This window comes from Nicotiana tabacum, chromosome 9 (assembly GCF_000715075.1).
Source record: "Nicotiana tabacum cultivar K326 chromosome 9, ASM71507v2, whole genome shotgun sequence".
In the NCBI taxonomy this organism is placed as follows: domain Eukaryota; kingdom Viridiplantae; phylum Streptophyta; class Magnoliopsida; order Solanales; family Solanaceae; genus Nicotiana; species Nicotiana tabacum.
The window spans coordinates 23,406,787-23,478,875 of NC_134088.1; the positions used below are offsets into that span (position 1 = coordinate 23,406,787).

Below are 72,089 nucleotides of genomic sequence, written 5' to 3' on the forward strand. Positions count from 1 at the left end.
TAGCCTATAGTGCACCACTAACTCCTATTAGTGCACCTCCGCTCCAGAGTTATCAGGGTGGTTACCCAGGTCGACAGGGCCAGTTCCAGAGTCAGCAGTCATAGCAACCGAGGGCCTGTTATACTTGTGGTAATCAGAGGCACATTGCTAGATTTTTCCCATGGGCACCGGGCAACACGCAACAACAGGGTTCTCGTGCCGTGGTTTCGGCACCGGTTGCTCCACCGTCCACTCCGCCAGCTAAAGGCAAGGGTAAGGCAGCCAGAGGTAGAGGTCATGCCTCTAGAGGTGGGGGGGTCATGCCGTTAGAGATGGAGGTCAGCAGTTAGAGGTCGTCCTAGAGACGTGGCATAGAGTGGTGGAGCCTAGCCTCGATGTTATGCTTTCCTGGCTAGACCTGAGATCGAGTCATTGATGTCGCCCAAATTCACACCACTGATTAGGATTATGAAGCGGTCGATGCAATTATAATTACCCAACTTTGAGTCGGGGTCGATTCCTCAAAGAGCTTATATTAGATTAGGTATATACTTAGACTAGGTGTATGACGTGCCTAAAATGCACTTCCACATACTTGGTTGTTTTTTTTCTACTTCTAAAATTTATGCTATTGTTTGTAAATGTAAAGTTATAGAGCGATATTTTTGGTGTTGTTATTTTTCAAGTTTATAAAAGATCTAGGGATGTGACTTCCACTTAGGTGTTTACCTAACGGGTTATAGGCTTTAAGGCATGTTTCGTTGATCGGGGTGTAATATAGCAATTAACACGTGATTACCCACTCGATACCTCTCGGTAGTTAGAGTGGTTTTGTCCAATTTGGCTTTCTCAAGTCCAAATGGGTAATTCACAAAACCGTTGATATATGCTCAAGTCGGTTCTTACTATCTCTAGATTCAACCCTTTAATTGGAGCTATCAATTTCTTGAGTTTACCCTAATTTCTTGTTAGCCAAGTTTTCCTAGACTTAGTCTCTCTTTCTCAAGTAGAAACTAAGTCAATTAGGCATGAATCAATCTTTGCAACCATTAATTCTTGAATTCAAGCAAGAACTAGGCTAAATATCACTAACCCAATCACAAACAAGCCCTAAATCAAACACCCAATAGGTACCCACATTAGAGTTGGTCACAACCATAGCTAGAGATTTAGCTACTCATAGGCAAAAATGAAGAAACTATGGAAGAAAATAAGATTAAACTCATAATAGATGATAAAGGGATGAAAATCCAATGTTAAAATGATAAATTAATACAAACTTTCCCAAAGCAGTAAAGGAAAAACGGCTATCTACTTTCTGGAGTTCAAAACTTAACCTAAATTTGACAAAAGAACTATTTATACACAGTTAAAATTATCGAACAAAATTACCCATGCGGAGGTTCTGCGGGTGCACAATTATGTGTGTGGTCCGCACTTTGAAGATGTGCTTGACAGGATAGACTTATGCAGCCGCACAATTCTTGGTTGCAGCCGCACATCTTCAAATTCTACGGACCGTACATTTCTGAGTGCGGCCGCACTCTTGAATTTGAGCTTGACATGAGGGACTTATGCGGACCGCACATTTATGAGTGCAGCCGCACTCTTGAATTCTGCGGCCGCACAATAATACTGCGGTCCGCACTTCTTCATGGACTCAGAACTCCATCTCTTTGAACTTCATCTTCTGCGGCTGCACATTTCTGAGTGCAGCCGCACTCTTGAATTCTGCAGCCTCACAATAATAGTGCGGTCCGCACTTCTTCATGGACTTAGAACTCCATCTCTCTGGACCTCATCTTCTGCGGCCGCACAATAATTGTGCGGTCCGCACTTTGCAAAGGCATTCTGTTAGAGGTCCTTCATAGTCTGCGGCCGCACTCAATATTGTGCGGTCCGCACTTTGCTCTTTTTGCTTGGTTTTAGTCCTTGTTCAAAAATACTTCTTCTTGAGTTGAATTTCATCGTTTTGGCTCTTTTTCCAATGCTCCTGCAAGTAAGCACATTTTATCAATTTTCGGGAATACCTTTAAGCACTTTTGAGCTAAAATTAAAGTAAAATAGTGCAAATAAGTAGTCAAAATCCCTACTTATCAGTAATCTGACGCCGTTATCACAGGTATTATACATGTTTGCCATAGAGATATTTTAGTTCTATTTTATCTAGGCTCTAGTTATTCATACGTGTCATCCTATTTTGCTTCATATCTGATTGTGCCTCGTGATTCTTTGAGTGCTCCTCTGTATGTATCCACACCTGTGGGAGATTCTATTATTATAGATCATATCTATCCCTCGTGTGTTATTACTATTGGGAGTCTTGAGACTAGCGTAGATCTCCTACTTCTTGATATGGTAGAGTTTGATGTCATATTGGGTATGAATTGTCTATCACCTTATCATTTTATATTAGATTGTCACAGCAAGACGGTGACCTTAGCCATGTCGGGGTTGCCTCGATTAAAGTGGAGGGGGACTCCTAGCCATTCTACCAGCAGGGTTATCTCTTATGTGAAGGCTCGACGCATGGTCGAGAAATGATGTCTAGCTTATTTGGCTTATATTCGTGATTCGAGTGCTGAGGTTCCTTCCATGGATTTCGTTCCAGTTGTTCGAGTGTTTCCAAAGGTGTTTCCTGCAAATCTGTTGGGGCTGCCACCCGACAGAGGTATTGACTTCTGTATTGATTTGGCTCCGGGCACTAAGCCCATTTCTATTCTGACATACCATATGGCCCCACCAGAGTTGAAAGAATTGAAGGAGCAGCTGCAAGACTTCCTTGATAAGGGGTTCATTAGACCTAGTGTCTCACCCTAGGGTGCGCTCGTGTTGTTCGTGAAGAAGAAAGATGGATCGATGAGGATGTGTATAGAGTATCGGCAGTTGAACAAGGTCACTATGAAGAACAAGTATTATTTGGCGAGAATCGATGACTTATTTGATCAGATTCAGGGTGCCAAAGCATTTTTGAACATTGATTTGAGGTCTGGCTACCGTCAGTTGAAGATTAGGGCATCCGATGTCCCTAAGACGGCTTTTCGGACTCGGTGTGGGTATTATGAGTTACTAGTGATGTCATTTGGGCTGACAAATGCCCTAGCAACATTTATGGATTTGATGAACCTGGTGTTCAAACCCTATTTGGATTCCTTTGTTATTGTATTTATTGATGATATCTTGATCTACTCCCGCAGTCGAGAGGAGAATGAGCAGAATCTTCAAGTTGTGCTTCAAACTGTGAGAGATAGCCGGTTATATGCCAAGTTTTCAAAGTGTGAGTTTTGGTTAGACTCAATTACCTTTTTGGGACACGTTGTATCGGTAGAGGGCATAAAGATGTATCCTAAAAAGATTGAGGTAGTTCAGAACTAGCCTAGACCTACTTCAGCTATAGAGATCCGGAGTTTCCTAGGTTTGACGGGTTATTACCGCCGATTCGTGGAGGGGTTTTCATCTATAGCAGCCCTATTGACCAGATTGACCTAGAAGGGTGCCCCATTCAGATGGTTATATGAGTGTGAGTTGAGCCTTTAGAAGCTCAAGACAGCTCTGACTACGGCACTAGTGTTGGTTTTTACCACAGGTTCAGGGCCTTATACAGTTTAATGTGATGCGTCTCGTATTGGGCTTGGTGTAGTATTGATGCAGGATGGCAAGGTCATTGCCTATGCTTCGCGGCAGTTGAAGATTCATGAGAAGAACTATCCGATTCATGATTTGGAGTCTGCAGCCATTGTTCATGCGTTGAAGATTTGGAGTTGCAGCAGTATTATTGGTGAAGAAATTTGAAGAAGGATATAGTTACACATGTGGATCGGTGTCTAAATTGTCAACAAGTTAAGTACGAGCATCATAAACCTGGTGGTTTGCTTCAGAAGTTAGAGATTCCTGAATGGAAGTGGGAACGCATCACTATGAATTTTGTTATTGGACTTCCACGGACTCAGAAGAAGTTTTACGCGATATGGGTCATTATAGACAGGTTGACCAAGTTAGCACATTTCATTCTAGTGATGGTTACCAATTCTTTAGAGCGGATAGCTGAGATCTCCATCCGTGAGATCGTCCGTCTTCACGGTATGCCCGTGTCTATCATTTTTGATCGTGGTACGCAGTTCACGTCATACTTCTGGAGGGAAGTACAACGTGTGTTGGGAACGCAGGTTGAGTTGAGCACAACATTTCATCCCTAAACGGACAGACAGTCCGAGCGTACTATTCAGATATTGGAGGATATGCTTCGCGATTGTGTTATGGATTTCGGGGGTTCTTGGGACCAGTTCTTGCCATTTGTGGAGTTTGCCTACGATAACAACTACCAGTCGAGCATTCAAATGGTTCCCTATGAGGCATTATACGGGAGGCGGTGCCGTTCACCACTTGGATGGTTCGAGGCGGGGAAGGCTCGGTTGTTGGGCACAGATTTGGCACAAGATGCCTTGGATAAGGTCAAGATTATTCAGAATCGACTTCGCACAGCTGAGTCTGGGCAGAAGAGTTATACCGACTGTAGAGTTTGTGATGTTACATTCATTCTTGGAGAAAAGGGTATTGCTCCGAGTTTCACCCATGAAGGGTGTGATGAGTTTCGGAAAGAAGGGCAAGTTGAGCCCTAGGTATATCGGGCCTTTTGAGATTTTTGAGGGAGTGGATGAGGTGGAATACAGGCTTGCATTGCCACCTAGTTTATCAGTTGTCCATCCGGTGTCCCATGTATCCATGCTCTGGAGGTATCACGGTGATCCGTCCCATGTGTTAGATTCAACTCAAACCAATTGGACAAGGATTTGACTTTTGAGGAGGAGTCGGTGGCCATTCTAGCCCGACAGGTCCGACAATTGAGGTCTAAGATTTATCCTTCATTTCGAGTGCAGTGGAGAGGTCAGCTGATCGAGGCAGCTATTTGGGAGTCCAAGTCGGACATGCGGAGTAGATATCTACACCTTTTCCCCAGTCCAAGTACTTTTCTATGTCCGTTCGAGGACGAACGTTTGTTTTAGAGGTAGAGAATGTGATGACCCGATAGGTAATTTATCGTTTTAACCCTCAATTATGTGTTTCAAAACCTCGAATAGCTCCATTTAGCCTTCCTCAATTTATGTGTGCAGTCCGTGTCATTTTTCGGAAGGTTTTTATCTGAAAAATTTGATTAAAAATGTGAAATCATGCTTTAAAACTCATTTGAGTTGACTTTGGTAAACATTTTAAAAAAACGAACCCGGATGTGTGTTATGACGATCTCGGTGGATCCGTATCGTGATTTGAGACTTGGGCAAATGCCCGGAATCGAATTCGAAAGTCACTAGCTTGATTTATCGCAATTTGTTGAAAATTAGAAGTTTAAAAGTTTAAAAAACTTTCAAGTTTGACCTAAGTTTGACTTTGTTGCTCCCAGGTCTGGATTTTAGTTCCGAAGCTTGGTATAAGTTCATTACTGTAGTTATGACTTGTCTGCAAAATTTGGTGCAAAACGGAGTTGATTTTATGTGATTCGGACGTCCGGTTGGGAAATTGGATGTTCTTAAGTTTCATTGAAAATTTCATTAGTTTTGGTGTCCGATTTGTAGTTCTAGGTGTTATTTTGGTATTTTGATCACGCGAACGAGTTCGTATGGTGTTTTTGGACTTATGTGCATGTTTGGTTTGGAACCCAAAGGGCTCGGGTGAGTTTTTGATAGGTTTCTAGGTGATTTTGGACTTAGATAAAATAGCTGGTGCATCTGGTTCCGGCGCTAGTCTCTGATCTCGCAATTGCAAGGTCATTGTTCGCAATTGCGAAAATTCAAATTCCTGTCAGGTTCGCATTTGCGAACCATTACTTCGCATTTACAAAGAGTGGCTCGGTCAGCAAAAGATCGCATTTGCAATCAAAAGGTCGCATTTGGGAACAAATCATCGCAAATGCGATGATAGCTGAGATAGGGCTTCTTCGTATTTTGTCTCGCATTTGCGGGGTTTGCAACCCCAGGTGGCAATTGCGACATCTGCGCCTGGTCAAAAGCTAAGATATACGGGATTTTAGCTCATCCTTTTAAATTCTCAACTCTAAACACCTTAGAGGCGATCTTTCCAAGAGCTTTTCTTCCTCAATTCATTGGTAAGTGACCTTAATCTACTTTTATTCATTTACCCATCACATTTCATAAGTTTTCATCATTAAACATAGAGTCTTCATGGTAAAAATTGGAGATTTGGGTAGAATTAGAGATTTTTATAAAATTAGAATTTAGACCTTGAATAGAGGTCAGATATCGAAACAAATTACATAACCAGGCTCAGTTGTGAATGGGTAATCGGGTTTTGGTCCAAATTTCAGGTTTTGACCAAGCGGGTCCTAAGTTGACTTTTGTTGACTTTTTCAATAATGATCTAAATTAAAACTCTTTCATCCGTGGGTAGTTCCTAAGGTTTATTTTGAATCGTTTGGTTAAAATTTGCTAGATTTGGTCAGTTCGGAGGCTTGTTTGAAAGGCAAGTCCGTGGTTGAACTTTGAGTCGATTGCGGAGCGAGGTAAGTATCGTGGTTAACCTTGACTTGAGGGATTAGGACTTGTTTGCCTAATTGTTACGTGTTTAATGTATGGGTACAATGTATATGTGAGGTGACGAGTACGTATGCATTGTTATTAGGTTAAAGCATACGGGTAGAACTTGTTTTCTTGTGATTTATTGCCTCTTTAATTATGACACCCATACTTTGATTAGATTTTACTTACTTAATCGTTCCTTCCGTATTTATGGATTAACTGTGATGGTTGAGTATTTTGGAAGTTGAGGTTTGGCATCTTGGGATCATTATTGACGTAATGTATATTCTTGTATTATCTATCTCCCGAATTTTTATATTCATTACTACATGGTAAGAGAAAGCGTTAAAGTACGAAGGGTGATGTCGTGCCATTTTATTGTTTTATTTACTAATTAATACATAGTGAGGAAGAGAGATAAAACACGAAGAATGATGTTGTGCCATATATATCGATTATTCATTGTTAAATGGGAAAATCGAGAGTAAAAGCACGAAGGGTGATGTCGTGCCATTTCATTCTACTTATGTCATCATTTCATGGTAAGGTTGAGAGTAAAAGCCCGATGGGTGATGCCGTACCATCATTATTCAGTATGTTTATCCGCCTTTGTTGGTTGATGATTTATTTGGTTGTCTGGTGTTGTCATTCCTGTTGTAGTTATCATATCTTGTTCCCCTTTCACATGTCCCCTCCCAACTGTACATATTAAATCTGTATTTTATTGATGTTTGGTACATATATCTATGTTTGTACATGTTTAATTACGTTAATGTCCTATCATAGCCTCGTTACTACCTTATCGAGGTTAGGCTCGACACTTATGGAGTACATTGGGTCAGTTGTACTCATACTATACTCTGCACTTCTTGTGCAGATTTTGGTACTAGTCCTAGGTGTACGTGAGGTGCACTAGCTCGGATTATCACCTTCGGAGACTTGAGGTAGATCTTCTGACGTCCGCAGACCTTGAAGTCCCCTTCCCCTTTCCTCTTTTATCGTTCATTTCATTCGAAATAGTTGTATTTATTTCAGACTCTATTTATAGAACCTCTAGTAGCTCGTGCAGTGGTGACACCAAATCCGGGATTGTACTTAGATATTTTGGTTGTTATGCCTTTTCGCACTTTATTCTAGTTTTATTTCAGTTTAATTGGTTTTAATTACTGAAATTGTTTAAAAATAGCTTAGATTTACTCTAACGCTGGCTTGCCTAGCGAGTGGAATATTAGGCGCCATCACAGTCCTTAAGGTGGGAATTCCGGGTCGTGACAGTTGAATGATTTTTACATAACAAAAAAAAGAAAAGAAAAATGACTTTTGCGTATTGAACACAAAGTTTAATGGTCACTCATGAAATTTACTCCGTTTTTCCGTGTCTCATAAAGTATAGTAGGATTTGGCATGCGTACCTAATGTAATTAAATTTCAGTATGAACTGAAATATTGAATTTATTTAAAAGTAAATTTTCAATTTATAAGCATTATAATACGAATTATTTAAATCATAATTTATAAGTAAAAGATTTCTTTAAAACTTTTGAAAAGTAATAATTTTAAAAAATTATTTGACCATCAGATTGTAATAGCATAGAGTAATGACATAGGAGAAGTAAAATAATAAATAATGAAATATTTTCCCTCTCTAAAGTAGATCAATGTTTATTTAGCATATCAAAGATTGGCAGGACTAGTGGTAGTGGTAAAAACTTGTCCATATCGGGTTTTTGCACCAAACCAATAGATTTGTCATGTGTTTACAAATAAATTCATATTACATAATCATGGTTAATTAATATATATTTTTACCTAATAAAATTATTTAACCATGATAAATTATTATAGTTTGGTGTAAACACCCAATGCAGGTAAGTATATACCGTAATGTTACATTCATTTTTTTTCTCTTAAGCATTTGACATGGCTTTTGATAAAATGTGCATGCTCAAGTTCACTAAAAGGGTAGAATGCTCCCTACAAAGATTTTTTTACTTTTAAGACTTGAACTCGTGACATTAAGAATAGAGGAATGTCAATCACCCCATCATTCCCCGTAACATAGTGTAGTATATTTGTATCTCATCAAAAACAGAAATATGAGAAAAAGATCGTAGCAAAGTCATCCATTCTCAATTTGTTTAGAGAAATATATATTTTAGTCGTTCTAAAGTATTGTTATATAAATATATATATATATATATATATATATATATATATATATATATATATATATATATATATATATATATATGTGTGTGTGTGTGTGTGTGTGTGTGTGTGTGTGTGTGTGTGTACTTTATATACTGTTTGATTAGAGAATGTAATTAATTTCGACGACTAGTCAATTTTATATTTTATCCAAATTTTTTTATCCAAAACAATCAACCCTTAACTTAAACTTGTAAAAGAGAAGAAAAAGTTTCCCAGGTGTAAGCCCAACTAGGGCTACAATTTACAATTTTTTTATTTACTAGTATTAGGGTACGCGCTTTGCACGTGTACCTATATCAATAATTTTTTTTTAAAATTATGTAAATATTTTTAAAATTATTGACAGAGCTAGCTTAATGAGATTAACATTCGTTATTTTTAGGAATTTATAATTTTTAATATTTATTCAATAACTCAAACACATTATTTAATAATATTTACGTAATTTTTAAAATATATATATTTAGTGATATAGGTACGTGCAGATGATAGAAGATACAAATTATTTTCAATCTTTTTTCCTATTTGAACAATATATTATTCTCTTTGTCAATTTTTGTAATATTTAAAAATTATATTTAACAATTAAAATATATATTTAGTTAGGCACCAAATCTTTTACTTTTAGTAGTATATCTTATTAGAATTATAAGTTCCCCAATATAAGAAGAATGAATGTGAAATATATTTCCATTGAAATTGTTGTCAGATATACAAGGAAAAGAAACGTAATATTACTTCTATTTTCCCAAATAATTTTTACTTTAAAGTCCTTAATATTAGGACCTTTTACGTAATTCAAATAAGGAAAAATTTAATAATAAAAAATTTAAATTCCTATATAGTAGGATAATAATTAAATTACAATTTTTTTAATGTAAAGTTTATTTTTAAAGGGTAAAAAGGACAAATAATATTTCGTTAGGGGTATTCGTACTTTTAATATAGTATAAAATAAATATTTTAAATATCAAATATTTCTGTTCATTTCTAGTGATTCCCCCTAGTCACCATTTACCATCTGACTGTAAAATTATGTTGCAAAATCCAAAGTAAATAAAGATATTATTACCTTTGACTGTAATAAAATAAAACTTTTACGGAGTGAAGTTCCCATGTTCTTCACCGACCATATCCTACACAAATTTCCTAATAACCTAACTGGATATTCCCATTCCCCTCTGTACCTATTTAATTTTTTATTAATTTTACATAGATCAATACTCTAGACTCTATTAACCAATCGACACATACATATAGCCTTATACCAAAATCCAATTTCTACCTTATTAAATTCACCCCTTTTGTCTGTTTCAATGTTGGGTAATAATTGTTTCTTGCTAACTCTACACTGAATCATGATAGAATAGAATTAATATATTATCCTTATTGTTCAAAAAAGAAAATCCTAAAAAAATAACAAAGAAAAGGTCGGAAGTGCCCCCACTTTACCTTTTTTCGTTCATTTAGTACTTGATATCTTTATTGGTGCCCACTAATTTAAATTTGTGCCGCATATATAAGACTTATTAAAGGAGGAAGACTCTCTATCAGAACTTTCACTACAAAAAAATTTGAATTAGCTATGAACTCCGTCGCTAATCTATCGCTATATTGCTCGTAACTAACAGAATTTCTCGATAATTTATCGCCAATCCGTCGCTAAATAGGATTAATGACATATTTTTCTATTTAGCTACAAAATTTAACTGTTGCTGATTCATATTTTTTAACAGTGTTTTTTTCATTTTTATGATTCGAATCCGAAACTCTAGTTAAGGACGAAGGATTATTTAAGTTCCAAATTGATTGTGTCAGAAAATTTAAATATAATAAGGCTTAGAAGCATTTTTTTTTTTGGAAACCTTTCTAAGGTTTAGAAAATGAATATGCAGGTGGTGTAAGAGATGCAAATGTCTATTTGTCAAGAAGTGTTGTTCCTCAATTAAAAATTAATACATTAACATGTCTATTTGTCAAGAAGTGTTATTCCTTAATTAAATATAGATTCCGATATAATTTTTCATTTTTTTTTTCTTGATAAAACTGAAATAATTCCTGCTTCATGGGATCTATGGATAAGCAATTTGAAGCCTTTCATTTCTCAAAAAGTAACAATCAAATTAAAACTTGCTCAATGCTTGGGATCGAATCTTTATATTAATTTGATTATACAAGAAGCAAATATAATCTTATCACATTTATTATACTATCGAATTGAAAAACATAATCTAACACAAGAAGGCAAGTGACAAGAGGGCCTTTGTTTGTATTTTCACGACTAGAGAGGTTAGACTACTGAAAAAAATTGCCTCTATTTATAACCGATCGGTTAGAGTTGGAGTCACATTTGCAAAAACATTTTATTTTCTAGAAGCTGAGAGGTAAAAAAGAATTGAATTAAATACATTTTGTAAAAAAAAAATTATACTTCCAATATTATTTAATTTGTGATAACATGTCAATGAGGTAGCCATCAACCATGAAAGATCAAAGTTTTGAATTTTGGAAGAGATAAAATATAATAAGTAATATATTTCCATCTATCTAAGTTGTTATAGATGAGCCGAGGGTCTACCGAAAAACAGTCTTTATATCTTCTTAAGATAGAAGTAACGTCTGTGTACACACTACTCTCTCCAGATCCTACTTATTGGATTTCACTGAATTTGTTGTTGTTATTGTTATAGTAAGTTATTGTAGGCAAACTTGTTCTATATATATCTACACGGGCGGAAGACAATTGATACCAGTCTGAATAGTTGAAGTTGGCTTATGGCGAGCTACGGACTAGGTTTCGCCCGGCTTATGGTGAGCTACACACCATTGATACTAGTCGAAACAGTTGATACCAGGCCTCGCCTCGCCTCGCCTCGCCTCACCTTAAGCGAGGAGAGGCCTAGTATGGGACTAGGTGCCTTTGACTTGCTCCGATTTTCTTCTTTTCGTGTTCTTTTTTTGTGTCTTCAACTTATGCAACTTTCATTTCTTTATGCATTGAAATGGTTACACATAAAAACAACTTAATTAAGCTTAAACACCAGACAATTAATTATTACATGACCAAAATATAAGGTAAGTAATGTACTAAAAATATAAAATTATAGCCAAATATCAAAAGTGCACGCAATCTAACCCTAATCGATACCCATTGAAATAGACAAGATGCCTCATTCATCATAGATCTTAGGTTCGACCCCTGAGTATGAAGTCACCTTTGTTAGAGAGCATTTTACCTTCAATATGTGACTTTTCGACGCGAATCTAAATGTAGTCCGATCCTAGTTCGACGGATTGAAAACCAAATAGACGAGACGGCGGTAAACCGACTCGGATGCATGAATTATTATTTAAAAAGAACATGTTGTGCGAGACAACCAAGTTGTTTGACTGTTGAAAAGAATTGAATAAGATGTTCAAAGGGAAATGTGCCCCAAGTTAGATACAGTCCAACTTCCATATGCCTCTGAGAAATCAGAATTCACAGAAAATATTTACTTACATAATTTTTAATGAAGAAAAATAGGTTCATTGGTTTGAATTGAATTTGGGAAATGCCCAATCAATCATGAGAATAAAATTGGGATAATTGATTCCTCTTTCTAGGTTTTAGTAGTTGGACCACATTGAAGACTATGCTACCCTCCCTCCCTGTGACTCTCTGTCTCTTATAATTATCTTATCCCCTTGATTAAATACACATATTCTTTGTATTACCTATATGTTTTCTAATTTATCTTCAAAAAGAATTATTTTATATTTTAAAACAGGCTCCACACTTTATGAAATGGAAAAAAAATTGTTAAGAATTTAATTTAGCATTCTCAATTTAGAAAAAAAAATTAATACACCTCTGGCGCATTTTTTGCAATATTTTAAATTTTGTAATACAAATTATTTCTGTTGCAATCCAATTTTAACAAATGAAGCATAAAAATTAGAAATTATATTGAGAATGCTATATATAGAAATGGCTAGATTGATGAAATATTCCATATTACCTATTTGAGAATTATAATCAAACGTGAAGTTTGATCATGAAAAACAACATTGTGTGACATAAGTGGACAATTTTGTCAAAAGTTTTAGTTTGAAGCGTTTCAAAAAAATATTATAAATTGAGGTTTTCATTTCACTTCGATTTCTGAACATCTATTTGGTTCTTCTACTGAATTGATTAGAAATTCTTAAAAATATAGTGATGTAATTTGAAATCTAGAAAAATCATAAAGAATTTGAAAAATCTATGCAAAAAATAAAATAAAATAAAATAAAGGTATAATAATTTTAATATCATTAAGCTATCTCAAACTTTGTGTTTATGTGGTATCATCATCAAAATCTATTTGCAATTATCTTTCCTGTAATGTGTCATTTATCATAACTTTTTGACTACGTCATCCATGCATATTTTGCCTATATATAGACCAACCCAATTTAAATAATCTAAAACTTTAAGAAACTATAGAAAATTTTAATTGAGAATATGTTGAATTCTCGAAAAACTATTAATATATACGAAGTAAAGAAAAGGACAATAGAAAATAAAAGAAAGAGTAAATACAACTAACAAAAAGCAAAATAAAACCATGTGAAAAGTTCTCATGTTTGTCAATGGGTTGATACAATGAACTAAAACAACTCTAAAAAATCATTATCACTTTCAATTACCCTTATAAAGCCAGTTAATGAATGTTATAATTAAGTTTCCAAAAGCACAAGATAAGATATATGCACATGACTATATTTATATTTTAAAAATAAAAATGTATGTAACAATGAAAAGAGTCAATGGATTTGCACATGACATTGCATGAACATCCCATTAGTATGTTTTTCTGCTAGATCTTGCTCTAACTTTTCACGTGATTTTTCTTTTTGCCCTCTTCTCTTTTCTTTTTTAGTCCCCACTTTTTACCCATTAGACCCTATTATTCTTTTTCTTTTTAGTGCTCTTATATGATGAATTAATTTTGTATTTTTTTTACAAAAGATCTTATTTTTTACACACAAGAGATATTTTTAAAATTATTTTTTTTCTCCTTAAATTGTAAATAATTATATTTAACCAATTTCTCCTTCCGTTTCATCTTCAATTTAAATTTATAAGGTAGCAGAGAGGGCAAGATGAGAGATTGCAAGTACATAATTTGTGTATGAAAATAACGAAGGTACGTGCACGTTCTCTTGCACAATATTTTATAAATATTGTGTGAAATGAATTTGTAAATTAAACTTGTTTTAGATTCAACCATCAAAAATTACTTTTAAAATTTAAATCATCAGATTGAGTGAACGTATTAATTCTCAATCATCAAACTTATATAATGCTAATAAGAGTTGGCGGTGGAGTGGTAAATAATTCTTCATATTTAACTAGAAGTGTCGGGTACGACCTATAAATATGGAGTCATTTTTATTATGGGCGCTTTAATCTCAATGTAAAACTTTTATGTATGAATCTGAATTAATTAATCGAACTCTAATATAAATACCAAACACTGGGTGAAAAATCAAATACAACTTATTAATGGATTTAGAGGTTCGTTCTATGGGAGAGTTTAATTTAATTTAATTTAATTTATTACTATGTTATATGATAGTCAGAATCATCCTATAATTAAGTGATAACTTTATTCTCTGGATCTAGAGCTACAGACTAGGTAAGTAGTGTGGCTACTACAAATTTTTATTTTGCAATCATTTGTTTTGATAGTTAGTGAATATTGACATGTTCCAACAATATGTACATTTTTTAAAATCTGTCAATCATTTTTCAAGTATCAATTGGAATTTTTAGAGTCGTTTTCTGAATTCGACTTGCATTTAGATTATAATATATTTTGGTGCATAACAAAATAACCCAAATTGCTAAAGTCATACAGTAGCGTTTCAGACATAATACACGTTTTAATTCCATAAAAATTCTGACCAACACTTGTTAACTAAAGCCATACAGGTTTATTAATTTTTTTCCTATTAAGCCTGATTAGATTAAGGTACATAGAGTTAATTAGCAATATTAGCTAAACATGTTAAAGAAAACATGAATAACATCTATTTACCTTCTTGAGGGGAAAAAGGACAGACTTTGAAAGCAGAAATAGGAGAAAAAAAAACTTCTTTAAATTTATAATCTTGTTTACCCTTAAAACGGATAACAATTAAATTTATATGCGATTTTAAGGGTATGTGGATGTATTCAACACAAATAATTAAGAACGCTAGATGAACGAATTAAATATAAAATGAATAACCAAACCAATTGTGATGTTTACAGCCGGGCTCGAATTTGGGTTGAACAGTAATTCCGCCCTCGATTGGATTCCTTGGTTCGAAGCCAAATGTATATGAAGAGCGACAATAAAATAAGAACTTTTCAATAGCTAGAAAGCATAAAGATGAATTTATATTGCTTTGATTTGCGTGTTACAATATTCTTTATCAAAGAAAAATTTTCCTTTTATATAAGAGGTGACTTTCACCCTTAGTACAAGTTTAAAAAAGTTAAAAATCCTTCTCTCGTTAATTACTAATCTATAATCGCCATCGAATGAGATTCACACCGTGATATCCGGTTGGTTCCAGATATCACGCCCCTCTATTTGTCGCCTACAACCGTTCATGCGCTTCCCGAAATTTCAGAACTCATCCCGGGTCCGGGATGCGTCATTTTATCAAGTCCGATGGCGAGCATTCCATTCGGGCCTTGATATAAGAAGTTCCCAACTTCGATTTCGATCCCGTGTATTCATACCCTTGCTTCATTTATCTCACCGGAAAAATTGGGGTGTGCGTGTGTTGAGGTTTTATTTTTTAAGATGAAATAGTCTTAAAATGAGGGTGAATGGGAAATGGAGGGAAAATAAAATTTTTGAGTAAAATTTTAAGTTTCTCCCTCTTGACAATGAGACATTGTCCCATATTGGAAGAAGAAAAGATTTTTGGTGGGTATATATATAATTGCTCTTCTTGTAGCTCTTAAAGAGTTAAGAAGAAAGCAAGCCTCGCACCGTCGTCGTCGTCGCTCGGTCGGCTTCGGCTTCGGATTTGGTCAAATGATCGATTGTCCGCATTTGTAACGGATATCAGCCGCCTAATGCTCTTCCCACCATGAATGTGCTTGCTCCACAAACATGAATATGCTTGCTCCACCATGGCGGGAATAACAGCGTGAGCCCCGATTTTACCAGTATACAAATCTCCCATTTAACTCGGATTCAATTAAATATATGGCGATCAGTAGTGAAGACAGAAAATTTAATAAGGGCGTTCAAATATTGAATACTCTTTGCCAGCGGACTATGCAAGGGTGTTCAAACTCTATTTTATAATTAATAACAAGTAATATTTTTTGATACATATAATATAATATTTTAGTAAAAATATTTAATTGACCACCCGTGACCATACATTACTTTGGCGATAATATGTCAACTGCAACAACAACAATCTGCTTATTTTTAAATTTTCATTGCTGCATATTCATTATGGGGGTAATATTATCTCGCTTTTTCCCCTACAATTTTGATCTTTTCATTTTTTTCTTCTTCTTTTTGTTTCCCTTTCTTTTCTCTTGTTCGAGTGGGGATGTATTCTGATTGGGCAAATTATCATTTATTAGGGAGAATAAATGAAATATTGAGAGGGACAAAAGTGAAAGTGATGGTAAAAAGAGATGATGCTTCATAGTGTTTGACAGATGGTCATTATTACTATATAGTATAAAATATTAATTGCAGAGAGTGCTTTGCTTCCCTTTCTTTTCTTTTCATTTCCACTATGCTTGGGAATCGAAACCAATCTGCAAAAAGCCACCCCCTTCTCATCTTTGATATCTTCCCTCACATGCACCTTCTCTCCCCCACTACACAAACAACCTAATGTAACTTAAAATTTCGATTTTCTTCTAAATTGTACAAATTGGCTTTATCATATTTTTTTTTTATTACCGTTGTGCTTATATTTTTTTTGAGTTGGGTTCTATTAAAAATAATTTTTTTACCTTCAGAAGGTAGGGATAAAGTTTATGTATAACTATCCTCCTCATACCCTATTATGTGAGATTACACTGAATATGTTATTGTTGTTCTTAATTGTGCAAATCTTCCATTTACACATGCATGCATTGTTTGAATGTTTTAAGCTCAAGAAATAGTGACGAATTCAGAATTTAGACGATGTAAGTTCTTAATTGAGAGAATGGATTAGTAATATGCATTTATATAACTCTATTTATTCTTGTTTTTTTGAATGCTCGATCGTGAATCTATTCTAACTTCGTCACTGTCTTACATGAGTATGGGTGAATGTCAGAGGCGGATCCAGGATTTGAAACTTATGAGTTCCTACCGTAATTTCAAATTAATATGCAATAATATCTGGGTTCACAGTTAGGTATTTACAAATATTTAGTGAATTTCTTAATATAAATATAAGTTCTATGCAAAAATTACTGGATTTCCGAGAACCCGTAGTCAATGCTCTAGGTCCGCCCCGATGAATGTAAACAATGGGTGGAGGCATATTTACTAGTCATATATCTATCTTTACCCATGCTACAAAATTATGCTAATATTTCTTGAATTCCAAGATTAACAAAAAAAGAAAGAAAAAAAGAAACACAAATATTTACTTATCTGCATTATTTACCGGCTTGAAATTTATTTTTAAATTTATAGAATTTTAGACATTCCACACTAATTTTAGGCTGCTCATAGTGTCACAAAGTAAAAGTTATGGAAATTTTAATGCCACAAGTGAAGATGTAATTATTGAAACCTCAAGTGGTATAAGTGAAAAATACTATGATATGTTTAATTAATTATAGATATGTGTGAGTTTGTGTAAGCATATGGATGCAGTGAATATGTAAATGAGACTACTACTTTATGCAATTCAGATCATATTTTATTATATTAATCACAAGATCTTAATTCTCTATGCAACTTTCTAATTAATCTTAGGGGCTCAAATATCAATGAAATTAATTGTTTAATATAGCAGGCTAAGTATATATAACCGTTATTTATTGGAATTGATGAAATTGCTTAATTCTTAATCATTTTTGCTTAAGTTTGGATGATATCATTGTTGTCTCTTTACCGTTGAATATATAATAATAAAATCCTCTATAAAATGGAGGGGTAAATGTGATTACCAATGTAGAACAGTATAACTTGTCCTTAAAACGTAATTGGCCCGGGAATTATGTACCAAGTGGGCAATAATATTAATAAATAGTGTACTCACTACTATATAATAATTGATTGTTCCCTTAAACTTGCCTAGATTAACATTCCTTTTGCACCCTCCCTTCTTTCTATTTTTCATTGAAAAACAATATCCAGTGCATTCAATTATCTTATTTTCCATTTAACTAGCTAGCTCCTACCTATAATGGTACTCATTTTACTTTAATTTTTTAAATTATGGAGATCGTGTTAATTAATTATCAGACACTTTGACTATTTCATTCGATATCTGTAATCTTCTATCAGTTAATAGTTTAGCAGATGAGAAAATTATCTTGTATTTATTGATTTTCACCCACTTCATTAGTGATAGGCGCAACGATTTTCTCTCTTACTTTAATGGAGTTATTTTCTTAGACAGAAAAAGTTACATGCTTTAAAGTTGCGCCATATTATCAGCCTTTCTTGAGATTCAAAGTCCTTTTTCATTTGTAAATCCATTTTATCTATTTTGGAGGGAATAAAAAGTCGAACCCAAAATGTACAACCAACCTGTGATATGCACAAAAATATAAATCTTCTTAACATGATATTAATAATTAGCTGCCTTCTGTTTTAAGAATATTTACTATAAATGTAATTTATCTTTTTCCTTTAAAGAGGAGAATTTACCGAGCTAGTAGAAAGGTTATCACTTAATTACATTCTTATACATAATTAACTAGTTATATACTAATTAGTGATAAATAAGTATCCCTCTTTCCCATTTGTTGATCGGGATCCTGAAATTAAAGCTTAAGTGAAAATCAATCTTACATCTATACTAATAGGCAAGTGCAAAAACACTAGAATCAGTATTGAATTAAGAAGTTTGAGATAAAAAAGAAGCAATTAAGGCAATATAATATGAAAATTCTTCTAAATGCTCGAAGGGTGATGTAGCTTATACAACATTCAAAATAATAAAGCTTTGAAAATTGGATTTTACAAAATTGTTACTATTTATTTGGTTGAGTGTTACTATTCTTTGAAGTACATATCTCAATTCTGAGGGAACTTGGTAAAGATTCAATTTGACTTTGGTTAAAATTCATATTAAAACTCGAAGAAGACGACATAAATAAATTGTATATATTTGTATGTTGTGTACAAATGACATAGAAAATATGTACAACTAACATCATTGTATACTAATTATATGCAAGTTGTATGTAAATTGTACCCTTTTTTTAAATAGAATTCTATACAAAAAATTTGTAGTTTTTGACTGGAGTTTGTACAACAAAAAATTATACTATTCAAGTTGTGTATAGATTGTAGCTTTTGATAGGATTTATAAATATTTTGTAAAAGGTTTTAGTTACTTTTTGTAAATATAAAAATCTAGCTAAATCGAGTAAATATTATTCTAATTTTGTACATATACAAAAAAATCCCTCTCTTATTTGATGTCCTAGAAACATAAGAAAAAGTTGGAAATTGAAAAAAGGGAGATGATGGATTGGGCCAACCTACCCAGCCCAAATCTCTTCGTTTTTGCATCCGTATACCTTCGGATGATTTTGACAAAAAGCCACATTTAGGGCCAATGATAAAAATATATCCAGTATTTATAAAGTGACCGAAAACAGTCACAGCTTAAAATTATAATGAAGTAATTGCAAAATAGTCACAGTTCATACTCCAATATTTTTTCACCTGGAATTCGAACTTTACAAGTGAACACGTCATGAAGTTTGAACTTTTTTATGTGAAATTTTACATACTATGCAGCAATTCAAAATTTTATAAGTCAAACAACCCAACAATTAAAATCAAAGAGAAAAGATATGATAGGAAAATGCATCCAGGAAAATCATCAATTAAACATTTTCTAATGCAAATAACTGGAAAATTTTCAACGGGGAAACGTTTTACTTCCTTAATGAGCCTATCCGAAAAGAAATTGAATTAGTTGCCAAAAGTTTAAGGGACGGTTGAACAACAAAAAATTTAAATAATAGAAAATAAAAACTCGCAAGCTCGAAAGCACACATTTGTCAAAAGCAAAATGCATCATCTATCATCCCTTACAGTACCCAAATTTTAATGTTCCGAAAACAAAAGTTTAAGTTATGATTATAATTTATAAACACCACCTACTAAACCCAAGTTAGAGTCTAACCTTTAGTCCATGTATAAAAGGCTGCACAACAACGTGAAAAAAATATTGTATAGTCACTCTTAAAATAATAGTGAAAAAAATATATAGTTTTTGTATATATATTCGCGTTACTGTATTCATGAATACAATAACTGAATTCGCCTAAAAAGTAGGGGAGTCCAACTATTTAATAACGGAAAGAGGATCAATTAGCGTGTATCACTCCTAATTTAACACAACAAAATTAATTCTACATAATTTTACTGCTATTATGTTGTATTTCATGTATTCGCGCGATTGTATTTATAAATACAGTGAGGTAAAAAAATAGGGATTACAGATGTTTAATTATGTATTTTATGTATTCGCGCGAATGTATTTATAAATATAATGAGGTAATCCGCCTAAAAAATAGTGATTACGGATGTTTTATAACGGAAAGCGCAATATTGAATTGTAATCAATTTCACTATATTGAATTCAATTGTATTCAAACAACGAAAAATTAAGAAAATATGTTGTATACCGTTCTGTTCAATTCGATTGTATACATTGTATTTAATTCACAGATATTCACAATTATACATTGTATTCAATTTACGCATTCAATTCGACTGTATTCAAACAACAAAAAATCACAAAAACACAGTGATATTCGGATGTAATTTAAAAGCAGACCTTCAGAATACATAAATACATGCTAAAAATAATGTATTTATACAAAAATATAATATATTTGAGTGGATTTGTACAAAATATAATGTATTTGTATCATTGTATGTGACTAAATAACAAAGTAGAGAGAAAAAATTTGTCGGAGATGGTATTTTTCGGCCAAGAAAAATACTCTATACATTGTATTAAAACTAAAAATTGAGATGATGAAAAACCCAACCCTCAAATCTTCTCCGGCGTAGCCATGGCCAGATCTGTTCGCCTTAGAGGATGAGCCAATAGTGGATGATGACACCGGCGATTCTGATTCATAGTTATGTAAAAATTGATGATTCATCGTTTTAAGAACTTCTGCCTTATTATTCATCCAACGTCCATGTTGGTGTACACACTGTAGATTGACTGAACTTGTAGAAGTATTTTTAATTGCAGTAACCCTAGAGGATTCTGCTAGAGAATTCAAGATCAGAAGCAGGTATTTTGCTTGAAGAGAGAGAAGGAAGAGAGAGAGAGAGAAGGAAGAGAGAGAGAGAGAGAAGGACAAGAGAGAAAGAAGGAACTTTTTGCCTGAGATTTTGAGAGAGAATCGTAACTGAAAGAAAGAGAGAGAAAAAAAAACTTAAATAGCTTATTTTACGACTCAATGGTAGTGTATACCATAAATCCCTATTTTACTATAAAATATAAAAGGTAGTTATAGAAAATAATATTTTAAAATAGTTTTAGTTTATAATAAACAGTAAATTTGAATGGCTATTTATGCAAAGATCCCTCATTTAAATTTTTGATGAGGACTTTTCATAAACCACTATAGTTTAGAGCCTAGTAACTATAGTTTGCCTAGTAACATTGTATCACTTGTATTCAAACATGCAACGCATACAATTGATTGTATTCGTTCACGCAGCGAATACAACCTATATCAATTGTATTCGTTCGAGCAATGAAAATTGTATTCGTTCGCGCAATGAATACAACCTATATCAATTGTATTCGTTCGAGCAATAAAAATTGTATTCGTTCGAGCAACGAAAATAACCTGCATCAACTGTATTCGAATACAACCTGCATACGAATACAATATGTATCAACTATAATCAAGGCGAAATACAATGGTGTATTGTAACAACCTGATCGGTCATTTTGAGAATTTGCACTTCGATCGGTAGTTTGCGGGCATGAGTAGCTCCGTATGATGTATTATGACTTATGTGAATCATTGGCTTTGGTTTTCAGGTATTCAGAATCGATTTGGAAGAATGAATTTCATGATTTAAGCTTTAAGTTGGAAGAGGTTACCAAGTTTGACTTTTGTGAATTTGACCCTAGAACGAAGTTTTGAGGGATCCGTTAGGTTTGGATGGTGATTTTGGACTCGGGCATATACCCGGACTTGCATTTGAATATTTCTAGAAAAATTCGGTGCTAATTGGAGAACGTTGGAAATTTGAAGGTTTGGAAAGTTCATAAGTTTGACCGGGAGTTGACTTTGCTGATATTGGATTCAGATTGTGGTTTCGAGAATTTTAATAGCTTCGTTATGTCATTTGGGACTTGTGTGCAAAATGTGAGTTCATTCCGAGTTGATTTGATATGTTTCGGCGCGAGTTTTGGAAGTTGAAAGTTCAAAGGTTCATTAAGTTTGATTTGAGTGCGATTCATCGTTTTGATGTTGTTATGTGTGATTTGAGGCCTCGAGTAGGTCCGTGTTATATTACGGGACTTGTTGGTATATTTAGAAGGGATCCCGAGTGGCTCGGAGGAGTTTCGTACGAGGCTCGGTTCGTTTGGATCATTTTTGGCTAGGCTAGTGTGGCTGGGCTTCTGGTGTGACCGCACCTGCAGAGCTATAGGCGCAGGTGCGGAGCCGCAAAAATGGCATTGGAATCGCAGAGGCGGGAATGCTGCTGGTAGCAGGAACCGCAGAAGCGGAGGTTTCTTTGCATCTATAAAGGCGCAAGTGCGGTGAGTTTGGGTGCAGAAGCAGGGTCTTGTGCAGGAGCAAAGAGGAGCTTGCACCTGCGATGTCGTAAAAGAGGATACTATTCCATAGGTGTGAGGGTTCGACTGGTTAGTTTTGATCGCAGAAGCGTGAATTTTATCACAAAAGCGACGCCACAGAAGCGGCCCTTAGTTCGCAAAAGCGAAGATCGTTGGGTAGAAGCTATATTTTCGAGGGTTGGTCATTTTATTCTCATTTTGGGATTTTTGGAGCTCGGCTTGGATGACTTTATGGAGGAAATTTACCATGTGACTTGGGGTAAGCATTCTTGACTCTCCTGCGATTTTATTTCATGATTTTATCTTCGTTTTTGGTAATTGGATTATGAATTATAAAGAGAAATTAGAGGTTTTAGTTTAAAGCTTCATAGAGTGATTTTTTGAGATTTGAACATCGATTTGGAATCGTATTTGAGTGAAACTAGTATGGTTGGACTCGTAAATGAATGGGTTATCATATTTTATAAGTTTTGTCGAGTTCCGAGGCGGGAGCCCAGGTTGGACTTTTGGGTTGATTTTTGGGCTTTGATTAAAGATTCGACCTTTATCGATTGGGTTTGTTTTCTTTGGCATTATTTGATGTATTTGAGTTTCTTTTGGCTAGTTTCGAGCCGTTCATAGGTCGGTACACGTGGGATGACACTTTTGGAGCATCGCTTGGCTTTCTCGGTATTGAATTTGGCTTGTTCGAGGTAAATAACACTTCTAAACTTGGTGCTGGGGGTATGAACCGCTGAATATACGTGATATATGTTTGTTGTTGAGGTGACACACATGCTAGGTGATGGGCGTGTGGGCGTGCACTGTGTGAATTGTAACTCGGTTATTTTTGTGGTACTGTGTAGTTACCCAATCTTATTTGCATCAATGAAATCTCCACGTACTAGAGTAATTGAGCTGTGATCCATGTTATTAATGTCTAGGCTATATGCTTATCCTGTTAGGACCCACTGAGGTCATTTCTGCTGTTGAGTTATTTGCTTACATTGCAATTATGTACTCAGTCATATGCATTCATTTGCATATCATATCGCAGTCTCTGTTACCATTTATTGATACATCACATCATCATTTTGGTCTGATTTTTCATGACATTGTGAGCCTAGAGACTGGAGAGATTGATGACTGAGTGAGGCCGAGGGCCTGATGGTGAGGATTATGATAGGATCGGGCTGCACGCCGCAACATATTTTATTGTTTTATGCCATGATTGGCTTGTTATAGCACTTGGGTTGAAGGAGCCCCTCCGGAGTCTGTACACCCCAAGTGAGCTCAACTACCTACTAAGTGCGAGTGCGAGTGCCAAGTGATTGGGAGGACTGAGTGATTGTGAGGACTGAGTGAATGGGAGAACTGAGTGAATTGATACTCTAAGAGTATGCATATGGTTTTATCACTGAGTTGCATTGCATTCGACATGCACACTTGACATACATGCATAGAGATGCATTTTCCTCATGCTGAACGATATTACATCATTCATGACTTCACATACACATTGACATGTAGGCATAGAGATGTATTTTCCTCATGCCATTTGAAATTGAAACAGTTATCTGTTGAAAGTTTTGGGAAAAATCATAGTTTTACAAACGTACTCATATTTTGGTGATTTCGGTAAAAGATTCAGGTTTTCACTGATATACTTGAAAAGCATGCCTATTTTTTGGAAGTCTAAATGATCTAAGCAATATGTCTCTGAGTTACTTCTTTCATCACTTTTATTATGTTGCTATGAACTGTTGTTGACTATTTGTGTTGGACTCCGACCTTTGTCCTAGCTCGTCACTACTTTCAACCTAAGGTTAGGTTTGTTACTTATTGAGTACATGGGGTCAGTTGTATTCATACTATATGTCACACCCTAAAATCACGTGACCGACACTCGGTACTCTACCCGACCCGAGTGAACCATCCCATAGATTAATACTCACCTATGTGCCTTACAGGAGGATGCGAAAGCCTCTTCAAGTACAATCATTTTAAAATATAAAATAAGACATAAATAATATCTTTAAATAAATATTTTTCTTTGAAAGAGAACTTCATAAAGATAAAAGAAAGTTTCATTCATGCATGCCATATGATTAACCATATGATTATAACCCAAAATGAATACTACTATTGTCTATGGAATCTCTATGATACGTAATGAAATAGCCAACCAAAATATAACCCGATGGATCAAAAGGATAATAATATAAATAATTCTCCACGGTACGAGTGTGGTGTCTCACCAAAAGCATCAACAGAAAATGTAGAGCTGCCATAACCACGCGGTCCAAGCTGCTCAGGTCCAGTCCCTGAAAACAAAAATGGAAATATGACCGAAAGGCCTAAGCTCCACATGCCTAGTACAAATCATAAATCGTTCCCCAAAAGAAAGTAGGATAAAAATTAAGAAGATATAAGATATGCAATAACAATTGATATAAGAAAGAAGCCTTCATATCAATTAACAATTTAGAAAATAAAATAAAATAATGTGGTAAAATATATTTCAAAGTCTTCCTTTAGCTTTAATCTTTGCAAATCATGTAAAATTTTTCATTTACCGGGAGCATTATACCATCACCGACACGAAAGGAGCTCAACTAGGTTATGTATCTAGCGGCAAGTATCATATACCCTACTTGCTCAGGTCGTCTCATCATTGTGTCGCATGAATTGACTCAGTCATGCTAATAAAGTAGCACAATAGTACCCCCTAATGGGAAGTACTCTGTCATAGTTTCCAACTGTAAAGTAGGTTCTACACCTATACCGGCATGTGTAGTTTCATGACCTAATGATGAAAAGTATCTAAGGTCAATCTCGGTGAACTTAAGTAACTCCCAAAACCTTTATATTTATCAATGACGATATTCGTAGCCAAATAAACTATTTGAGAATAGTTAAATCCAAGATATTTCATAACTCATATATTTCCATTTCAAAATATTATAAGTACTATTCCTCATTTATTTATTTTTAAAATTTGAATAATATTTCAAGAAAATAATATTCATAGCACTTAAATTTTTTATGATGCAAGAAATGACACAATCCCAACTCGCTCGTCCCCACAAGCTAGGACTCATATTTAGAAACTCAATTTAATCGTGTTATGATATGAGTTTGGAGAAAAGCTCAGAGGGTAATAAGTTTCAACGTACCTCAAATTTCTTCCAACCTTACCCCAATTTATCCAATAATGCCCACGAGTAAAAATCTACATATATGATAATTCAATAGCGCGTCACAACAATACCAACTAAGCCAATTAAGTGTCTAACACTTAAAGTCCAATTTCATAAGTTTAGCAAAAATCCTCATTTCATCATTTGAAGGTTAATCCTTGAATTTTAACTCCAACTCATTCATTAAACTTCTTATGGGATCTATTCGTTCCACTAGAAACTCAAAATAACATCGTTCAAACAAGACCCAATACTATTTATCATCCCTACCAACCAACTCTTCAATTTCAGGACTAGCTTCTAGGATTTTATGAATAGATTTTTAAATACAAATATAACTTCATAAATATACTCTACTACGTCCATAGAGTATAGTACATAAGATTAGAGTGAAGAAATTACCTCTTTGTCAAACCCTATAAGTTTCAAGATTTGTGTTCTTGAAGTGCTCTTGAGATTTTCTTCAAAGATCTATAATTTTCATGTAATTAGAGAGTTAAGAGATGTATTTAGTGGACCAAATAAACCAAGAAGGACATTAAATTCTTACCTTGAAGAAGTATTAATGGTAGAGAGCTCCCTTCTCTCTCTCTAATTCTTTAAGAACCAACTCCCAAATAATAGCACAACCCTCCCCCGTAATAGCCTTTAAAAACATTCAACAGATTGAAGCCATAAAGGATGTGTTGCGTCTCCATCGCGCGTCCTTCTCATTCAGAAAATTTGGACGCCGGGTTTGACGCCTTCAATGCAGTTCACTGCTTACGTGATGAGCTTTGCCTCATTTCATTTGTTTAGTCACTATGTCCATCTCAAGTTTTTGAATTTTTTTAATCTTTTCACAATTATTTGCCACCACTAAAACTTTTGTTCCTTTGTGTATTATTTAATTTTATGGTATTTAATAATTAATTTCTTGGGTCCCATAATGTAAATCTATCCCATCCACTCCAAAAAAACTCAAACATTTGTCTAAACCTTCATCTTTGTGACATTAATATTTTCCTTTCCAGAGTTATTAATAAGCTTCTTAATTACCATTAATCCAACACTCATTCTTTGATAAAATAATTATTTTTAAGTATTCTAATAACTTCGTTCCATTCAAATAACCATGTAGCTCGAGTTTAATTACACTGCATTCTCAAACTCAAAATTAGTCCTATTAATTATAAAAATTTACGGGACTTTACATTCTTCCCCACTTAGAATCATTCATCCTCGAATGTAAATCCTTGGTCGTGTTAAAGTCCAAAAGGCATGATCTCCAAGATTCTCCAAGACTTTCCTTACTCCCTAATTCTTAAAGCTTCGAAATTTGACTAACTCTCCAAATTTCTAAAACTTTCGCTAGAGTTTTCTTTGTTTATAGGCCTATCCAAAAATTTCAGCCTGACAACGAGCCACAAGAGTACAATATAAAAGGCACTAATGGCTCTACTCATCATAACTACATCAGTAAATGCCGTCATGGCTTTAAATACCTCCAAACACCATTAGTAAGCCTCTCTCGACATCACAATAATAAAATCCATTACCATGAGACAAGTATAACAACCATGAGCAATAAATGAATCAATTATATCCTAAAATCGCACTGAATCCTAGCTCATAAGTACGATAAGTAAATTACTCACTCACTCCATGGAATTAAAGCATGATAAACTCCAAACTCGAAATTTCTAGGAAATAGTCATACTTGAAGTTGCGAACAAGTGGGGGTATTGGATTTTCATATCCTCCCCGGCCTCCCAAGTAGCTTCTTCGATGCCATGATTTCTCTATAACACTTTAACTGAAGCTATGTCTTTAGTCCTCAACCTACGGACTTGCCTATCAAGAATCTTTGGTTCTTCCTCGTAAGTCAAGCCGTCATTTATTTCTACTACCTCTAGTGAGATGATGTGAGCAGGATCATGCACATACCCCCGTAGCATTGATACATGAAAAACATGATGAACCAAAGTCATCGATGCAGGTAACTCCAGCTTGTAGGCTACTTCACCAATCCTTTTCAAGATTCGATATGGACCAATGAATCTAGGACTTAGCTTTTCCTTCTTCCCAAATCTCATAACGCCCTTCATTGGCGATACCTTCAAGAACACTTGATCACCCTCTTTAAACTCCAACTTACATCGATGTACATCTGTATAGCTTTTTTGTCGGCTATGAGCGATCTTAAGCCGTTGTTGAATCAAAGCCACCTTATCTAAGGCATTATGTAAAAGATCGGGACCAAGTAGTCCTACCTCAGTTGGCTTAAACCATCCAATATGTGATCTACAAAGTCGTCCGTACAAAGCCTCATAGGGAGCCATCTAGATACTACCTTGATAGCTATTAGTATAGGCAAATTCAATCAGAGGTAAGTGTTCATCTCAATTACCACCAAAATCAAGGACACAAGCTCGCAACATATCCTCAAGCGTCTGAATAGTCCTCTCAGCATGTCTGTCAGTTTGAGGATGAAAAGTTGTACTCAAATTGACACTTGTACCCAATTCTTCTTGAAAGGACTGCCAAAAGTGAGCAGTAAACAGGGCCCCTCTATCAGATATAATGGAAACTGGAATACCATAAAGTTTGAAAATTTCTTTCAAGTACAACTTAGCATACTGTGGTGCTGTGTCAGTCAGCTTTACCGGTAAGAAATGCGCCGACTTCATAAGTCGGTCTACAATCACCTAAATAGAGTCATGTTTCAAGCGAGTGTGAGGCAAACCTACCACAAAGTCCATATTGATCATATCCCACTTCCAAAGTGGAATCTCAATATTCTGATCCAACCCACCAGGTCTTTGATGCTCAGCTTTTACTTGTTAGCAATTTAAACATCTAGCGACGAAGTTCGAAACGTTTTCCTTCATTCGATTCCATCAATAGATCTCCCTCAAGTCCTTGTACATTATTTTGGACCCTAGATGTATAAAATATCTCAAGCTGTGTACCTTAGCCACAATTTTATTACGAATTCCATCAACATCTGGCACGCACAAGCGACCATTCATCTTCAACACCCCATCCTCGTCAAGAGAAAATGCATGGAATCTTTAGATTGTACACCATTTCGAATATTCACCAGATTTGGATCTTCAAATTGCTTAGCCTTGACACGCTCAATAAGAAAGGAACATGCTATGGCACAAGTGACAATGTATTTAGCTATCGGTAAATGTGCAAAAGTACCTCCTGACTTTCGGCTTAGCACGTCGGCTACCACATTCGCCTTTCTCAGATGGTAATGAATGCTTAAATCATAATCCTTCAATAGTTCTAGCCATCTCATTTGCCTAAAGTTTAATTCTTTCTACTTGAATATATATTGCAAGATTTTATGGTCAGTATATACTTCATAGTGCACACCATACAAATAATGCCACCAAATTTTCAAAGCAAATACCACCGCTGCAAGTTCCAAGTCATGGGTCGGATAGTTCTTCTCATGGATATTCAACTGTCTAGAAGCATAAGCGATAACCTTACCTTTCTGCATCAAGACACAACCCAACCCAACTCTAGAGGCCTCACAGTAAACCACAAAGTTACCCAAACCTATTGGCAATGTCAACACCGTCGTCGTAGTCAATCTAGCTTTCAACTCTTTAAACCTTCTCTCACAAGCATCCGACCACTGAAACTTCATTGCTTTCTGCGTCAACTTGGTTAACAGATATCCAAGAGTAGAAAATCCTTCAACAAACCACCGATAGTTGCCAGCTAATCCCAAGAAACTACAGATCTCCGTCGGTGTAGTTGGTCTAGGCCAACTCTTAACCGCTTCAATCTTTTGAGGATCAACTTTAATACTTTAACGAGATACCACATGACCCAAGAATGCTACGAATTCGAGCCAAAATTCACACTTAGAGAATTTGGCATATAACTCTTGCTCCAAAAGTGTCTGCAACACTATTCTCAAATGATTGGTATGATCCTCTTGACTTCGCGAATAGACTAATATGTCATCAATAAAAACAATCACGAACATGTCAAAAAATTGTTTGAAATCCCGATTCATTAGATCCATAAAAACCGTGGGTGTATTTGTTAGCCCAAATGACATAACCAAAAATTCATAATGCCCGTAGCGGGTCCAAAAAGCCATTTTGGGAATATCCTTCTCTCGAATTTTCAACTGATGATACCCCGACCTTAAATCAATCTTCGAGAAGTACTTCGTCCCTTGCAACTGGTTAAACAAGTAATCTATTCTAGGTAATGGATACCTATTCTTGATGGTCACCTTGTTAAGTTGCCTGTAGTCAATACACATCCTCAAAGAACCATCCTTTTTTTTTTACAAACAACACTGGTGCACCCTAAGGAGATACACTAGGTCTAATAAACCCTTTATCCAATAAATCTTTCAATTATTCCTTCAATTCTCTTAACTCAGCTGGAGCCATTCGGTACGGGGGAATAGATATTGGCCGGGTATCTGGCACCACATCTATCCCAAAGTCAATGACCCGATCTGGTGGAATACTCGGAAGCTCATCAGGAAAATATCAGGAAACTCATTAATAACTGGCACAGACTGAATGCTTGCTACCTCCGCAGTTGTGTCAGTGGCTCTGACTAAATGATAAAGACATCCCTTCGTGATCATCTTCTTCACCTTAAAGTATGAATTAAATTTACCTCGAGGCTTAGCAATATTGCCTTTCCACTCACGAACTGCCTGATTAGGAAACTCAAACTTGACCACTTTAGCACGACAATCAAGAATGGCATAACACTTGTATAACCAATCAAACCCCATGATCACATCAAAGTCAACCATTTCTAGCTCAATGAGGTCTGTCGTAGTATCTCAATCTTGAATTATAATCACACAACCCTTATAGACGCGTGAGGCAATAACAGAATCTCCCACCGGAGTCGACACAGAAAATGGTTCAAGTAGTTGTTCTGGCTCTATCCCAAAATCCAAAGCAAAGTACGGAGTAACATAGGAAAAAGTAGATCTGGGGTCCATATGAGCATAAGCATCTAGAGTACAAAAGGTATAGTATACCTGTGACAACAACATCTGAAGCCTCCGCAGTAGGGCGAGTAGGCATGGCATAGAAACGAGGACGAGTTCCCTAGGATGTAGTTGTTGTCTGCGGAACCTTTCCTACATTACGCCCACTGTGGGACCCATAACCCCTAGGTGGGGGTGGTGCAACCAAAGTAGTAGCTATATATGGTGACAGATGAGCTATCGAACCCTGTTGACCATTAGGGCAAAGCTTTCGGATATGGCCCATCAACCCGCAACCATAGCACGAACCACGGGGTCCCCTGGTAGTACTAGACTGGCGTTGATGAGAACCCATACTACTTTGAGCCTGCTGTGCAGTACAATGGTCACTCTGAACGGGCCTAGACTTACCTATATGTCCGGTACTATATGCCATTGGAGGGCTACTGGAAGCAGTCTGCATCCTAAACTACGGTGGGCCAGATGGCCCTCTGCTGCTCTGCCCCTTGCACGAATTAGGCACTGCACTAAAAGTGCCAAAAGTTTGGGCCTTTTTGTTTTGCTCCCTATTGGCCCTCTCCTCCCGATGAATTCTCTCAAGATCCATTGCTAAATCTACAAATTCAGTAAAGGTGGTGTTTCTTCTCCCACTAGATGTATCTTTTCTGATGCCCAGAATCAAGCCATGATTAAAGCGATCAATCTTCTCATCCTCAGTGGGGATGAGGTGGGGAGCATAATGGGATAACTTCTCGAATTTGATGTTATACTCTAGGACGGTCATGGTATCCTACTTTAAGGTCTCATATCGCAAGGGCAGCTCTCACTTCCGGTGGTAACCACTTTTTAATGAAGATTTTCTTAAACTCCGCCCAAGTCATTGGAGGTGCATCCTCCAGTTGACTATTCTCTACCCTTTTGAACCAGAGGTCAGCAATGCCTTTTAACTGGTAGGCTGCGAATTGAACCAATCGGTTGTCTTTAACTCCCAACAAGGTAGTAGCTTTCTTAACTTCCTCCAAGAAGTCCTGAGGGTCTGCAGTAGGATCTGTACCTGTGAAAACTGGTGTCTCAAGTCTCACAAATTTCATGGCTAACCACGCCATGTCCTCAACTACTGGTGCTCTTATCCCTCATTGTTGGAGTGCCTGAATACTCACTTGAAGGTTTTGTTGGGTCTGCGTAGCCATGAGGTCAGCAAAAGTATCCATGGCTTTTCTAATATCAGTGAGAGTCTTTTCCAAGTGAGTTGGTTCGGGAGGTGGAGCAGGTGCCTCATCAACTTCTTCCTCAAGCTCCTGGACCATCCTTGGAGCCATTGGAACTGGCACAGTCCGTGATCTTGCAACCTACGGGGGTCAGCCCCTAGGTCTAGCGGGTATGACTCCCGAAGCCGCATCGGGTATAGGAGTAGCTTCCCGGTTTATATTACTGCCACGCGTGTTCACCATCTTCTGCCAATAGATATAGCGTACGAGTTAGGAAATATATTTTAGCTCTATTGCACGATTCTAGAATAAGAAGAAAGAGTGAAGTATTCTTATAATGTCCATATAGCCTTCTCGATATAAGTGTGGTGCACAACACACCAATAAGGACAACTTTAGCGGACACAATTCCATAGATTTCCTAGGACTCGAATTAGAACCTAGGGCTCTGATACCAAGTTTGTCACGCCCTAAAACTACGTGACCGGCACTCGGTACTCTACCCAACCCGAGTGAACCATCCCATAAATTAATACTCACCTATGTGCCTTACATGAGGATGCGAAAGCCTCTTCAAGTACAATCATTTTAAAATATAAAACAAGACATGGATAATATCTTTAAATAAATATTTTTCTTTGAAAGAGAACTTCATAAAGATAAAAGAAAGTTTCATTCATGCATGCCATATGAGTAACCATAGGATTACAACCCAAAATGAATACTACTATTGTCTATAGAATCTCTATGATACAGAATAAAATAGCCAACCAAAATATAACCCGGTGGCTCAAAAGGATAATAGTATAAATAATTCTCCACGGTACGAGTGTGGAGTCTCACCAAAAGCATCAACAGAAAATGTAGAGCTGCCATAACCACGCGGTCCAAGCTGCTCAAGTCCAGTCCCTGAAAACAAAAATGGAAATATGGCCGAAAAACCTAAGCTCCCCATGCCTAGTACAAATCATGAACCGTTCCCCAAAAGAAAGTAGGACAAGACTTAAGAAGATATAAGATATGCAATAAAAATTGATATAAGAAAGAAGCCTTCACATCAATTAACAATTTAGAAAATAAAATAAAATAATATGGTAAAACATATTTCATAGTCTTCCTTTAGATTTAATCTTTGCAAATCGTGTAAGATTTTTCATTTACCGGGAGCACTATACCATCACCGACACATAAGAAGGTCAACTAGGTTATGTACCTAGCGACAAGTATCATATACTCTACTTGCTCACATCGTCTCATCGTCGTGCCGCACGAATTAACTAAGCCGTGCTAGTAAAGTAGCACAATAGTACCCCTCCCCCTAATGGGAAGTACTCTGTCGTAGTTTCCAACCGTAAGGTAGGTTCTACGCCTACACCGTCACGTGTAGTTTCATGACCTAATGAGAAAAAGTATCCAAGGTCAATCTCGGTGAACTTAAGTAACTCCCAAAACCATTACATTTATCAATGACGATATTCGTGGCCAAATCAACTATTTAAGAATAGTTAAATCCAAGATATTTCACAACTCATATATTTCCATTTCAAAATATTACAAGTGTTATTCCTCATTTATTTATTTTTAAAATTTGAATAACATTTCAAGAAAATAATATTCATAACACTTAAATCTTTTATGATGCAGGAGATGGCACAATCCCAACTCGCTCGTTCCGACAAGCTAAGACTCATATTTAGAAACTCAATTTAATCGTGTTACGATATGAGTTTGGAAAAAAGCTCCGAGGGTAATAAGTTTCAACGTAACTCAAATTGCTTTCAACCTTACCCCAATTTATCCAATAATGCCTGCGAGTAACAATCTACATATATGATAATTCAATAACGTGTCACAACAATACCAACTAAGCCAACTAAGTGTCTAACACTTAAGTCCAATTTCATAAGTTTATCAAAAATCCTCGTTTCATCATTTGAAGGTTAATCCTTGAATTTTAACTCCAGCGCATTCATTAAACTTGTTATGGGATCTAGTCGTTCCACTAGAAACTTAAAATAACATCATTCAAATAAGACCCAATATTATTCATCATGCCTACGAACCAACTCTACAATTTCAGGACTAGCTTCTAGGGTTTCATGAATAGATGTTTAAATACAAATCTAACTTCGTAAATATACTCTACTACGTCCATGGAGTATAGTACATAAGATTGGAGTTAAGAAATTACCTCTTTGTCAAACCCTAAAAGTTTCAAGATTTGTGTTCTTGAAGTGCTCTTGAGATTTTCTTCAAAGAGCTATAATTTTCATGTAATTGAAGAGTTAAGAGATGTATTTAATTGACAAAATATACCAAGAAGGACATTAAATTCTTACCTTGAAGAAGTATTAATGGTAAAGAGCTCCCTTCTCTATCCCTCTCTAAGTCTTTAAGAACCAACTCCCAAATAATAGCACAACCCTCCCCTGTAATAGCCTTTAAAGACATTCAGCAGATTGAAGCCATAAAGGATGCGTTGCGTCTCTATCGCGCGTGTCCTTCTCATTCAACAAATTTGGACGCCAGGCTTGACGCCTTCAATGCAGTTCACTACTTACGTGATGAGCTTTGCCTCATTTTATTTGTTTAGCCACTATGTCCATCTCATGCTTTTGATTTTTTTTAATTTTTTCACAATCATTTGCCACCACTACAACTTTTGTTCCTTTGTGTATTATTCAATTTTATGGTATTTAATAATTAATTCCTTGGGTCCCATAATGTAAATCTATCCCAGCCACTCCAAACAAAACTCAAACATTCGTCAAAACCTTTATCTTTGTGACATTAATATTTTCCTTTCCAGAGTTGTTAATAAGCTTTTTAATTAGAATTAATCCAACACTCATTCTTTGATAAAATAATAATTATTAAGTATTCTAATAACTTTATTCCATTCAAATAACCATGTCGCTCGAGTTTAATTACATTGCATTCTCAAACTCAAAATTAGTCTGATTAGTTATAAAAAATTCATGGGAATTTACACTACACTTTTGCACCTTGCGTGCAGATGTTGGATGATGATGTTGTTGTGCACGGCAGGAGCTGGATTTGAAGATGTACATGCATTCCGGTCATAGCTGCCTCTTGATCTTGGTAGCTTTAGAATTTTAATATGTTCATGTATATTTCAAATAGATGATGTACTTTATTTCATACCAACTTTATAGATTTTAGATCTTAGAATCTCATGATTTGTACTACCAGTCCTTGGAAATTCTTGTATAACAGTTTAGTTGTATTATCATCTCTTCTCTTAACAAATATCATTTGAACTGGTTTGTTGTTAACCGACTTATCTAGCAGGTTGGGTTAGGTGCCATAACAGCTAGTTGAATTTTGGGTCGTGACATGTATACAAAAGAATACAACTTGTATCAACTGTTTATAGTGGTGTACACAAGGGATACAACCTGTATCGACTGTATATAAAGGATACAACGTGTACCGACTATATTGGTCCGCGCAACGAATACAACTCAAGATCTCTACTAACTAAGGGGAATTCTGATCACTAAGCTACTGTCACGACCCAATTCTCTTATAGGCCGTGATGGCGCCCAGCGCCGCCGCTACGCAAGCCAACAATGAACTAATCCCGCAATTCCCATTTTTACCTCTTTCTAGATTTTCAAGTAATTAAACCTTCCTTAATTAAAAGACTTAAGGAGCAACAGGTTTAAATAAGTAAAACCAAAGCAGCTGAGTGCAATCATAACCATGGTAATAATCCAAAAACCACTATCGTTACTGTCTGAAATAAAAATAGACAGGATGCATGCAAAGGAAAGACTCTAGGTGTTGTGGAACAACTATGGAAGAAGCTCAGCACTAGCCCTCCAGATAACGGGGATGTGCGCCGGTGTGATCGCCAGATGCACCGGCCTCAGATCCACATGGTCAGTACAGAAGTATATCATGAATACATAAACAACATGTACACAGTAAGTATTAAGTCTAACCTCGAAGAAGTAGTGACGAAGGGTCGACATCGACACTTACTATGGGCTAACAATAATAATACAGAAATTCTAAATAAGCATAGGATATGTAATAATAATAATAACTAATTAACAAGTAGGGCATAAATATTACAAGTATTTCATGATTTGGGTCCTAAACTACCCGGACATAAGCATAATTAATAGCTACGCACGGACTCTTGTCACCTCGTGCGTACGTAGCCCCCACAATTAGAAGCAATTATTAATTTAAATCACCTATGGGGTAGATTCCCTCTTACAAGATTAGGCAAGAGACTTACTTCGTCTCAAAGCTCACTTTCCGACCTCAAATTCACTCTGAAGCCTCCACTCGGTGCCGAACAATCAGAAACTAGTCAAATATTATATAAATTAATCAATACATGCTCCAAAGTTCATATTCTAACTATTAGAGTAATTACCCAACCCCAATTGAAAGATTCCTAAAATTTACCCCCGGGCCCACATGCCCGGATTCCGAAATTTTTTTAAGATAAATATTACCCATAGCCTCACAAACTCAAATATATAATTTTTACCTAATTCCATAACTGTTTTCGTAGTTAAATCTCATTTTTATCAAAACCTAAGTTTTTCATTTAAGCCCATAATTTTTACAATTTTATATGTTAAAATCTACCCATAATCTATGTATTAACTCACACTGGGTAGGAATTACTTAACTTCAAAAGCTAGGTTGAAATCCCCCACTTTAAAGCTCCAAAATCGCCCAAGAGTGCAATAAATGAGCTAAAAATAGCTTAAGTCCCGATTTAAAACAAGACACTGCCCAGCTGCCCCTTCTTCACGAACGCGGAAAGGGCCTCGCGTTCACAAAGGCAAACGGCCCAGGCCCAGAAAACTTTTCCATTGCGAACGCGACCAGGGCCTCGCAAACGCGGAAGCTTACCTGCCCTGCCCTACGCGAACGCGAGGGCACCTTCGCGAACACGAAGACCAATGGTGCCACCCCTACCCAGCTCGCCTTACTCTTCGCGAACGCGTACCCCCTCACGTGAATGCAAAGCACAAAATTCCCCTAGCCCAATTCCTTCATTGCAAATGCGAGGGTCCTTCCGCGTTCGCGAAGAAGGAAACCCGAACTAGAAAATTTGATTTTTCCAACTTAGCTCTGGGTGGTTCGAAACACACCCGAGCCACTCGGGACCCCGTCCAAATGCACCAACAAGTCCATAAACATAATACATACCTGCTCAAAATCTTGAAACGCGTAAAATAACGACGAAACTAAGAATCACACCACAAAACTCAATTGAATCAATTTATGAACTTCAAGTTTCCAAATCACTCTGCACGCGCCGAATCATGCTTAGATTACTCGGAATGATACTAAATTTTGCGTGCAAGTATTAAATCACCATACATAACTATTCCCCTGCTCGGAATCCCAAACGGACCTCAATAACAAAAAATCCTACTTTAAACTAAATTTAAAGAACTCTAAAACATCCAATGTTCCAACTTTCACTATTAAGCGCTGAAACGTTCCCGGGTCATCCAAAATACGATTCGAATATACGCCCAAGTCCGAAATCATCATACAAACCTATTGAAACCATCAATCTCAATTTCGATGTCGTTTATAAAAAATGTTGACCAAAGTCAAACTTAGCCTTTTAAGGCCAAACCAAGGAACCAAGTGTTTCAATTTCAACCCGAACCTTTTCAAATCCCGAACTAACCATCCCCGCAAGTCATAAAATAGTAAAAGCACATACGGGGAGTGTTATTTAGGGGAACGAGGATCTAGAAAGCAAAACGACCGATCGGTTCGTTACATTCTCCACCTCTTAAACAAGCGTTCATCCTCGAACGGGTCTAGAATCATACCTGGAGTGCCGAATAAGTGTGGATATCTGCTCCGCATTTCCTCCTCGGCCTCCCAAGTCGCCTCCTCGACTGGTTGGCCCCTCCACTGAACCTAGTGCTCTGGTACCATGTTGTCATGACCCAATTCCCTTATAGACCGTGATGGCGCCCGCCGCCGCCGCTAGGCAAGCCAACAGTGAACTAACCCCGTAATTCCCCTTTTTACCTTTTACTAGATTTCTAAGTAATTAAACTTTCCTTAATTAAAAGAATTAAGAAATAACAGGTTTAAATAAGTAAAACGAAAGCAACTGAGTGCAACCATAACCATGGTAATAATCCCAAAATCACAAGTCTACTAGTGTGTACCAAGACCTGGTGTCACAAGTGTATGTGCACTAATAGATTATACAAAACTCTAGCTACTGTCTGAAATAAAAATAAACAGAATGAATGCAGAGGAGAGACTCTAGGTGCTGCGGAACGGCTCAGGAAGTAGCTCACCACTAGGCCTTCGGGTAACAGGGATGCACGCCGGTGTGATCGCTAGATGCACCTGCCTCAGATCCTCACAGTCAGTGCAGAAGTGTAGCGTGAGTACATAAATAACATGTACCCAGTAAGTATCAAGTCTAATCTCAAAGAAGTAGTGACGAGGGGTCGACATCGACACTTACTATGGGCTAACAATAATAATATAGAAATTCTAAATAAGCATGGGATATGTAATAATAATAATAACTCATTAACAAGCAGGAACAAATAATTCTTTCACAATTTAATAAATTCCAAGTAAATTCCTGTCAGTAATAATTGTAACCTCATAAGTCATAGAATAATATCAAGTATGATTAGGCTCCGAGTATTATTAAGCATGATTTATGCCGCGGTCGTACAACCCGATCCAGAATAGTGTGTACACTACCGAGGAACGTACGAAATGATCTATAAATGCATCTATTCTAATGCCGAGGCGTTCGGCCCGCTCCACAAGAAATGAGGATACTTTATAAGCATTTGACTTAATCTTATTACAAGGCTAAAATATAATGAAAAACAATTACCATTGACAGTCAAGTAATCCGCTCTAAATTCAAGCAAGTGAAATTCGGTCTCTTATAATTCCTTTATCGAGTTCGAATATGATTTGGACATTTTAATTAACAAGTAGGGCACAAATATTACAAGTATTTCATGATTTGGATCCTAAACTACCCGGACATAAGCATAATTAGTAGCTACGCACAGACTCTCGTTACCTCATGCGTACGTAGCCCCTACAATTAAAAGTAATTATTAATTTAAATCACCTATGGGGTAGATTCCTTCTTACAAGGTTAGGCAAGAGACTTACCTCGTCTCAAAGCTCACTTTCCGGCCTCAAATTCACTCATAAGCCTTAACTAGGTTCCGAACAATCCGAACTAGTCAAATGTTATATAAACTAATCAATATATGCTCAAAAGTTCATATTTTAACTATTAGAGTGATTACCCAACCCCAATTGAAAGATTTCTAAAATTCAGCCCCGGGCCCACGTGCCTGGATTCCGGAAATTTTCGAAGATAAATGTTACCCATAGCCTCATGAACTCAAATATGTAATTTTCACTCAATTCCATAACCGTTTTCGTGGATAAATCTCATTTTTATCAAAACTTTGGTTTTTCATCTAAACCCATAATTTCAACAATTTTACATGTTAAAATCTACCAATAATCTATGTATTAACTCATATTGGGTAGGAATTACTTACCTTCAAAAGTTAGGTGTAACGACCCCAATTCACCCTACGTAGGTGTCACGACCCAAAATCTCACTTGTCGTGATGGCGCCTATCTCGATACTAGGCAAGCCGACAACCTCAATAAATCACAATTTCTTTTAAGTTTAAAAATATAATATTTAAGGTCAATACAAAATCTAGTTAATACTGACATAAAACACTCCCAAAACCCGGTGTCACTGAGTACATGAGCATCTAAATGATAATATAGTCTGACGGATAGAACACTATCTGGAAATATAGAACAATACAAATAATTGAAAGGAAAGAGAGTCAAGGTCTGCGGACGCCAAGCAGCTACCTCGATAGTCTCCGCAACCATCGTGACTGGAGGTACGTAGATCTGCACACGAGGTGCAAGATGTAGTATGAGTACAACCAGCCTAGCAAGTAACAATACTAAATAAAGAACTAAAGATAGTGACGAGCTTCACAGCTTAGTCTAATTACAGTAATTTCCAACAATAGAAGGTAGGCATGCTTTCCAATTCAACATTTAAAACTCAACAGTAATTTCATATCAAGTTCGACTGAAGCAAGAGATAATATCTTTCAGAAGTTTCCAAAACAGTGATATATGACAGCTAAAGTGCAACAATAATTAAATCAATGCATCCTCTCAGAACAACAGTCCCTTAGTCCTCCCATTCACTCCAACCTCACAATCACTCTTTCCTCACAATCTCTCATTCCTCTCAATCACTCAACACTTGACACTCGACACTCGAACTCAGTAGGTACGTGCACTCACTGGGGGGTGTACAGACTCCGGAGGGGCTCCTTCAGTACAAGCGCTATAACAAGAAAATCATGGCATATAACAATGAAACATGTTGCGGCGTGTAGCCCGATCCCATAAATATCCTCACAATCAGGCCCTCGGCCTCACTCAGTCATCAACCTCTCCAGTCTCTCGGGCTCTCAGAAATCATGATAAGCAACCCAAATAGGAATGATATGATGCATCAATAATAAACAATCGAGACTGAGATATAATATGTAGTAAAATCGTGACTGAGTATGAAACAATAATTTAGCGGATAATTTAACATATACGCGACCTTTGTGGGTCCCAACAGTGTAAACACATGGTTTAAACATGATTTATAGTTCAATTTCTCCAATATATGGAAAAATGTACGGATATCAACAAATTATTCAACTACACAGTTTCATGGAATTGATCAAGTCACAATTCCTACGGTGCACGCCCACACGCCCGTCACCTCAAAACCAATCACATATCACAAAAATTCCCCTCGAACCAAATTTAGAACTGTTACTTACCTCTAACCGTCTAATCCTTTATTCTGCAATGTCTTTGCCTCGCAAATCGGCCTCCAAACGCCTCGAATCTAGCTATAAATAATTTGATTCAGTCAAAAAAAATTATAGGAATTAATTCCATATGAAAATACTAATTTTCCAACAAAATCCGAAATTGCACTCAAAAATCGCTCGTGGGGCCCACGTCTCGGAACCCGACAAAAATTACAAGCTATGAACGCCCATACAACCACGAGTCCATCCATACAATTTTTACCAAATTTCGTCATCAACTCGGCCCTCAAATCTTCAATTAAAGTCCTTGAAGATTTCTACCATTTTCAACCCAATCTTTACCCATTTGAACTCAACAATCTTTTCACAAACCTTATTGGTACGTGTGTATATAAATAATACTCTCACACTTAAGAATCATACTCCCAATCACCCATCTTGACCCAAGCTCGAAATTGAAGACTAGGGTTAGAACTTCTTATATCTTTGATGCCCTAGCAAGATCCTTGTGATATCTTCAAACCTTGAACAAGAATTGATGGACAAATGACTAGATCTTCACTTTCACTCTCTAAGATACTCTCACCTCTCTCTAAAATATCAAATAAAACTCTTCAAAATAACCCCCAATGCCTTTTTATAAAAATGAGATCGGGTAAAATTTCCAACTTAAACTTGCCGAAACCGGGTCTGCGATCGTAGACCGTACCACAGAATCGTTATGCGGCCCGCATAATGAGTCGCAAAAGGCCCTCCGGAACCGGGCAACACTATTTCAGTCTGCGGCCATTATGTGGTCCGCATACCTGTTCTGCGGTCATATAATGCACCGCATAACTAGTCTGCAGTCGCATAATGCGTCGCAGACCTTCCTCCAAACTTGTCCCACATCTGATTCATTCTGCGGCCATTATGCGGTCCGTAGAGTGATTCTGCGACCGCATAATGGGCCGCAGAAATGACTTTTTGCGGCAAAACTTTTTCTTTACTCCCCGGCGCATTGTTCAACCCAAAAGGTCTGTGCTGCGGTGAAGAATTTCTACAATTCTCAAACACGTAAGCCTAGTTCGGCACCGTGAAACCTTTAATTTCCTTAGCAAAATATTTTTTCGGGGTCGTTACACATAAGTCAACATCCAGTCAACCTTTTCAACTTAAGTTCTAAACCTTGGAACTAAGTGTTTCAAATTATTCCAAAACCTCACCAGACTCGAACCAATTACCCCGACAAGTCCAATAACAACCGTAAAGCACAATTTGAGCAGTAAATGGGGAGATAAGGTTGTAATACTCAAAACGACCAGCCGGGTCGTTATAGTATCCTTCTCTTAAACAAACGTTCGACCTCGAATGAGTTTAGAATTATACCTGGAGTCTCAAATAGGTATGGATATTTGCATCTCCCGCTCAGTCTCCCAAGTAGCTTCTCCGATTGGCTGGCCTCTCCACTGCACTTTCACTGAAGTTATGTTCTTTGATCTCAACTTTCGAACCTACCGGTCTAAAATAGCCACCGGCTCCACATCATAAGTCAAATTACCATCCAACAGCACTGTGCTGGAATCTAAAACATGAGTCGGATCCCTGACATACTTCCGGAGCATAGATACATGAAACACTGGATGAATACTCGATAGACTAGGAGGCAATGCAAGTTCATAAGCCACCTCTCCAATCTTCTTAAGCACCTCAAACGACCCAACATCACGGACCTTCCTGAACCTCAACATACCCTTCATGGGCGAAATATTGAGCAGAACCTTATCCCCAACCATGTAAGCAACATCACGGACCTTCCGATCGGCAAAACTTTTCCTTTACTCCCCGGCGCATTGTTCAACCCAAAAGGTCCGAGCCACAACGAAGAATTTCTATAATTCTCAAACACGTAAGCCTAGTTCGGCACCGCGAAACCTTAAATTCCTTAGCAAAATTTTTTTCGGGGTCGTTACACATAAGTCAACATTCGGTCAACCTTCTTAACTTAAGTTTTAAACCTTGAAACTAAGTATTTAAAATCATTCCAAAACCTCACCGGACCCGAACCAATTACCCTGACAAGTCCAATAACAACCGTAAAGCACAATTTGAGCAGTAAATAAGTAGACGAGGTTATAATACTCGAAACCGCCAGGTCGTTACAGTAGGATATTGTGATGGCACATAGTCTCTAAGACTAGGTAAGCCTAACGGATTTGCGAAAATACATAATATAAAACTGAAGCCCAATTCTCAACACATGAAATAATTATAAAACTCTCATTCTATAATTACAACTACCAAAATCCGATGGAAACAAGTCACAAGCTTCTAAGAGAAAATACTAAGACATTAGAGTCTAAAGAAAATAAAAAAAATAACATAGTAAGGATAAAACACTCCAAGGTCTGTGGACGCTGACAGATATACCTTGAAGTCTCCACGTGCGGTCCAACTCACTGGTATCTGGTATGGTGGGAAGAACCTGGATCTGTATAAAAAGATGTGCAGATGTGTAGTATGAGTACATCACAATGGTACCCAGTAAGTGCCAAGCCTAACCTCGGTAGAGTAGTGACGAGGTCAGGTCCGACCCCTACATATTTAAAAGAAACGTAAGGCAGAAGATATAATAATATTTTGAAATGACTGAGAATTTAAACAATAAGAAGTTTCAGACAATATCAGCACAGTAAATAGAGGTAAACAACAAGGGTACTCCCGAGGTACCGTCTCGTAGTCCCAAATGTAAATATGCACGACAGGGGGGATCTCCCGAGGTACCGCCTCATAGTCCCAAAGTAAATATGCAAGACAGGGGGGTCTCCCGAGTAAACACCTCGTAGACCCAAAGTAAATATGCAGTACAAGGGGGTCTCCCGAGGAACCTCCTCGTAGTCCCAAATTAAATATGCAGTACATGGGGATCTCCCGAGGAACTACCTCATAGTCCCAAAGTAAATATGCAGTACAGAGGGATCTCCCGAGGAACCACCTCGTAGTCCCACAGTAAATATGCAGTACATGGGGATCTCCCGAGGAACCGCCTCGTTGTCTCAAAGTAAATATGCAGTAGGTAATCGAAGGAAACATGAATTTACAGCAAGAAATCTTACAGTTAAAGATTTAATTCAAATCAAGGATAACAGGTAATTCAACTAAGCATGTTGCACAAATTGAAAGTAAGAGTTAAGGCACGTAGACATGCGATACTAGGCGAAACATGATCACTACATATGCTAAGGCAACTCAGTTAATGAATTTAAAAGAAGACAACTCTACAATAACCGAAATTTCCACAATTAGCCCGTGTACCCACTCGTCACCTCGCGTACACGACACTCACGTATCACATATTATTACAACAGTACCAAATCATAAGGAGATTTCCCTCACACAAGGTTAGACAAGTCACTTACCTAAAATCTCGCTTAATCAATCGATAAGGATGCCTTTCCCTCGATTTTCCTTATCCGAATGGATTAAATCTAACCAAAAGCAATTACATATCATGAATACAACTACAAGAAACTAATTTAAATACTGAAACTAAGATTTAAGCAAAGAATCAAAAAATAACCACAAAAAGTCGACCCGAGCCCACGTCTCGAAATCGGGTAAAAGTCACAAAATATGAACACCCATTCGATAACGAGTTCACCCATACCAAAATTTCCAAAATCAGACACCAAGTCACCACTCAAATTCCCAAATTAAACTCTCCAAATCCCTAGCCTAAAACTTCCACATTCCACCTTAAACACACACAATCTAGGTGGAAACATCATTGGGGAAACAAGGTTATTGATCAAAAAGGAGTATAAGAGACTTACCTCAAAAAATCCCTCAAAATCGCCAAACCTGATCTCAAAATGTTTGAAATGAAGCAAAAATCGCGAACCCTTGTATTTAACTTTGTATCCAACATTTCCGCTTCTACGGCGTCGCAGATGCGATAACATACCCTCTTCTGCGGTTCACTCGCTCATGCGGTCTCCCCTTCCGCACTTGCGGAACTTCCGCTCATGCGGTCCTAAATTCGACCACTTCTGCGGAGCCCCTCATGCCAGTCCCTTCCGCTTCTGCGCTGCCTCCTTCGCATCTGTGATCTCGCAGATGCAGAACTTCCCTCTCATCTGCGACCTCTACCCATACTGCTCCAGACCACTTCTACGTCCAAATGCCCGCTTCTACGGGCTCGCACCTACGGTCAATCTTGCGCAGGTGAGATTATACTAGAGCTGGTGCCTTCAGCCATTCTCCCAAATCTAAATTCGATCTGTTAGCCATCCTGAATCCACCCGAGGCCCTCGGGACCTCAACTAAATATACCAATCAGTACTAAAACATCAGAGGGACTTATTCGAGCCTTTAAATCACATCAAATAACGCTAAAAACACAAATTGCGCATCGATTCAAGCCTAATGAACTTCAAACTTCAAACATCTACATCGGACGCCGAAACCTATCAAATCAAGTCCGATTGACCTCAAATTTTGCACACAAGTCATAATTGACATTACAAACCTACTCCAACTTTCGGAATTGGAATCCGATCCCGATATCAAAAAGTCCACTCTCGGTCAAACATCCCAAAAATCATCCCATTTTTCAACTTTTAACAATTGACGCTAAAATGACCTACGAACCTCCGATTCAACATCCGAACACGCTCCTAAGACCAAAATCACCCTACGGAGCTATAGGAACCGTCAAAACTCCATCCCGGAGTCGTCTTCACACAATTCGAACTATGATCAATTCTTATGACTTAAGCTTCCATTTTAGTGGCTATGTGTCTCATTTCACTCCGAAAACAAAAACCAGGCCTCACGACGAGTCACGTAAGCACAAAATGAAATATAAAAAGTAGTAATTAGGGGTTCAGGGCTAATTCTCTCAAAACGACCGATCGGGTCGTTACATCCTTCCCCTCTTAAAACATACGTTCGTCCTCGAACGAGTATAGAGACATACCTGAAGTGGTGAAAAGATGAGGATAGAGGTTGCGCATATCTTGCTCGGTCTTCTAAGTATAGAGACATACCTGAAGTGGTGAAAAGATGAGGATAGAGGTTGTGCATATCTTGCCAGGTCTCCCAAGTCGCCTCCTCGACCGGATGACCCCTTCCCCTCCACTGAACCTTCAGAAAGACTAGGTGGATGAACTGCAGAGAGACTAGGTGGAAGTGTAAGTGTGTAAGCCACCTCTCCAACCCTCTCAAGAATCTCAAAAGGTCCAATATAGTTAGGGCTCAGCTTGCCCTTGTTTCCGAACCTCATAACACCCTTCATGGGCGAAACCCGGAGCAAAACCCGCTCCCCAACCATGAATGCAACGTCGCGAACCTTCCGATCTGCATAACTCTTCTACATGAACTAGGCTGCTTGAAGTCAATCCTGAATCAATTTAACTTTTTACAAGGCATTCTGAACCAAGTTTGTACCCAACAGCCTAGCCTCGCCCGGCTCAAATCAACCCACTGGAGACCGGCACCGTCTACCATACAAAGCCTCATACTGTGACATCTCAATGCTCGACTGATAACTGTTGTTGTAGGCAAACTCCACAAGTGGCAAGAACTGATCCCAAGCACCCCCAAAATCAATCACACACGCACGAAGCATATCCTCCAATATCTGAATAGTGCGCTCGGACTGTCCGTCCATCTGAGGGTGAAATGTTGTACTCAACTCCACACGAGTACCCAACTCACGCTGTACGGCTCTCCAGAACTGTGATGTAAACTGCGTACCCCTGTCAGAGATGATAGATACCGATACGCCATGAAGCCTGACGATCTCGCAGATGTAAACCTAAGCCAGCTTCTCCGAAGAGTAAGTAGTAACCACATGAATGAAATGAGCTGACTGGTCAATCTATCCACAATCACCCAAACTGCATCAAAATTCCTTTGAGTCCGTGGGAGCCCAACGACAAAATTCATAGTGATCCGCTCCCATTTCCACTCTGGAATCTCTATCTTTTGAAGCAATCCACCCGGTCGCTGATGCTCATACTTCACCTCCTGACAATTTAGGCACCGAGCGACATAATCCACTATGTATTTCTTCATCCATCTCCTCCAATAGTGTTGCATCAAGTCCTAATATATCTTCGCGGCACCTGGGTGAATGGAGTAACGCGAACTGTGAGCCTCCCGGAGAATCAACTCATGCCAACCATCTATATTAGGCACACAGAGCCTGCCCTGCATCCGTAATACACCGTCATCACCAATAATGACCTCCTTGGCATCATCGTGCTGAACCGTGTCCTTAAGGACTAGCAGATGTGGGTCATCATATTGACGCTCCCTGATATGATCATAGAGAGAAGACTAAGAAACCACACATGTCAACACTTTGCTTGGCTCGAAAACATCCAATCTGACGAACTGGTTGGCCAAGGCCCGAACATCCAAGGCTAAAGGCCTCTCTACTATTGGTAGATATGCTAAACTACCCAAACTCTCCGCCTTGCGACTCAAGGCATCGGCCACCATATTGGCCTTCTCGGGATGATAGAGAATGGTGATGTCATAATCCTTAAGCAACCCCAACCATCTCCGCTACCGCAAGTTAAGATCCTTCTGTTTAAACAGATGATGTAGACTCCGGTGATCGGTGAAAACCTCACAAGGAACACCATACAAATAGTGCCACCAGATCTTCAAGGCATGAACAATAGCTGCTTACTCAAGGTTGTGGATAGGATAATTCTTCTCATGCACCTTCAACTGTCGCGACGCATATGCAATCACTCTACCATATTGCATTAATACTGCACCAAGCCCAATGCAAGATGCATCACAATACACTATATAAAACCACGATCCAGTAGGCAAAACTAACACTGGGCTGTAGTCAAAGCAGTCTTAAGCTTTTGAAAGCTCTTCTTACACTCCTCGGTCCACCTGAACGGAGCACCCTTCTGGTCAATCTGGTCATAGGTGATGCAATAGACGAGAAAACCTCTACAAATCGATGGTAATACCCCGCCAAGCCAAGAAAACTCCGAATCTCCATAGCTGAGGACGGTCTAGGCCAACTCTGCACTGCTTCAATCTTCTTCGAGTCTACCTTGATCCCTTCACTCGATACTACATGACCCAAAAATGCTACTGAGTCTAGCCAGAATTCACACTTAGAAAATTTTGCATATAACTTCTTCTCTCTCAAGGTCTGAAGCACAGTCCTCAGGTGCTGCTCATGATCTTCCCGACTCCGGGAGTACACCAGTCTGTCGTCAATAAATACAATGATGAAGGAGTCAATATAGGATTGAAACACACCGTTCATCAAGTGCATGAATGTTGCTGGGGAGTTGGTCAGCCCAAAAGACATCACAAGGAACTCGTAATGACCATACTGAGTCATAAAAGCAGTCTTCGGGATATCTGGCTCCCGAATCTTCAACTGATGATAGCCTGAACGCAAGTCAATCTTAGAGAACACTCTGGCACCCTGAAGTTGATCAAATAGGTCATCAATGCGTGGCAATGGATACATGTTCTTCACTGTAGCCTTGTTCAACTAGCGATAATCAATACACATTCGCATAGAACCATTCTTCTTCTTCACAAACAAGACAGGAGCACCCCAAGGTGACACACTGGGCCGAATGAAGCCCTTATCGAGAAACTCTTGCAACTGTTCCTTTAACTCTTTTAACTCTGCTGGGGCCATCTGATAATGTGGAATAGAAATGGGCCGAGTTCCCGGTAACAAATCAATGCCAAAGTCAATATCTTTGTCGGGCGGTATGCCCAGAAGATCCGCTGGGAATACATCTGAATAGTCCCTCACTACCAAAACTGACTCGACGGTAGGAGTATCGACACTAACATCTCTCACATAGGACATATATGTATCACACCCCTTCTCAACCATTCGCTAAGCTTTAAGAAATGAAAAAACCCTGCTAGGAACATGATCCAAGGTACCTCTCCACTCTAGCCGCGGTAGACCTGGCATAGCCAATGTCACCGTCTTGGAATGACAATCAAGGATAGCGTGATATGGAGACAACTAGTCCATGCCTAAAATAACATCAAAATCAACCATAATGAGCAATAATAAATTGGCTCTTGTCTCAAAACCACTAAGAACAATCAAACATGACTGATACACACAGTCACTAACAATAGAATCACCCACGAGTGTAGATACATAAATAGGTGAACTCAGAGAATCACGGGATACACCCAAATATAAAACAAAATAAGATGACACATAGGAATAAGTGGATCCTATATCAAATAAGACTGATGCATCTCTATGATAAACCGGAACAATACCTGTGATAAATGAATCTGATGCATTGCCTCCGTCCTAGCAGGAAGGGCATAATATCTGGCCTGGCCTCCCCCTCTAGGGCGACCTCTACCTGTACGACCTTCACCTCTAGCTGGTTGTGCAGGTGGGGTGGTAACTGGTGCTGTAACCATAGCCTGAGGACCTGGTGGAGCACACGATGCCTGAGAAATCTGTGGAGGCATACCCCTCATAAATCTAGGGCAATCCCTTACCATATAACGAGTGTCGCCATACTTAAAATAATCTCTCAGAGGACGTGACTGGTTCGGGCCTGATCGACTGGACTGACCACATAAAGCATCCCACACAAGAGGCACACTAGACACTGGCGGTGCATAATAAGGATCGTGGGGCCTAATAGTGGCCGGTGCACCGCTGGCTGCTGGAAGTGCTGAATGAACACGTCGACCCATATAACCCCTGCCCTGAGGAGCTGCCGCTGGGGCATGAGTACCACTGTAAGTGCCAGACTCTCGATACTTCTTGGTCTCTCTCTCCTCTCTATCTCGAGTCAGCATACCCTCCAACCTCCTAGCAATTCCTACTACTTGCTGGTACGCAATATCCATCTCTAACTCTCGGTCCATGCTCAATATGATACTGGGGTTAAGCCCCTCAATAAATCAATGAACCCGCTCTTAAACCGTAGCAACCAAGGCCGATGCATGCCTAGCCAAATCACTGAATCAGATCGTATACTCTGACACGATCATAGCACCCAGGTGTAACTGCTCAAACTCTGCACGCCAAGCATTTTTAAGACTCTAGAGAACATACTTCCTCAAGAACATATATGAGAACGGAGTCCAAGTGAGTGAGGCTGCCTCAGCCGGATTATCCAACTCATATACGTGCCACCACTGATAGGTCGCTTCTCTAAGCTGGAACGCAGTGAAAGAAACCCCACTAGTCTCTGCAACACCCATAGTGTGGAGGATACAGTGGCACTCCTCAAGAAAACCCTGGGCATCCTCTGATGCCAAGCCACTGAAAGTAGGAGGGTGGTACTTCTTGTACCTCTCGAGTCTGAGCTGCTCCGCCTCAAAAGTTGTTGCCCTAACCTCGGGCTGAACTGGAGCTATTGGTTGCATCGGTATGATATCTGGAACCTGGTCGTCCTGAACCCGCTGCTCTGAGGTACCGGCGACGGGAGCCTGTGCTCCTCCCCCGGCCTGAGATGTGGCAGGAGCAAAGGGTATCAATCTTTCCTGAGCCAATGTGCGGAACATGCTCAGAAACTAGGCTAGAGTCTCCTGGAGGGATGGTGCAGTAACCGACGTCTCAGGTGCCTGTCCTCCAACTAGAGCTACTGGTGGATCCTCTGTAGTAGCTCGTGCGGGTGCTCTGGCTGCACCATGTGGACGTCCTCAGCCTTTACCCGGCCTCTCACAGCTCTAGCAGGGGGTGCGGCTGTCTGATCATCCGATCCAACTGTACGTGTCCTCACCATCTGTGAGAGAATAGAAAGACAGAAGTTTAGAGTCCGAAGTCAAAATCTCGCACGATAAGGAATCAAAGAAAGTGAAACTTTTCCTAACAGTTCCATAGCCTCCCGAAGATAAGTACAGACGCCTCCGTACCGATCCGCAAGACCCTACTAAACCTGCTTGTGACTCATAACACCTATGAACCTAGAGCTTTGATACCAACTTGTCACGACCTGAATTCACCCTCCGTAGAATGTCGTGATGGCACCTAGTCTCTAAGATTAGAAAAGCCTAACAGATTTGCAGAAATACATAATATAAAACTGAAGCCCAATTCTCAACATAATTCTCAACACATGAAATAATTATAAAACTGCCATTCAATAATTACAACTCCCAAAACCCGGTGGAAACAAGTCACAAGCTTCTAAGAGCAAATACTAAGTGTCTTTATACATCAGAATCTAAAGAAAATAAGAAAAACAATATAGTAAGGATAGAGGGGGACTCCGAGATCTGCAGACACTGACAGATATACCTTGAAGTCTTCACGTGCGGACCAACTCACCGGTGTCTGGTCTGGTGGGAAGAACCTGGATCTGCACAAAAAGATGTGCAGAAGTGTAGTATGAGTACACCATAACGGTACCCAGTAAGTGCCAAGCCTAACCTCGGTAGAGTAGTGACGAGGTCAGGTCCGACCCCTACATATTTAAAAGAAACGTAAGGCAGAAGATATAATAATATTTTGAAATGACTGAGAATTTAAACAATAAGAAGTTTCAGACAATATCAGCACAGTACATAGAGGTAAACAACAGGGGCACTCCCGAGGTACCGCCTAGTAGTCCCAAATATAAATATGCATGACAAAGGGGATCTCCCAAGGTCCCAAAGTAAATATGCAAGGCAGGGGGATCTCCCGAGTAAATGCCTCATAGTCCCAAAGTAAATATGCAATACAGGAGGATCACCCGAGGAACCGCCTCGTATCCCAAAGTAAATATGCAGTACAAGAGGATCTCCCGAGGAACAGCCTCGTAGTCCCAAAGTAAATATACAGTACATGGGGATCTCCCAAGGAACCGCCTCGTAGTTCCAAAGTAAATATGCAACAGGTAATCGAAGGAAACACAAATTTAAAGCAAGAAATCTTACAGTTAAAGATTTAATTCAAATCAAAGAAAGCAGGTAATTTAACTAAGCATGTTGCACAAATTGCAAGTAAGAGTTAAGACACGTAGACATGCGATACTAGGCTAAACATGATCACTACATATGCTAAGACAACTCAGTTAATGAATTTAAAAGAAGACAACTCAGCAAAAGTCAAAATTTTCACAATTAGCCTGTATACGCACTTGTCACCTCGCGTACACGACGCTCACGTATCACATATTGTTACAACAGTACCAAATCCTAAGGGGATTCCCCCCCCCCCCCCCTCCCCCCCAAGGTTAGACAAGTCACTTACCTCAAATCTCGCTTAATAAATCGATAAGGATGCCTTTTCCTCATTTTTTTCGACTCTGAATGGCCCAAATCTAGGCAAAGCAATTACATATCATGAATAAAACTACAAGAAACTAATTTAAATACTGAAACTACGACTTAAGCAAAGAATCGAAAAATAACCCCAAAAGTTTGACCCTGGCCCACGTCTCAAAATCGGGTAAAAGTCACAAAATACGAACACCCATTCGATAACGAGTTCACCCATACCAAAATTTTCAAAATCCGACACCAAGTCGCCACTCAAATCCCCAAATTAAACTCTCCAATTCCCTAGCCTCAAACTCCCACATTCTACCTTAAACACACATAATCTAGATGAGAAAATCAATGGGGAAACAAGGTTATTGATAAAAAATGAGTACAAGAGACTTACCTCAAGAAATCCCTCAAAAACCACCAAACCCGAGCTCAAAATATTTGAAATGAAGCCAAAATCGCGAAACTTTGTATTTAACTTTCTGTCCAGCATTTCCGCTTCTGCGGACACTTAGCCGCATCTACGGCGTCGCAGAAGCGACAACATACCCGCTTCTGAGGTTCACTCACTCATGCAGTCTCCCTTTCCGCACCTGCCGTCCCAAATCCGCTTCTGCGAGACGAAGGCCGCTTCTATGGAGCCCCTCATGTCAGGTCCCTTCCACTTCTGCGCTGCCTCCTTCGCATCTGCGATCTCGCAGATGCGGAACTTCTCTCGCATCTGTGACCTGTGCCCACACTGCTCCAGACCACTTATGCGCCCAAATGCCCACTTCTGCGGGCTCGCACCTGCGGTCAATCTTGTGCATGTGCGATTATACCAAAGCTGGTGCCTTCAGCCATTCCCCCAAATCCAAATTCAATCCGTTAACCATCCGGAATAAATTCGAGGCCCCCGGGACCTCAACCAAACATACCAACCAGTCCTAAAACATCATAGGGATTTAGTCGAGCCTTTAAAATACATCAAACAATGCTAAAAATATAAATTGCACATGGATTCAAGCCTAATAAACTTCAAACTTCAAACATCTACATCGGACGTCGAAACCTATCAAATCAAGTGTGATTGACCTTAAATTTTGCACACAAGTCATAATTGACATTACAGACCTATTCCAACTTTCGGAATAAGAATCCGACCCGGATATCAAAAATTCCATTCCTGGTTAAACTTCCCAAAAATCATTCCATTTTCCAACTTTCGCCAATTGACGCTAAAATGACCTACGGACCTCTGATTCAATATCCGAACACGCTCCTAAGACCAAAATCACCTTACGGAGCTATAAGAACCGTCAAAACTCCATTACGAAGTCGTCTTCACATATTTCGAACTACAATCAATTTCTATGACTTAAGCTTCCATTTTAGGGACTACGTATTCCATTTCACTCCGAAAACAAAAACCAAACCTCTCGGAGAGTCACGTAACCAGAAAATGAAATAGAAAAAGCAATAATTAGGGGTTCAGGGCTAATTCTCTCAAAATCACCATACAAAACTATTCCTCGGCTCGGAATCCCAAACGGGCCTCGATAACACCAATTCCTACTTCAAACCAAATTTAAAGAACTCTAAAACCTCCAATGTGCCAACTTTCATTATTAAGCGCCGAAACGCTTCCGGGTCATCCAAAACCCGATCCGAATATACGCCAAAGTACGAAATCATCATACGAACCTATTGGAACCGCCAAATCCCGATTCCGAGGTCGTTTACTAAAAATGTTGACCAAAGTCAAACTTAGCCTTTTAAGGCCAAACCAAGGAACCAAGTGTTCCGATTTCAACCCGAACCTTTTCAAATCCCGAACTAACCATCCCCACAAGTCATACAATAGTAAAAGCTTATACAGGGAGTCTTATTTAGGGGAACAAGGATCTAGAAAGCAAAACGACCGGTCGGGTCGTTACAGCTACGAGTGCTTGTTGCTCTCTTATTTCAGTTCAAAATAATTAATCTCTTATTTCATGTATTTGCTATAAAATTTAAATAACTACGGATAGTAAATTTGCTGAAAGTATAATTACGAATAATAAATATAGTATAAATATTTGATGTGTCACTTAATTTTTCTTTGTTTGTCTCAATTCCTACCTTGGCTTATTTTCTCTTCTTGTCACTCAAACGAGAGCTTAAAGTAGAGTATAACAAAAACTGAAGCATTATTTTTTAGTTATATCATAAGATACATGTATAGTTATGTTTACGAGAGTTATCAACTAAGTATGAAAATATTTTGTCTCCCACTCAACTAACACAAATTGGTGTGAGACCTCTTTTTTATTTTATTTTTTAACTATATAATAAGTGAAGGCTTTATGAACGACAAGGGTAAAATAGTAAATGACTGCAGGGATATTTCTGGAATTTGGATTAAAAAAATGCTCAGACGGAATCCACAAAAATGGACACGTGGTTCTTTTCCTTAGTTTTTAATTTTACAGCTAGGTCCTTATATGACTATTGTTCTCTGAAAAAAATGCTTCTATTGAGAAAAAAAAGGTCACTCTCCTCCTCCTTCAATACATTTCTCTTTACTTGCTTGGATTCGTCTTCTTCTTTCTTTCTCAACTCTATCTGGTGAATTTTACTTCTTCCTTTTCCTTTTTGGCTATGTATTTGGTGAATTTCGCCGGTGACTTTTGGATTCATCGCTACAGAGAAGCAGTTAAATTGATATCTTCTTTTCGTTTCCTTTAATTGTTTTTTAACATATGTGTGTTTCAAAGTAAAATTTTGGGGTTTAGCCTACTCTAATTTTCACTTGATTGTTCTTTGTACTGCATGTATTAGCTATGGCTTGTGAAAATTAATTTATAGTGGTTGGCTAATTTAGTTTCAATTTCTCCTATTTGGGTGATTTTTTGTTGGATTTTTCACATGCAGATTAATAATTTTGTCTAATTTGCTCGTGCATATTTCTTTTCTCACTATCAACCAATTTTACTAACAAAACTATATTTCTCCTTTTCTTTCTCAAAAATTATTATTACTTTTTAATTTCTGATGATATTTCGACTAAACTGAATAGTTTGTCACTATTTTGATGCTTCTTCTGACAGAAGAATTTGTTTTGAGGAAAATTTTCATTCTAGTCAACAAATTTTCTTGCACAGTAACCTTTTCTTCCGTGAATTCTTGAATTTGCTAAAAAGTTTTAATAGTGAATCTACTCTTTTCTTTCATAGATGAATGTCAAAGAGGCCGTGGCAATTTTTGCTTAGCTGGGATATAAAACATAAAATTATTTGGGCATAGAGATCCCGAAACCAACATCTTGCCTTGGCAATCCCTCGATGGTATGTGATTTAAGCCATCTCCATTAGGGGTGTCAATGGTTCGGTTCGGATGGTTATTTTCTAAAATTTGTACCATATCAATTTTTCGGTTATTCTATTATGCATAACTAAAATATCGTCCCAATCATGTCGGTTTCTCTTCGGTATCGGTACGGTTCGGTTAATTTTCGTTATATTTTTTAAATGTCATGTAAAAATCGCTAGTAGAAGTAGAATGCAATAACATACATACTTTTATAGGACTTAACAAACTTTCTAGATATTTTTACTCTTTAAAGGGTGATCAGAGTATCAATCAACTATTCTACAACAGCGTAAAAAAAATTAAACAGAGATATTAACCGAGTGAAAGCTATTAACCAAGCTGGAACTCAAGAATAAAGTGTATAGAAGATTAAATATTCAAAAAGATAAATTTAAATTATATGAAAGGAAACATATTCAATACATTGTAGTTTGCTACTAATCGCTAGAATAACTTGTGTCTTGCTAGTGAATATGTTGGAAATAATTTAGTTTCAATAGAAGTAGCATTATAGGTTTGGGAATTAAGATTTTGAGTTTAATTACTTGTTTGCTTGTAACCGTTTATACAATTTCTAAGGCCCAAGAAAATTTTTAATACATTATTATTATTAAATTTAATATATAAATATATTTTTCACATGTAAATTTATTCGGTACGGTTCGTAATTTTTTCGGTTTATTTTTGTAAAATAAAAAACCAATTATAATTATCGGTATAGTTATACATTTATAATAAAACCTACGATTTTATTAAAAGTGACCTAAAAATCGATTTGATACAGTACGGTTCGGTCAGTTTTTAAATATCCATCGACACCCCCTAATCTCCATCACATGAAATATGTTCTAAGCCATAATATGGTCTCTTTCTCTTTCCCCCATTGGAAACTCAGGTCTAAGTCTCAATTTAATTCAGCTCATAGAAAGGCATCAACTTATTCTTACGGTTACATGATTACAATCGTTTTTCTAATTATATTTAGTCTTCTTGGGGCCATGATAATTTTGGAACTAAATTACTTTTTAAATTTTGGGTATGTTTATTTTCATCCTTTCCTCTGTTCATATTTTGTGGATTTTAATTTTTCAACACATAACATTACCGGGTATTTGTGATCCACTTAATTGAAATATAACAATCATACAATTTGGATTTCACAGGCTTTTAAAAGTGAATTGCTCTAGGTGGGTAAAAAGGGACAATACAAAAACTTCTCTCCTCTTAGTTCATGTTGATGTTTTAGAATAAACTCCTCTTTACTTCCTCTAAACTAACCGAATTTATGATTGTTATGTGCATATGCAATCTTTACCAGATAAAAACGTTTTGATAAGTGCCTTGGCAGTAAAGTTTCAATTGTCTAACATATTGTATTTATTCAGATAGGTCATATAATATGCAAAAGGAGTATATGAATTTTATAGTAGGTTCTCTAAGGCATTGTCTTTCTTCTCGTTGTTCTATTTTTTTATTTTGTAAATAATATTATTATGAATTTCCATAGTCTCTATTTTTTTAGAGTAAGAAAATAGGATGAATCCTTTTTAGAGTCTCCTCGGCAAGCAAAAGAGCCATCTTTCTTTTTCCTCATGTGCGCGGTTGTATGTCAACATAACCATTCAATTCCATGGATATATTGGATGAATTATTCAACAACGCATTTTATAAATCCACCTTCCAATTACATAGATAATGGGCCTCATTAGTTTTAACATGTAACGACCTGACCGGTCGTTTTGAGAGTATTAGCCCCGAACCTCTAATTATTGCTCTCTCTATTTTATTTTTTGGGTTACGTGACTTGCCGGGAAGATTTATTTTTGGTTTAGGAGTGGAATGGGACACAGTCCCTAAATTGGGAGTTTAAGTTTTAGGAATTGACCGTAACTTGAATTGTATGAAGACGGCTCCGGAATGGAGTTTCGACGGTTCCAATAGCTCCGTAGGGTAATTTTGGTCTTAGGAATGTGTTCTGATGTGGAATTGGAGGTCCGTAGGCCATTTTAGCGTCAATTGGCGAAAGTTGAAAAATTGGATGATTTTTGGAAAGTTTGTCCGGGAGTGGACTTTTTGATATCAGGGTCGGATTCCGATTCCGGAAGTTGGAGTAGGTCTGAAATGTCAATTATGACTTGTGTGCAAAATTGGAGGTCAATCGGACTTGATTTGATAGGTTTCGGCGTCGGACGTAACAGTTTGAAGTTTTAAAGTTCATTAGGCTTGAATCGATGCGTGATTCGTGTTTTAGCATCGTTTGATATGATTTAAAGGCTCGACTAAGTCCGTATGATGTTTTAGGAATGGTTGGTATATTTGGTTGAGGTCCCGGGGACCTCGGGTTGATTCCGGATGGTTAACAGATGAAAAGTTGAAGTTGTGAGATTGATGAAAACTAGGCTCTGCTGGTGTAACCGCACATGCGGAGCTTTGATCGCAGGTTCGGGCTATGTTGCGCAGATGCGAGGGAATGGACTGGGGGCTGTGTTGCGCAGATGCGAAGGAATTCCGCAGGTACGGACTCGCACCTGCGCTTGGAGGGTCGCAGAAACAGAAGCAGGGGTGATGAGGCTGGTCCGCAGAAGCGGGTTCATTTGCGCAGATGCACGCCCGCGGAAGCGAGGACTTGATCGCAGAAGCAGTTGAGCGGCTTAGTGGCCTCCGTAGATGCGAAAGACGGGCCGCAAATGCGGTGCTGCAGAAGCGGCTAATGTGGCCGTAGAAGCGATTTCAATGGGTAGAAAAGGGCCAATTCCGAGGGTTTAATTTCATTCTACATTTTTGAACCTAGAGAGATCGGATTGAGGCGAAATTTCGAGGGTTTTTCAGAGAAAACAGGATAAGGATTCTTGACATATTTTTGATTTATTTCCACTAAGATATCATTTATTCTTCATTTAATTAAGGATTTGGGTTGAGAAATTTGTGAAAAAGGTGGGAAAATCCTTAGGCCAAATTTTGAGATTTTGATTGAGAATTTTATATCGGATTTGAGTAATTTTGGTATGGTTGGACTCGTGGTCGAATGGGTGTTCGTATTTTATAACTTTTACCCAATTCCGAGACGTGAGTCCGGGTCGACCTTTTGGGCCAAGTTTCAATTCTTTGCTAAAGTCGTAGTTTCATTAATTAAATTAGTTTCTTGTAGTTATATTTATAGTATATGTAATTATTTTGGCTAGATTCGAGCCGATCGGAGTAGAAAAGTCGAGGGAAAGGCATTCTTATCGACTGATTGAGCGAGATTTGAGGTAAGTGGCTTGTCTAACCTGGTGTGGGGAAAATTCCCCTAGGATTTGGTATTGTTGTAATAATTTGTGATACGTGAGCGTCATGTACGCGAGGTGATGAGTGCGTACATAGGCTAAATATGAAAATTTCGGTTCTTGCTGAGTAGTCTTCTTTTAAATTCCTTAACTGAGTTACCTTAGCATGTGTAGCTGTCATGTTTAGCCTAGTATCGTATGTTTACGTATCTTAACTTTTACTTGAAATTTGTGCAACATGCTTAGTTGAATTACTTGCCTCCGTGATCTTGTATTCAATCTTTAACTGTATGATTCCTTGTTGTAAAGTTGTTGTTCCATAGGTTATGAGTTATGTGTTTACTTTTGGGACTACAAGGCGGTACTTTGGGAGCTCCCATTGTCGTGTATTTACTTTTGGGACTACGAGGCAGTACCTCGAGAGATCCCTATTGCATATTTACTTTTTGGACTACGAGGCGGTACCTCGAAAGATCCTCTGTTGCATATTTACTTTTGGGACTACGAGGCGGTACCTTGAGAGATCCCCCTGTTGTGTATTTATGTTTGGGACTACGAGGCAGTACCTCGGGAGCGCCCTTGTTGTTTACCTCTATTTGTTGTGCTGTTACCTTTATGTAATTTCTCGTTGTTCATTTCTCAATCATTTCATTGTATTATTATATTTTCTGCCTCATTTCCTTTTATTCCAGTAGGGCCCCGACCTGACCTCGTCACTACTCTACCGAGGTTAGGCTTGGCACTTATTGGGTACCGTTGTGGTGTACTCATGCTACTCTTTTGCACATCTTTTTGTGCAATCCAGGTTCATTCTACCAGGCCAGTTACTAGTGAGATAGCTTGTACGTGGAGACTTCAAGGTACATCTGCCAACGTCTCCAGAACTCGGAGTCCCCCCTCTATCCTTATTATGTTGATTTCCTTATTCTATTTAGACTCTGATGTATAGAGACATTTAGTATTTTCTCTTAGAAGCTTGTGACTTATTTCTATCGGGTTTTGGGAGTTGTAATTATTTAAATTGCAGTTCTTGTTTATATTTCATATGTTGAGATTTGAGTTCAGTTTTATATTCAATTATTCCGTAAATTGTTAGGCTTACCTAGTCTTAGAGATTAGGTGTCATCACGACATCCTACGGAGGGAAACTGAGGTCATGACGGAACCAAAAAAAATCCTTTAGGCTAGGTGCTGAAAATTGAAGGTATGGGATAAGCTTCTTACTTTGAGTTAAGAGTTAGGATTAGTGTTAGTTGGTTGGATGTGTACAATATTACAATATGCTTAAAAATAAAATATAAAGTTTTTGCACTTCTCAATAGCACGTAAGTGGCCCACTAGCCCTTCTCATGATAACCTCACATCACTATGACATACATTTGTGTTTATTTTGCTTCCATTGCCACTTTAGTTTATGACTGAACTTTCAGATGTCTCAAAACATTATTATCCATCAAAAGTTTTGGATAGACATCTTATAGCAGGTTAAAACCCATTAATGTTTAGTCAAAATAGCAGGCTTAAACCCATCAATGCTTAGTCAAAATCTTTCAAACATGCAGTACCTTTCTATATCTCTACATCTGCCACTAGAGTTAAGTTTCTATCCTACTTGATTGATCAAAATGCTCTTGATTATTGCTTTGTTGACCTTTTGAAACGCAATAACAGAAGACTTTTTTTCTTTGATAAAGTAAGTGATTTCAATAGATGGTATCAAAAAGATGCAAGAAGTACATGATTTGGCATTTGAGCTTACAAAAAATATTCCGGCTCCTATATATAATTGGCTAAATCAGAGCTAAGGAACTAATGAAATCCAAAAGATGATCAATATTGTTGATAGGGTACAGTCTAGACCAACAGAACAAATTGGCAATACACATGGCCTTTAAAGAACCTATAGGAGTTGAGTTTCCATCAAAACATCTCTTGTTTCTCTCTGTCCAAATGCACCAAAAAATACAAGCAGGGACCATTGACCAAATTTTTCTGATGGCTTTATCAACTCTCCATAAACTCCAGCTCTTATAAGCGTCCTTGACTTTGTAAGGAATGACCCATTTGAGACCAAAAAGTCAAAAAACATGTACCATAAGTCTGAAGCCACCTCACAGTGTAGGAGCAAGTGGCAGGTACTTTCAGTTTTATTTTGACACATGTAGCATCTGTTAGGTAACTGAAAGTTCCTTTTCATCAGGTTATCTTGTGTGAGGCATGCCTCATATAATGTTGTCCAAGATGTAACAGATAATTTTTGGTGGTAGCTTGGTTCTCCAAATAAGTTTCGAGGGCCAGTTATCTATCATGGGATTACTAGAACACATCTGTTGATATCCCACCTTGACTAGGTAGATGCCTCCACCATGATTCCCCCATTTAAGTCTATCCACACCTCGGGAGTTAACATTGCTTTGTTGTAGTCTTGCATAAAAGTCTAGCAGCTCGTTTATTTCCCAATCATGCATGTCCCTTCTGAACTTCAAGTCCCAATTGACCCCTTCCTTGTATGCAGCAATAACCGCATTAGGATCTTGGGCTATGGTGAACAAGTTAGGGAATGCAACTTGGAGGGTAGAGTTTCCAAGCCATTTATCCTTCCAGAATCTGATGTAGGTACCATTCCCAACTTCAAAGTGGATGTTCTGAGCAAAAGTACTCCATAATTTGCTGATGCCTTTCCATAATCCCACACCGTATGGAGCACTTGAGACTTTTGAACACTAGTGATTCAGCTCTCCATGCTTGGCTTTGATGACAACTTTCCAGAACCCAAAATCCTCTATATTGTATCTTCACAACCACTTCATCATCATGCTTTTATTGTGTGCTGCTAGATCTTTGATTCCCAACCCCCCTTGAGTTTTTGGTTGGGTAACCTTTTTCCACTTGACCAAGTGGAATTTATGTCGTTCATTATTGCTTCTCCAGAGAAAGTTTCTTCTTAGCTTATAAAGTTGCTTCAAAACCTTTGTTGGGATGGGAAATAAAGCCATGTAGTAAGTTGGTATGATGTCTAATACACTGTTGATAAGTGTTAATCTGCCCCCAAATGAAAGATATTGCATTAGCCATGATGCAAGTTTCTTCTCAAAACTTTCTATGATCCCATTCCAAATTTCATTGGATCTAAATTTTGCTCCCAAAGGTAAACCAAGATAAGTAGATGGAAATTAACCAATTTTACATCCCATAATACCAGCCAACTCAGCCAGATTTGGGACTTCATTAACAAGATAAATGGTACTCTTCGACATGTTCATGTGCAAACCTGAAATAGATTCAAAAATGAATAAAGTTAGGTTTAGCTGGATCACTTGAGACCTCTCAGCTCCACAAAAAATCAGTGTATCATCTACATAAAGCAGATGAGATACAATAGTTTGAGTCCCAACATTCCTCCCAATTTTAAAAGCCTTTATCCACTGTAACTGACTAGCTTTCTGCAGCATTTTACTAAGCCATTTCATGGCCAAGATAAAGAGGAACAGTGAGATAGGGTCACCCTGTCGGATACCTATTTGTGGAGAAAAGAAACCCACTAGACTCATGTTCACTAAGATCGAATATGTAACAGTAGTGATGTTGAACTTGATCCATCTTATCCATCTTTCCCCAAAGCCCATGTGCCTCAGAATTGTGAGCAAGTATGACCAGCTCACTTTGTCAAAAGCTTTCTCAATGTCCAGTTTAAATAACAACCCTGGCTCTCTACTCTTAAGTCTCCAATCTAGTGCCTCATTTGCAATGAGAGCAAATCTGTAATTTGTCTCCCTTTTACAAAAGCGTTCTGACTCCCCGATACCAACTTCCCAATGACTGTTTTAAGCCTTTCAGCCAAAAGTTTAGAAGCAATCTTATAAATACTGCTTATAAGACCGATTGGTCTATAATCCTTGAGCTCGGTTGTGCCTTTCTTTTTAGGAATCAGAGCAATTAAAAAGGCATTAATAGATTTAACCATGTGGCAGCTGTGGTGAAAGTGATTCATTGCATCAATAACCTCCTTTTTGATAATCTCCCAAGCATGTTGAAAGAATTCCATAGTAAAACCTCAGGTCCTGGAGCACATTTTCTAATAGTTGAAAGAATCTAATGTTCCTCAAACTCCCTTTCCAAACAGTTTCTCTCAGCTTCTGAAATCGTAGCTAGTCTAGCTGATGGCCTCCAAGGTTCATTCTCTGTGTACAACTGCTGGTAGAAGTTCAGGATTTCACTTTTGATTTCCTCCTTATCTTCAATGATGACTTCCCCCATATGTAGCCTATCAATGAAGTTGTTTTTTCTATGAGCATTAGCCATCTTTCGGAAGTACTTTGTATTTCTATTTCCATCCTTAAGCCATAAGCATCTTGATTTTTGTCTCCATGAAACCTCATCAATCTTTGCTAACTGCTGAATTTGTGATTGCATGTTGATCATTTGAGCCTTCTCAGCTTGTGTTTGAACTCTGCCTTCACATGATTGTTCCATTATAGTTAGTTCATTAAGTGCCTTACTTTTTTGAGTTTCTAATTTTCCGAATACCTCCCTCTTCCAGCATGAGATGTCTTTCTTCAGGTTCCTCAGTTTTTGAGTCAAGATGAAGTCTGGACTGCCTACTACCTGATAACTAGACCACCATTCTTTAACTGAGTCCATGAATCCCTCTGCTAGCAATCACATATTCTCAAATTTAAAATAAGACGAATTAGAGTCCCAATCCCCACATTCAAGCATTAATGGCTTATGATCAGACTCTACTCTGGGTAAAGTCACATGCTTTATTGCCTTGAAGCTGTCATTCTACTCAGATGAGATTAAGAACCTATCAATTCTAGAAGCCTAAAGTTGTTCTTCACCTCTAGACCATGTATATTGAGCTCCCTGTAGGGGTAAGTTCAACAGTTCCAATTCCAATATAATATCAGAGAAAGATTTCATTGCTCTGGACCTTCTAAGACAGTTGAATTTTTCATGCTCATATCTGCAAATATTAAAATCTCCCCCTATCATCTAATGCTCATCCCAAATACCCCTTATTACTGCCAATTCATGTCAAAGATCCTTTCTTGCGGCATTTGAATGTCCCCCATATACCCCAGTGTAACACCACCTGAATTGTTCTTGGAGACTTTCTAGAATGACAGAAACCGAGTATATACCTTGCTGAATGTTAATGCTTTTCCACAACCTCCTGTCCCACAAAATGATGACCCCACCTCTTGTGCTATTTGCTCACAAATCTGCCCAACTAGCCCATCTATTCCCCCATAAAAAACCTACTAATTGTCGTGACCACTCTTCAATTTTTGTCTCCTGCAAACATACTATATCTGCCTTCCACTTCATCAACAAAGATTTGATGATCCCCCTCTTCTTACTCTCATTCAACCCCCTAACGTTCCAACTAAGGATTTTTAGTTTCATCCCAAATGAGTTTTGTGAATCCTGCCCCTTAATCTACCTTCCCCTTTACCTTGGCTTAAATTCGAAACTAATATTTTCAATTTTGTCACCCCTTTCTTCTTTTTTGTCTTTGAACAACCCCCTTCTGACTCCCTTTGTTGCAATTGAGATTGTCTTCTCTAGTCCATTCTTAGAATCATATTCAATAATTCGTGTTCAAAACCAGTTGCATTAACCCCAAATGCTTTGCATGCCTTCACCATAACCAACTTTGACCATTTCGAAGTAGATATAACAGAAGGAGTATGAACAATTTGTTGATTAAAAAAGTTATCACCGTACCAAGGAAGGGAGAGAGTATTACTGTGAGATTGAGAAGAGTAATCAGATTCTGAGCCAAACACTGGTGCTAATTCCCTGATCTGTGGAGGAATAGAAGGAAGTTCTATATCCTGGGGCAATTTTCCTTCATCATCAGCATCACAGAGGCTTGGGCAAACACTCCCTTCTGAATCAGACATCATACGCTTAATTTCCAGAGCATGGAGTTCTATGAAAAAAGGGATCAAGATCATGGGTCTTGGGTTCTGGCCTTCCAGATCTGTAACTTCTTATTTATTCTTTTTAGGCCTGTGTTGTAATAAGCCTGATCTGTTTTCTTTGTGTTTGAAGGCCCAACTTCATTAATAATGCATGCCCCTTTGTCTGGTTTCTTAATAATAATTTTTTTAGGCCCATCATCCTTAATAATACTGGCCCCTTTGGCTGAATTATTAAACCTACTATAGGGCCCCACCTCATTGACATATGGCAATTTTGAATTAAAGGCTAAAGTCACGTGTTGTGCCTGTGGCCTATGTACTGATTTGACAGCTGCAGACCTCGAAACCTAAACCCTTCTTCTTCAATGAAACCCTTGTTGCTGCAATCCACCCCATCCCTGGCAACCCATAATTTAGTGTGAGCATCTGAAATTATAGAAATTTCATAGCTTAGTTCTCCCACTTTCAATTCAAGTTTACTAGGAATATATTCGATTGATTTGTTGACACAAATCCTAGCCCAGTGCAGGTGAGTCCTTTTCTTGGTGTTTTCGTCGGTGTCAACGAAGCCGCCACACAATTCACCAATAACTCTGAAAGAGCTTTCCAACCAAGCATGGAGAGGAATTCCAAAAGCTTTTATACATCTACATTCGGAGTTTGGTTCTACCATTGCCAATCCTGTGACTGCTAACCACCACTCCAATGACAACCTTCTTCCATTCTAGTACCAATCACCTGCCTTGACTCTAACTGCTTCTTGGCGAGAAGGCATCTCAAAGAGGAAGAGATTGTGCGCAATTGGCGTAACCTTCAAGCCTGCTGTCACTTTCCATCTGTTAGTAAACCATTTTTGAACAACTTCATGGTTTGGAGACATGTTGAATGGGTCATTAAATCTCCCAACTAGACATTTAGCAAGAAAATGAGAGCTATTTGCTTCAGCCTTTGCACTAATTTTGATTTTGTTCTGATCTGCTACTGCACCATTCATCTCCATTGAAGCTAGAGCTCGGGACTAGCAGCTTCAAAATAAGATCTTGACTGACTTTGATAACTCAAGTTGACGCCGGTCTTTCTGGCCTCCAAAGAAATCTCAAGATTTTGTCTGCAATGTCGCACCAACCTCCGTTTTCGATAATTTCTGGGATAATCACCGATGATTTCCTGTCACCCAACCATGCCTCAATACGAACAAATCTGTCATAACTGTTGAAATTCTGATATACTCTGTAAATATAAGCCTCAATTTTCCTTCCCTATCTTCTGCACAAGTTCCCCTCTCCCCGTGAAGCATCTTTCAAAGCAGCGCATACCCATCTTAGATTGTTTTCATCGATTCTGATCTTGCCGATGAACCTCCTGCTGTGTTCATAGAGTAAAAACCATCTAACCCGATTTTCACTGATGCCGATTAGTTCGAAAGACTTGTCTCCTGCTTAAAAAAGGCCCTCCCCTCCATCATCCTTACTAGGTTTTCACATTTCTTCTCAGAATACTGTCTGTTGGGCAGATTTAAAACTTGTATAATAGTAATTTTACCATGAGGTTTTACTGAGTGCTCGCTCTTGTGTCTGAACTGGTAGCGAGCAAATGAAACTAGCCACTTGAAATAATTCTGTTAAAACCCTTTTTCTTCTACTGCCTACCCCTCTTGTTTATTTTTCAGTTGAAACAAAAGCTAGAACATATGATGTCTGAACAGGGGCATACGCATATAACAGAAGACTTGCCCTTTCTATCCTTTGCTTTACATTGATCATAGATTTAACTTGGTATTATCTTCTTATTTGAATTCTTAGTTTTCTTTTCTTTCAGTGCCAAGGTGAACGAATCTGCTATCAATTGTAGCAGACCCAAAGGAGTTTGGTGAAAATGGGTGTGACACTCGCTAAGAAAAAATAGGTGTATAGAGCAGTGTGCCCTCTCCAAGCAAAAGAGATATTAAGATGGCTTCACAGGCTACCGTTTCATAGATCAACAAATGTCCGTCCTCAGGAACTTCATGATATTGAATCCAAGGTAACCTTTCCGAGACATGTCTTTGTACTTTCAAATTAATAAATTTGTCTTCACAACCATGCCATACGTGAACAAAATTTTGATCATTTTCAGGAAAAGTATTGCTAAGCGCCAAAGGATTAAATTCCCATTTACTAAAAGCCACAAGGAAGTCACTACAGAGGTTGTTGAAAACACTTCTGCTCTGTAGCTTTTCCTGTCAAAATAATATGACATATCAGCTTGTTAGCATGAAAAGAGAATATTGCAGCAGTGGTGAAGTCGAATTGACCTTACGGAGGTAAGAAATTGAAATCCAGGTTCGTTCTTTAAAAGCTCTAAGTCCTTGGCAGTGAAGCATGTAGGATTTGAATTATCAGCAGAGGAAGAGAGTGATGATTTTTGCATCAATCACCAATGCAATAATCTAGGAGCATATCTTGAAACCAACGTCTCACCGTCCTTTGTTAGAGAATCTGGTAAAGAGGGCCATTGGTAATTCACAATGGGAACTACAAATGCCACTACTGCTAACCTACCAAGTTCAAGAAATTATAGGGAAAAAATAGAAGACATGAATACATATCGTGGATATAAATATTGACCACAACAAAGACTTGTAACAATTCAACTTGACATTTTGTTCATTCGGATTTTATGGTATTTCTTAACTATATGATGCGAAGCACAATTGCCCCGCTCGCTAAGCTACCAAGTTGAAGAAAGCATAGGAAAAAAGAAGACCTGAAGTACATTGTGGATACACATATTTACCACAATAGAGATTTGTAAAATTCAATTTGACAAGTTTGTTTATTCGATTTCCAGTGTAACTCTTAGTCGTCTCAGTTTTTTGATGCTTTCATCCCTTCGAGATCTATCGAGAATGTAATTTTACAACTTTGTTCCGCAAATTAATGTACATAGTATGAGGTGTGTTATGTTAATACTTAGTCAGCTTGATGGTTTTCTTTGGGTAATCATACTAAACAATCAAAACAATTATAAAATTATCTTTCTCAGCGTCAGACCATTAGCTGACTGAATCCATAAATCTAGAAAGTCGTCGTTATTGATATTTTTTTATTTTAATTTGACTTTATAGGTAGGTATCAACTGGACTTGTATAATGTAGTTGTTGTTATGGTTAAAGTAATGCCATTTATTTTACAAAATCTATTAAAGTACCAAAGGCGATCCATCTTTTAAGTTCAATATATTAAGACTTATATTAACCAAAGAAAAGAAACTTACAAGGCCTAAAAGTGGAGGTTATCAAGAAGCAATTAGGAAAGCACTTTGTTTTGCTACTTGGTGCCACGGGGCCCCTTTCGCCAAAAATATATAATATATATATATATATATATAAAGCAAAATATTATTTTTTTTACCTCTATATATTATGTTTTGAATCCTCTAGACATAGCCCAAAAGCATAGCTTAGTGGTCAAGAAGGTTCAAAACCTTTGTGAGGTTATTGGTTTAGTTCCCACCAGCCCCTTAGCAGAAATCCTGCCTCAGATGGTGCATGCCATGGAGGTTAGAGCTAGTACAAACTAAAGCCTCTACTAGAAGTTACGGGCGACAAGGTTACAACCCTTGATCTAGCAGCTTCTGGCATTGATTTGAGAAAAATAGACGAGCTTCGCACGCTTCATGACTATAATTTACCATTGATAGAGTTTATGGAAACCCAACTTCCACAAGAGGAGAAGGTTATATTAGTTGGGCATAGTCTTGGTGGTATGAATCTTGGACTTGCTATGGAAAAGTATCCACGGAAGATCTATGTTGCTGTTTTCTTGACTACTTTAATGCCTCATTCTGTTCACAACTCCTCCTATGTTTTGGATCAGGAAAATATATACTTGGATATTTTTATTCCATTTACATGAGGATGTTTATTATTCGTAAACGAGTTTTATTTATTATGTGGTCCTAGTTGGACAGATGGACAGATGGTCCTAGGTGGGTCGGATCGAGGGCGAGAAACGCGGATGGGTATAAGTTGTGGTACTCCGGAGTCGTGAGGGGTAAGAATGGAGTGGGTATCCTAGTAGATAGCCATCTTAGGGAGTCGGTGGTAGAGGTCAGGCGTGTGAATGATAGACTAATGACTATTAAATTGGTGGTGGGTGAGTGTCCTTTAAACGTCGTTAGCGCGTACGCACCGCAAGTAGGTTGTGATGAGGAGATTAAAAGGCGTTTTTGGGAAGGGTTAGATGACATTGTTCGTAGTATTCCGCCTTCCGAGAGGTTATTCATAGGAGGGGATTTCAATGGTCATATTGGGTCGTCGGCAGGTGGTTATACTGAGGTGCATGGCGGCTTTGGTTTCGGGGAACGAAACGGAGGGGGCATATCACTGCTGGATTTTGCCAAGGCATTCGATCTAGTGATTGCAAACTCGAGTTTTCCGAAGCGAGAGGAGCATTTGGTTACTTACCAAAGTTCGGTGGCGAAGACTCAAATTGACTATCTCCTCCTAAGGAGATGCGACAGAAGGTTGTGCGAGGATTGCAAAGTTATCCCAGGTGAGACCCTTGCAACGCAACATAGGCTCTTGGTGATGGACGTTAGTATTATGATAAGAAGGAAACAGAGGTCAGTACGAGGCTGCCCGAGGATTAGGTGGGGCGCCTTGACTAAGGTTAAAGCCCAGGAGTTGGAAGGAAGGTTGTCGGCAATGGGAGCTTGGAGAAGTAGTGGGGACGCAAACACTATGTGGTCGACGACGGCGGACTATATAAGGAAGGCGGCAAGAGAGGTGTTAGGGGTATCTTCAGGCCGCACTTGTGGTCACAAAGGAGACTGGTGGTGGAATGCAGTTGTACAAGGTAAAGTGGAAGCGAAGAAGGTGGCTTACCTGCGGTTAGTGGGGAGCACTGGAGAGGAGGAGAAGAGAGCGAACATTGCAAGATATAAGGTAGCTAGGAAGGAGGCAAAGATGGCAGTGACGGAGGCAAAGACGGCAGCTTTTGCTCGTTTGTATGAGGAACTAGGGAACAAAGGCGGGGAGAAGAAGTTACTCCGACTCGCTAAGGTGAGAGAGAGGACGGCTCGGGATTTGGACCAAGTGAGGTGCATAAAAGATGAGGACGGCAAAGTTTTGTTGGGGGATGACCAGATAAAGAGGAGATGGCAGACCTACTTTCATAAGCTTCTAAATGAGGAAGGGGATCAGGATATTGTACTAGGTGAATTGAGGAACGCCGACAGCCCCCATGAACTAAGTGATTATCGGGACATTGAGGTCGATGAGGTCATGGAGGCAATGCGTAAGATGAGAAGGGGCAGAGCTACCGGACCAGATGAAATTCCGGTTGAGCTTTGGAGGTGTGTGGGTAGAGCAGGCGTGGAATGGCTTATTAAGTTGCTTAATGTGATATCCAAGACTAATAGGATGCCCGAAGAGTGGAGGTGGAGTACTATGGTCCCGTTGTATAAGAACAAAGGCGATATCCAGATCTGTAACAACTATAGGGGTATTAAATTACTAAGTCATACCATGAAAGTCTGGGAGAGAGTGGTAGAAATGAGAGTGCGAAGGACGGTGTCTATTTCAGACAACCAGTTCGGGTTCATGCCGGGGCGATCTACCACAGAAGCTATCCACCTTATTAGGAGGACGATGGAACAATACAGGGATAAGAAGAAGGATCTCCACATGGTGTTTATCGATCTAGAGAAAGCGTACGACAAGGTTCCTAGGGAGGTCTTATGGAGATGCTTAGAGGCTAAAGGGGTCCCGATTGCCTACATTAGGGCGATTAAGGACATGTATGATGGAGCTAAGACTCGGGTTAGGACAGCAGGAGGCGATTCAGATTATTTTCCGATTATTACAGGATTGCATCAAGGGTCTGCGTTCAGCCCTTTCCTATTTGCCCTGGTGATGGATGCTATAACACATCATATTCAGGGGGAGGTGCCATGGTGCATGCTATTTGCTGATGACATAGTTCTAATCGACGAGACACGACGCGGCGTCAGCGAGAGGTTAGAGGTTTGGAGACACACCCTTGAGTCCAAAGGTTTCAGGTTGAGCAGGACGAAGACGGAATACCTTGAGTGCAAATTTGGGGCAGAGCCGACGGAAGCGGGAGTGGAAGTGAGGCTTGATTCTCAAGTCATCCCTAAGAGGGGTAGTTTCAAGTACCTGGGGTCGTTTATTCAGGGGTCCGGGGAGATCGACGAGGATGTCACACACCGTATAGGGGTGGGGTGGATGAAATGGAGGTTAGCGACGGGAGTCCTGTGTGACAAGAAAGTGCCACTGTTACTGAAAGGTAAATTTTATAGGGCAGTGGTTAGGCCTGCTATGTTGTATGGGACCGAGTGTTGGCCGGTGAAGATCTCACACATCCAGAGGATGAAAGTTGCAGAGATGAGGATGTTGAGGGGGATGTGCGGGCATACAAGGAAGGATAAGATTAGAAATGAAGATATTCGAGAGAAGGTGGGTGTGGCCCCCATGGAGGACAAGATGCGGGAAGCAAGACTCAGATGGTTCGGGCACATTCAGAGGAGGAACACTGATGCACCGGTGAGAAGGTGTGAACGACTGGCAGTGGTGGGTACGAGGAGAGGTAGGGGGAGACCTAAGAAGTATTGGGGAGAGGTGATCAGGCAGGATATGACGCGACTTAGGGTTACTGAGGACACGGCCCTAAACAGGGAATTGTGGAGATCGAGCATTAAGGTGGTAGGTTAGGGAAATTGTGATGTCTTTGTTACAGCGCACTAGAGTGAGACTAGCCAGTTAGGAAGTAGTCTTAGGATGCTATTGATCAACTACTGATGATGGGCTTTATCTCCTGTGTATTAATACCTTACATCTTTCTCGTATTTCCTATATCTCTTATATTGTTGTTACTTTGTTTTTATGGTATTTATGTTATGTTATGGATTTTATGGTACTTTATGTTGTTTTATTATGAGTCTATTGATAGTACTAATATAGTGTCTCTTGTTGCCTCTTTGAGCCGAGGGTCTCCTGGAAACAGCCTCTCTGCCCCTCGGGGTAGAGGTAAGGTCTGCGTACATATTACCCTCCCCAGACCCCACTTGTGGGATTACACTGGGTTGTTGTTGTTGTTGTTGTTGTTGGTCCTAGTTGGACAGAGTGCCTCGCTTCATCTAGTCTAGATCTGTTACTATGGTCTATGTATGTGGATTGCAAAAGCTTGATGTGTCAATTAAGATGTGTCAATTCGATTCATATGTAATCAACATGTTTGTTAGAAAGAAAAACAACACATTTGTTATGTTGATTCTAATGTATTTTTGTGAAGTATGATGAACGGACACCAACAGAGAATTGGTTGGATACTCAGCTTTTAGAATTTGGTTCCCCTGAAGAGCCACTAAC

The 72,089-nt window shown here is 38.3% G+C and overlaps 2 protein-coding genes and 2 long non-coding RNA genes across 4 annotated transcripts in view; 2 read left to right on the forward strand and 2 right to left on the reverse strand.

Moving 5' to 3' along the window:
* Window positions 1–24,756: 24,756 nt before the first annotated feature.
* LOC142164356 (uncharacterized) lies at window positions 24,757–26,658 on the reverse strand. Its single transcript, XR_012695134.1, has 3 exons — window positions 26,463–26,658; window positions 26,315–26,383; window positions 24,757–25,036 (listed from the first exon to the last, which is right to left on the reverse strand). It is a non-coding gene; the product is annotated as an uncharacterized LOC142164356 (long non-coding RNA).
* Window positions 26,659–28,293: 1,635 nt separating this feature from the next.
* LOC142163823 (uncharacterized) lies at window positions 28,294–30,698 on the reverse strand. Its single transcript, XM_075220967.1, has 5 exons — window positions 30,402–30,698; window positions 29,265–29,699; window positions 29,102–29,163; window positions 28,864–28,963; window positions 28,294–28,599 (listed from the first exon to the last, which is right to left on the reverse strand). Exons 1-5 carry the CDS (start codon window positions 30,696–30,698, stop codon window positions 28,294–28,296), a joined length of 1,200 nt encoding a protein of 399 aa, XP_075077068.1.
* Window positions 30,699–65,939: 35,241 nt separating this feature from the next.
* On the forward strand, window positions 65,940–67,665 carry LOC142164357 (uncharacterized). The gene is made up of 2 exons (XR_012695135.1): window positions 65,940–66,739; window positions 66,833–67,665. It is a non-coding gene; the product is annotated as an uncharacterized LOC142164357 (long non-coding RNA).
* Window positions 67,666–67,861: 196 nt separating this feature from the next.
* LOC142163824 (salicylic acid-binding protein 2-like) overlaps window positions 67,862–72,089 on the forward strand; it is a 4,417-nt gene continuing 189 nt past the window's right edge. The window contains 4 exon segments of the mRNA XM_075220969.1: window positions 67,862–67,870; window positions 67,960–68,029; window positions 68,240–68,572; window positions 72,011–72,089. The exon segment at window positions 72,011–72,089 is cut by the window's right edge and continues 61 nt beyond it. Of these exon segments, the coding sequence (XP_075077070.1) occupies window positions 67,862–67,870; window positions 67,960–68,029; window positions 68,240–68,572; window positions 72,011–72,089 (491 nt within the window).

What these genes read in the sequence shown, in the direction of transcription:
- LOC142163823 (XM_075220967.1), bottom strand. Translation starts at nt 30,698, where the DNA reads ATGGTTGACTTTGATGTGATCATGGGGTTTGATTGGTTATACAAGTGT. An exon ending in TGTATGGTGTGCACTATGAA is followed by an intron (nt 29,164 to 29,264) that starts GTATATACTGAC and finishes TTATGATTTAAG; the next exon opens with CATTCATTACCATCTGAGAA. An exon ending in GCTAAGCCGAAAGTCAGGAG is followed by an intron (nt 28,964 to 29,101) that starts GTACTTTTGCAC and finishes TACAATCTAAAG; the next exon opens with ATTCCATGCATTTTCTCTTG.